Here is a 72,089-nt window from a genome sequence, read left to right as displayed (position 1 = left end):
TTCGCTACAATAAGGCCTTCACTAAAAGAAGTAAACAATGGGTGATCAAACCAGTGTTTGAGGATATGCAATATGAGTTTATTGAGAGACTTATTGTTGACGTCCTAGATAGGCACATAAATGGAGTTGTGAACGAACCTGTGCAGGGGACAACTGCATTGCCACCCAACATTGCCTCTGTTCCATGTCCACCTAAAGAAGAGCTCATTGAGAAATACACATCACGGTTTAAATGATTGTAATTTGATTGTCTGTTCTCTCGAGTCTCCTCATGTCGCAGGCCCATTGAATATGTGTATCTATGTAATGTGTAAATAAAAGTGATTGCTCAGTTTACATGCAATGTGTCTATCCAACCAAACAGTAATATAAATCATTTTTCAAAAAATATAGAATGTCTCCGTATTTATGGTTCTCTGGGGCTGCAAAGCACGCAGACAAAATGCAAAGATGGAGTGTAAATTTCAAGTCCTGTGAGATGGCCTTACACTGAATGTAGCTAACTAGGAATGTGTGCTCGTTCAAAGTGAAGGTCAGCTGCTTTGATTTTTTGCTCGGGTGCCGGAATGGCCCACAACTCAGTATAAGGTTCTATTGTTATTTGACCTTGACAGGCCGGGACCATCCCGAAAGACTTCTTTTTGGGGGTGTGGGGCAATAACGTAAGAAACGATAATGAATATAATTTCAGAAACGAAAGCCATTTCATGTTCGTTCATTAGAAGAAATAACTTCGGCATAGAAGGAGTGGTATTTCGGGGCTGCCCTACGCACAGACACAATGGAAAATGCAAATATAATGTAAGTAACTCTTTAGATGAGTTTATACCGCAATTTAATTACTATACAGTAGCTTTAAAGACGGGTTAAGTTGTACTTGTTCGTTCTATGTGGCATATTGTTTTGTACCGCGCACTATCTTGAGGAGAACCATCTCCTTTCACGGAAGCACCTCAAAACCTTCCTCTTTGCTTCTGCTTTCTCTCTCCCTCTCCCCTGCTACAACTGGTCCACTGTCTGCGACCTCTGTCCTGGGCCCTTCCACTCTCCACCTGCACTGCCTCCCTGTCAACCCCTGCACTGGGGGACTGTCTCAGTATCCTACAGCCCCCCCTTGACGTATAATACCCAGTTGCACTGTCCTAGCTATGAAATAATTTCCCGACCTAATATATAAAATGAATAATTTTAATAAAGATCTGATGGTGAGACTAATTTCATTTTTTTTTTTGTCAAACAGGTACATCATCCATTATTGTCTGTGTCACGAGTACCAGACACCGGCGGATGGGTTTTTCAACCGCCAGTTGCTTCTCCGCGTGAACAACGTTACCACCCTGACCATTTTATGGGACGATCGCCAAGTACAAGTATGCACTTACGCGGTACTAACGGCTAGATGCAACATACAGACCGTTGTGGTGCCCTAGTGCCTCGTTGTTGGAACAGCCATGCGATTATCAGTGCGACCGAAGAGCTTATTTTATCGTAAACCAACACCCTGTGTACTGCACACGAACATCGCTTGCCTCAAGACGAACTATTTTGGATCGAGAGCAAAGAAAAATGCAAATCGCTGAATATTCTCAAAACATTTGATGTCAAATAAATGTACTTTGCCAAATGTACAATCTTGACGTTTGCTTTTAAACCACAGTTTCATATTCCGAATTGTGGCGCTGTATTGTGAGATGATCTAAGACCCTGTGTACAGCAAAGGAACATCGTGTGCCTCAAAAACGAACTTTTTGGAACGTGAGCAAATAAAAATGCAAATCGCTGAATATTCTCAAAACATTTGATGTCAAATAAATGTACTTTACCAAATTTACAATCTTGCGGTTTAATTTAAAAATACAGTTTCATATTCCCAATTGTGGCGCGCTGTGTTGTGTGAGCTGATCTGTGTTGGTTTCCGGGTTCTGTGTGGAGTCGCGTAGAAGACGCCTGGGCGCGTTTGCCTATGCAGCACAGTCACGTCACGGATAGAGGCGGGGAATATGAATGTTTTGATAAAGTCTGTTTCAGGGGCGGGGGATTTGATTTAGTGCCGCAAAAGCAGGTGAGCCAGGGCGATGGGGGGAAATGATAGGATTATCAGAAAATGGCGGCTGATTTCGAGTGCGTTAATGGACGAAAAGTCGGGTAAGGTCCATAGGAAAGTTTTCTACGAACTACCGAGTTATGCTTAAAAACACATGGCCGAACCGTAGGGACAATAAAAAAAAAGTCCCGGAACTCTCCTTTAATGGCCAGCCATTTAGTGGAGCGTCTGGCATTGGAAATACGCTGCATTCTCAGGAAGCTTAGTGCGGTTCTAAGGGGATTATTTTGTTACGTTTGCAGCTTGTTGATGTTCTGTTTGCTCGACCCTAGGTACAGGGCATTACAATAGTCTAGTTTAGGCAGGATAAGAGCTCTGGCTAATGTAATGCAGCTGTCAGTGGAAAGAAATGGTTTGCATGTGTTGATCAGTTTGCATGTATAACTGGTAGCTGAGGCCGGAGCGTTCACTTGGCTTTTCATGTTTAGTGCCGAGTCTAGGTAAAAGCCTCGAGTTTTTACCTCTTTGGATACATTAATGTTTAATCCATCGATGTTGAATGTCGTGAATAGGTTGCTAAGTTTGCTAAGTTTGGTTGGTGAGCCAATGAGCAGAAGCTGTCTTTTCGTCATTGAGGCAGAGCTCATGGGTAGCCATCCAGGCCTGTATGACGAGGTAGATTTTATTAATCCTAGCTACGTCTGTCTTGTAGTCCCCGGTGATTGGAATGAGAATCTGGGTGTCGTCTGCATAATTAGTGTAGGAGACACCCAGATTGTCAAGATCGTCAAGAAGAGCAGAAGATGACAGGTGATTGCATAGGACCTGGTGGTCCACCAAGTCAAAAGCGGCAGACAGGTCTAAAAGAAGGAGGACGGCTAGTTCCCCCTTGTCCTTCAGCAAATCCATTTGGCTTTTTATGTCAATGAGTGCCGTTTCCGTTCCATGTCTTGGTTTAAATCCTGATAGTCGGAGTCCTAACAAGTTGTTACGTTCCAGATAGGAATGGATCTGGAGGTAGGCTGCCTTATCTAAGATCTTTTGCAAAAAAGGGACAATTGTGATTGGCCTATAGTTTGTGGGGATGGTAGGGACTTTTTAAGAGGGGACATACCCACGCCTCTTTTAAGTTAGTGGGGACTGTACTTGTAGTTCGAATGATGCTTTAATGAACGTAGTGATAAATGGAGCTAGTTCCCTAGCTGCCTCTTTGATTGTGGTCGCGGGGCACGAGTCCCCTAGGCATCTGGATGGTCTAAGTGACGAAATAATCTTTGCTATGTCGGTTATAGTGACAGGGGAAAAGTGGAATTTATCAACTTGCTATTGATGAAAGTATGATGACTCTTGCCTCTTCGAGCCATTAGGGTGAAGAGTGGCGTTTTTAGTTGCGATTCTATCGTTACAGGTGTCTCTTTTTGTTTAGTAGATTTCGAGTTTGTATCTCTCAGAGATACTAGTCAATGTCTCCTTGTTCTGGGTAGTGGGATTGTTTTTCCAGAGTGTTTCCGCCTACCTTTTTTCATTGCAAGTGGCTTTGAGGCTAGGGGTAAACCAGGAGTTAAGGTGAGCTTGAGGTTTCTCTTTGTGTAGTTTAAGGGGAGCAATTGTATCAATGGCTTGGTTGAGAGTGGAGTTGTATAGCTCAACTAGAGCTGCTGGGTCTGAGCTTAGGTTAGTTATGTCGGTGATAGGATGGATGAGCAGGAGTAGGCTGTTAAACGTTATGTTATGTTTATTTCGAGTTAAGGCGGGGGAATTGAGATTTAGGAATAGCTGTAAGATGGTCTTGAATGGTGAAGGTTATAAGGTGATGATCTGTCCAGGCATGTGGCACAACAGAGGTTGTGGCAGTTGTGCAATTAAGATCAGCCAGCCAGTCTAATGTGCGACCTTTGGTATGGGTAGGTATGTTGATGCTGAGGGCTAGTCCTGCCTCGTTGATGGAGTTAGCCACTGAAGTGGCTCTTGCATCATTAGGGTCATAGAGACCCAGGTTGAAGTCTCCAAGTAGAATGATTTGCGAGCCTGGTTTTGTATCAGTAGATACTAAGGCAGTGATGTCTTAATTGAATGAGGCGATGGGGCCAGGTGGTCTGTATACTAGGTGCGTAGTAATGGTACGAGATGCAGTTAGTGGGAGTTTTACTATAACACTACAAGACAGCAGAAATCCAAAACTTCAATATGTGAACCAAGTAGAGCTCAGAAGATATGTAGTTAAGTGCCTACATTGCAGAATGGGTTAAAATCCTGGGTTCAATACTTAACCAAAGTTTTTGATCATGGGCAAATGATTTCATTTCATTGGGACTAAACTGCAAAAAGTGGAGGCCCTAGAAGTATTTAAGATCACACTATTCAAAAACACACTCCCTTAAAATGGGTCAGATTGAATGATTTTAGGGGCAACATTGTTTCACCTCATGCCCCTCTATTAGTGGCCCCGGAGGCTGTTCGCTACGATTATACTATTGTCGGAGTGACCCCCCCTTAGTTCCCATATCGCTTAGTTTGAAAGGCAAATATATAGTCTGAACAGCCAATCACTGCACCAGAAATGATAGCATGGCTGGCGGGCATTAATGTCTTCCCTGTTGCTGCCAGTCACTGCACCAGAAATGATAGCATGGCTGGCGGGCATTAATGTCTTCCCTGTTGCTGCCAGTCACTGCACCAGAAATTATAGCATGGCTGACGGGCATTAATGTCTTCCCTGTTGCTGCCAGTCACTGCACCAGAAATGATAGCATGGCTGGCGGGCATTAATGTCTTCCCTGTTGCTGCCAGTCACTGCACCAGAAATGATAGCATGGCTGACGGGCATTAATGTCTTCCCTGTTGCTGCCAGTCACTGCACCAGAAATTATAGCATGGCTGGCGGGCATTAATGTCTTCCCTGTTGCTGCCAGTCACTGCACCAGAAATGATAGCATGGCTGACGGGCATTAATGTCTTCCCTGTTGCTGCCAGTCACTGCACCAGAAATTATAGCATGGCTGACGGGCATTAATGTCTTCCCTGTTGCTGCCAGTCACTGCACCAGAAATGATAGCATGGCTGGCGGGCATTAATGTCTTCCCTGTTGCTGCCAGTCACTGCACCAGAAATGATAGCATGGCTGACGGGCATTAATGTCTTCCCTGTTGCTGCCAGTCACTGCACCAGAAATGATAGCATGGCTGGCGGGCATTAATGTCTTCCCTGTTGCTGCCAGTCACTGCACCAGAAATTATAGCATGGCTGACGGGCATTAATGTCTTCCCTGTTGCTGCCAGTCACTGCACCAGAAATGATAGCATGGCTGGCGGGCATTAATGTCTTCCCTGTTGCTGCCAGTCACTGCACCAGAAATGATAGCATGGCTGACGGGCATTAATGTCTTCCCTGTTGCTGCCAGTCACTGCACCAGAAATGATAGCATGGCTGGCGGGCATTAATGTCTTCCCTGTTGCGCCAGTCACTGAAATTGCCTGTACTACCCCAAATGAGAATGTGTGTAGCTGTTCGCAATCCGGTTATGCTATGGTATTGAGACTTGCACAGCACAGTTTCTTCCTTTTCCATAGTTTCCTCTATCCTCCCCAAAAATAAAAATAAAATGTTTTCAATTCATTTTTTTGGGAGAAAAAAATCAGCAAATATCCATCGAAAAAAAAAACACTGTCGATGAATGAACATAGAACCGCAGCAGCCAAAACCAACTCAAAAAGCCAATCGCAACCTGCATCACAAACAACCACGCCATTAGCATACTGGCAGGTACCACTGAAAATGTGCATTTTGCATGTAAAAGCTATCATGTTTTTGGCAAATTGAACAGCTGGCTGCTAATGTTACACTCGTTCTCACAAACATTCCTATGGGGTACTTGTAAGTTAAGGGAGGTACAGCGAAAACAGCCGCAGTGATCCTGTAGCATGAGGTCATCCCCATGAGAAAGAAATGCAAAACAGCAGTCGGCCTGTTACTGAAACCCTGCACCCCAAACCAAAGGAGGCCTGCGTGTCTGACATGCATGCCGCCTCCCAGGGTCTGCGGTATTCATCACGTTGCTTCATGCTTGCGATTTATTGTCTGGCGATGTTTTTTGGCAGTGCTGTGCAATGTCTGTTTGTTTTCAACATAACTCACTCGCTTCAACTCCAGAACGGTTCCCACAGCCGGGCGCTTCCGCTTACGGAACTACTTTGTCACCTACTTCAATGCACCGCCGCAGTCAGACCCTTGACTAATGATGGCGGCTGGTGAATTTTTAAACTGGTGGGGCATAAATACTGTCGGAATTGAACGAGCATAAGAATCTGAAACCACACATGCAGCATTGGTGACCCCCACCTGAGAATTGTATTATGTTTAAAAATGGTCCCATAAAGTGCATTTTAAGTCCCCATTTTTTAACAGAAACTGGTTAAAAAGACATAGGAATTTTCTTGGGTGAAGACACATAAATATTGTGCTACTTAAGATGCCAGGTCACAAGGAGTACACAAGACCATGAGGTCACTACGAAACATGTCTATGCCATCAGAAAATTACCCATGAAGTAACACTCAATGCACAGTAGGAAAATATCGATATGTGCCAAAGCACAGAAACAGTGCCCGATACACTGTGCCACTAATCAGGGGAGGACGTGCAACTTTTGGCCTGCGGGGCAAGTATACTTTTCTGGCCCTCCGTGCAGTGCCTTAAGCCCACAATGCAATGGCCTCAACTTCCAGAACAAGTATACATAGTACCAACATCTGCCCGCACACATTCTCAAATATAAATATATATATAGTAGACATTATTGGCATTACTTTCCTTTTCTGCAACATATCTTCCAGTTATGTTTGTGGTTTGTAGAGATTAGGGCCCAATGAAACTCTCCCACATACAAAAATAGTAAAAAATTATTTCACCAAGATAATATAATTGGTGAAAGGGAGAAACTGGGATTTGAGCCTGGGTTTCCTCGTGCACCAGTTTGCAATGTCACAGTAGACTACATCGCTTCCCATCCCATCTTTAATTTTAGAGCAATGTAAAGAGGTGGTCAAACTAGAGAATTCATTGGTAGAGCCAGATCATGATGAACCAGGGGTTCTGACTTCGCTTTCACTGCCAACCATGACCCACACGGAAAAAGATCCATGCCTGGGTTCCTGCCTCCCCATCCCACAACCCATACGTGACATCCTGTCTTCCTACACCATCCCCCCACAACATGAAACTCTCACTTCGAATCCATCCTCCCCACTGGTACACATTATATGAATGGTTAACATCATAATTATTTACACTCCAGATTATTAACCCATATAAGTGAGATATTCCCTACAGATAGTTAGGGAAAATAAGGCAAATTGATGAAAAGTGATTTGCTCAGGACCACACAATCTATGAAGTGTGGAAGAGGATGATTGGAGCCCTCTGTTCCTGGTTCCGCAGTTTCCAATTTATAGAGCAAGGGAGGCGTAATCCTCTGCCATTCCATTTTTGTTATTCAAAGTGTAAACTAGTACACTATTAAAATAATCTGGCTTTCAAAGCACCAATTTATATGTATCCTGATGGTAAAAACATCTGAGAGTACACACAATTGTACAGACTAAGGGCCTGATTCATGAAATGTTCTGCACAGTAAATAAGGACATTGCGCGCCAAACCGCATGCAAAGACCCTATTGTTGATTAATGGAATCGACTGGGTGGGACTTTTTTGTACTGTGCAGGGACTTGACGCAGGCTCGGCACGTCTCTGCGTGCAGTCAATCGCCCTGCGCGAGACACCACGCAGAGCATGGGCGTGCCCCGTGCAGAGGCCAGAGCAGGGGGCGGAACACGCAAAATTGTGTTATTTTGAGGGACGGGCGGCAGATAGTTCAACGCACGCCCACAAATGCACGGAATGAAGCATATTCATGGATCTGACCGCACAAGCTCTTGTCGGGGGAAAGGCCCACGCAAAGCCCTCATTCTATCCACCAACCAAAGGCAGGCCTACAGACACTTGCGCATAGGAATCACCTCTGTGCAATGAGAACGAATGTTGGATTTAGGGGTGCGTGCACGGTTTACACATATGCAGTGTAGCAGTGTGCGTGAACGGTTTATGGGGGTTCGCAAGCAGATTTTCCAGTGTTTCACCTGAGTTACGGAAATTTGGACACATGTTGTCAGGGTGCCGGTAATAGTTATTGGGGACTGGGCGTAGTGTCCCTGAGGTGCAGACCTGGATGCGTGGGAACCACGCACTGTTTCAAGGGTGTATGTGTTTGAGCCCGAGGAGCACGCAAAGCTAGCTGTATCTGGCTTGTTTTGCTTTGCGTGGGGCAGTGTCGGGACATTCGGCCACAACCTTCATATACGGTCACTTTGCATGAAACAAGTCCATGAATACAAGGAGCGTGCAGAAAAACCTCTACGTGCAGGCTCGCGCATAGACGTTCTTGATGCAGCCTTTGCGAGATCTCTGCACACTTTTCCATGAACCGGGCCCTAAGATTAGAATCATAATAATCTTAGTAGGTACAATTTTAAGTACTTTCAAAGCACATAGTCACATGATAAAGCAACCTTAAAAAATATCAAATACATCTTAATTGAAACATATGTTCTTAACACAAGTATGCATCACTTCATCAGAGAAAAGAAAGAGGTGGAGCCAGTCTCTCAATTGGGTGCAGTGGCATGCATGTCAGGCATACATCACAGCGAAAGCCAATTAACTAACTGACGTGACCTACCTTTCCAGATGTGTACTGCTGTATCATTTCCACTGCTTTCCTTACCCATCATCTTAAGGTGTCCTTCCCTTGCATCACATTCTTGATTCCCCTTCAAGTCCTGTTCCTTAGAGGTAACTTTCAGACCTCTGTTCCCCTTTTGCTCCATCAGTTAACACTTAACTCAATTTCCTCCCTTTACCTTGCATGCACCCACTGTCCTTAATCACATGGCTCGGTCTCCAATCCCTTGCCACTAACCCCATTCAATTGCCCATCGCACCAAGCCCATTCCTTGCCCCTCCCCACCTTCCGTTGCTATGGTTCACATGGAGAAAAGACACCACCTTGATTTGCCAGTCAGCTTCTGCCAAACATAGCAAGAAGCTGTTGTCAGCGTCTTGCTGTTAATTATGGCAATTGGACCCTGCACTTGGACAACGCAGAGTGAAAGACACCGCAGGGACTTGGCTTTTATTGTGCTCCCAAGTTGTTCCTTCTTGGAATGTTGGCTGAATATTTCAATTCATGGAAGGAGATGGAACAGTAAAGGGAATAAACCTGGGATCGGGATCTGGTGATGGCCAGGGTGCAAGAATGACCTATTATATCTATTTGTGCTTTCAAGGAAGGTGGCATGTGTGTCTGAGTGTGGGTTTGTGTTTGTTGTGGTTTCGTTGGTGTGACTATGTTGATGTGTTTGAGCATATTTGTGACTGATCTCTGTTCATGTGACTATGTATTTATATATACAACTATGTTGTTAATTTGTATTTCTGTCTTTTGCTGGTCACATAAGAGTGTTCTTGTCAGGAAAATGGAAAATAACACTGATTCCACCGTCCAACCAATTAAGGGTTTGATCACTGGCGTAATGGGCGCTCCCGCAGCTCCCATGGTGGGGGGGCCTGCCATCACATGTCCTGGGAGGGGTCCCCACATAGAGAAAAAAAATACCGACATTTTATTTCTCACAAAATAAAAATAATTAAAAAAAATCTTTTTGAATTCACTCTGCCTTCATAATTTCTTTATGAAGGCAGAGAGACTACAAAAAGAAACATTCTTTTTGAAGTCCGAGGGCTCCTGCGACCCCATGACATGAAGACCCTAGGCTGGAGGCCTCCATGTCATTGGGTGCGGGGAGCACTATAACTTCAAAAATAAATAGTTTGTTTTTAAAGTCACTCTGCCTTCATAAAGAAATAATTTCCGTTATGGTTTAGTCCTTAACGAAAATAATTTCTTAATGAAGTCCGGGTGATTTCAAAAAGAAACAATTGATTTTTGAAGTAATAGGGCTCCCCTCAACCCCATGAGGTGTGTGTGTATGAGTGTATGGTGAAAGGGTGCACACTTGAATGTATAGGTGGCTGCCTGTGTGAGTGTATGGAGAAAGGGTGCACACAAATATATGGGTGGCTGCCTGGGTGTGTGTGTACGGTGGAAGTGTGCACACTTAAATGTACGGGTGGCTGCCTGGGTGTGCCTGTATGGTGAAAGAGTGCACACTTGAATGTATGGATGGCTGGGTGAATGGTGTGTGTGCTTGTGTTCAGGGGCTCAACAAAACCTACATTTTGGGGGGGCTAACGCTTCAAATGTTGGGAGAGGCGCTAACTTCACGGGCGGTGGGGGAGGAGAAAACTTATTTGTGTGGGGGCATCTAACTTCTTTACGCATTTCAACGAGAATATTCTAGTGCAGCTTCAATGTTACAAGCAGTTAACTCTCTCCTTTAAGTCTAAAAGCACCCACTTATGGACTGCTGTGAGAATGAGTGTTCTCCTGTTCCCTCTCTACCCTTCCAATCACTCTCCTGGCATGCAAGTACTAAACCCACATCACAATTTCAATTGCCTAAAAAATGTGGCATTTGAATGCAGGTACTAACAGTGTTTTATGTTATGCTTTATGTTAGTAATTACTGGGCCCTTGTTAACAGCGAAACCCAGGTGCCGTTTAACATCGGTGTCCTGTTCTGTCCGGCAACTGCTCTGTAGGTCAGCCAGGTCGAGTCAACATAGCCCAAAATATCCAGGGGGGGAGTGCTTAATCCCAGTAAGATCAATGGTGTTACACTACTACTTGTGTTTAATGCCTTGATTAGTTATTGGTAATCTTCATTACTCCTAGCCGTATTCTTCCTCGTCCCAGTACTTGTGTATGAGGCACTACTTGTGTATGAGGCAACCTGCCTCATACACAAGTACTTGGATGAGGTAGGGGTACGTGGAGGTAATGCCTGATTAAGCTGCCTGTAATCTTCATTACTCCTAGTCTCACTCTTCCTCATCCCAGTACTTACCTATGAGGCAAGGAGCCTCATACGTAAACATTGGGACAAGGAAGAGGGACGTGGAGGTCATTCTGGGCCAAGGAGCTGATTTTGGAGGTTGGTGTAGGGGGTGGGAGATAGAGGTGGATGTGTTGAGGGGAATTTTTTGTGCGATAAATCATAATGGTCGCCCATGTCCAAGATATGTGGTATTAGTGTCTAGAGAGGCATTTTGGTGCAGCCTGTTTAGCCGTTTCTTACTGTGGCATTGTATATTTTTCTGTGCATCTGTGATAAAATGATGTCATATGATAAGTCCTTTATAACGCGCCTGTACACAAGGGTTTCTAGGCGTGACAGCACAAGGGAGAGAAGACAGAGGGAGGACAAGACAAACGATCTTACTAGGCCTTGTGTCATTCAGATTGTGCAAGTGCGAGAACGAGAAGTGCAAGGGGAAAGGGAGGGGGGAAGTACAAGGGAGAGGGGAGGGGAAAACAGGGCACCAATGCTCTGAGTAAGTGCAGCCAGGGCAGCGCAGCTCTGGGTAGTGCAAGGAGAACAATTGACTGTAGACTTACAGTTAAAGCCCCTAAGTGCGTGGTAGGCCCGGAGGCAGTGCAAGGGTGACTGATCAAGAAAGAGCCTGGACTCTGTGAGACTCTGAGGGTAGCTAAGCATCCCGTCGGTACAGCAGACAGGCATGTCAGGTAGGTCAGCAGGGGAGGGAGAGAGAGAAAGCAGAGGAGAAGAAGAAGGTTTTTAGCTGCTTCCGGAACATCAGGTGGTCCGGCTCAAGTTTGAGAGGGGCAGGGATGCCATTCCAGAGGGAGGCAACTGTAGAGGGGAGGGATCTACCCCCCCTGGAGAAACGTCTAACCCTTAGAGAGTTGGAGGTAGCTGAGCGAAGGGCTCGAGAAGGAAGGTATTTTGGAAGAGAGCGTTAGATGCAGTGCGGGCCCTGGCCCCAGAAAGCCTTGTGGACAATGCAAAGAGTCTTGAAATTGATCCTTGCAGCCACCGGTAGACAGTGGAGAGATTTCAGGGCTGGAGAGACATAGTCCCTGGGCTTGAGGCCAGGGATAAGTCTTGCCGTCCTGTTCTGGATTTGTTGCAGAGGGCGGAGAGTAGAGGAAGGCAGATTGAGAAAGTGGCTGTTGCAGTAGTCCAGTATAGAGGGAACCAGGACTCTGGAGACTGTGAGCTTCTGTGGGAAAGTGAGAAAGGGAAGAGTTCCTTTGAGGAGGTGCAGCTGGTAGTGGGACTTCTTGGCGACATCCAAGATGTGAGTAGAGAAAGAGAGATTGGAGTTGAAGATGACACAAAGGTTTTCTGTCTCACAGGAACCCGAACTAAGAGGGCCCAAGGTGGGCGGCCAGAGAGGAAAAGCAGGGGCAGGGGTCCCAATGAGAAGGATCTCCGTCTTACTGGCATTGAGGCAGAGATCTTTGGAGGCGCACCAATCCTGCATCGCAGATAGACAGTCAGGAATGAGCAAGGGAGTAGAGGAGGCTGAGGGGAGTCTGAAGGAAAGCTGAGTGTCATCCGCATAACACTGAAACTTAGAGGAGAAGACAGAGATGAGGTGGGCCGAAGGGGTCAGGGTCAAGTAGAGGTTGAAAAACCAGGGTGAGAGGATAGAGCCCTGGGGAACACCACAGGTAGAGAGAGAGGTGGCGGAGAGAAAGGGACCAAGTTGGACATGGGAGGGGCAGTCCAAGAGGAAGGAGATCAGCCACTCCTGGGCCTGATCCGTGATGCCGAGGTTCTCACAGAGCCGATTGATCAGGATGGGTGGTTGACCGTGTTGAAAGCAAAGGAAAGATCAAGGAGGATGAGGACAGGAGAATGCTGGAATGAAGGTTAGACAGCAGATCTTCATGGGTGTTCAGGAGAGCAGTTTCCATGCCTATGGCTGCTCTAAAGCCAGACTGATGGTCATAGAGACAACCAACAGATTCAGTGTGGAGAGTAAGCTAGGAGATGCCCAGCTTTTCCAAGGGTTTGCCCAGGAAATGGGTTATGGAGATTGGGCGATAGTTTGCCGGGCAGGTAGCATCGGCAGACAGCTTTTAGAGGACCATAAAGTGGGTGCACAAGGGAGTGATTAAGGGGAAAGGGGACATTTCCAGTGGTGAAAGAGTGATTTCAGAAATTGGCCAAGGCTGCAGCGAGGGTGTCAATATGGTCCTTGATGGTTCTGGAGGAGCAGGGGGGCATCTGTTTGGATGCCACTTTCATAGATCGGACTTGCCTTGGAACCTCGTCAGGTATTGTCAGAGAGAAAGAGGAGAATGGGTGAGGAGAGGAGGAGATGGCCAAAGCTGGGCAGAGATAGGAAGAGGGAGAGGAAGAGGAGATAGAGGACAGGAAGTACTGAATTTTAGCAGAGAAGTGAGAGGTAAGAGCCGTACAGAGGGCTTGGGAGCGAACAGGAGTGGTAGAGACTGCAACAGAATTGGCCAGTTACTTGCAGATTTTAAAGAGTTTGGCCGTGTTGTTAGAGGCCGCAGTGACACAGGCTTGAATGTGTGCTCTCTTCTTGATGAGTGTTATTGCTTTGACTGGCATTTTGGTGCAACCAGTCTAGGTATGTGTAAATTTGGCATGGCATGCTTTACTGTAATGTTGTTACGCGTCTGCACTGGTCTATATTGTGCAGCCAGTTGGACATGTTTTCATTGTGGCATGGCATTTTTAAAGCACAGCATTAATGTTTCTGTGCACTTTTGGTGACTTACATGTATTGGATTGGTGTTACCCTGCAAAACAATTGCAAACACTCTGGCTTCTTAGCCAATTCTTCTCAGAAAGTGTGCTGTATATTGCATTAAAACACATATTTATATCTTTCTCCTAGTGCAGTGTGCGGTATACCCCTTCAACAGCACGTTGGTGCGTATTGTGCAAGCGTGGTAATGTAGGCCAGCCCAGAGTGTTGCGCGACCTCTGATTTGTTGCCAAGTTTGGGGGGATGCCCTCTGCATTGCCCGCATGGGGGCCCCCATATTTTGTGTAACGCCTCTGGGTTTGATCAAATGCCACTAGCGGTATTCTATGGGAATATAGGCAGTGTTATTTTAGGCTGACTTCCTGCAGAAAAGTGGTGGAGGTAAAAAATACAAAGTGGATCCAATTTTGAAAAACATTTTTTACTGTACTGAAGGAAAGTGCAGCCGCTTCCCTTCAATAAAAGGAAAACGTGTTTACAAACGGCCAATGTAAGAGGGTGATTGGTTTGTCTTTATGTTTCAGTTTTTGTGACTGCAGTGAGGTGTTTGAGTGTATGTGTGACGGTATAAAGTACAAGTGAGAGCATGCATCTGTGACTTTGTATCTATAGATATGAATCTGTTATTGGGCCTCATTACAACCCAGGCGTTAAGGGTTTAACGGCGCAGTCGGCTCCGTTAACCCTTAACGCCTGATTACCATTTTAACGCCTGCTATTAGCAGGCGTTAAAATGCAAGGCGCTAACCCGCCTTGGTGCTAATTACGGCACCGTAATTTACAGTGCCGTAATTAGCGCCTTCCCCACTCCCATTATGCCCTATGGGGCAAAAATGGGAATGGGGAAGGGTAAATGGGGAATGGGGATTTACCGCCTCACTCACCTTGGAATGGGGCGGTAAATCCGCCATCCACCATGGTGTAAACAGAGTTTACACCATGGTGGTAAAGTAGGGAACTTACCGCCTGGGTTGTAATGAGGCCCATTGAGTTGCATCTGTGTCTTTTGTTTGTCTCATGAGTTAATAGTTTTCTGGACAATGAATGAAAAACAATCACAGACTTAGGTGGTCATTCAGAAATGGGTGGTAACAGTACGATTTTACCATCCATTCTTTTTAGGGCTTGATCAAATATCATTAGCGGTATTCAAAGGGTATGCCGTCAGCGGTATTATAGGTGGGCTTTTGGCAGAAAATCCACTTTCTTTGTACCTCCATCTAGGGCACAGGTCTTCAAACTGTGGGGCGTGCCCCCACAGGGGGGCTGAGCTTCATCCCAGGGGAGGCGCGTGAGCCCAGCATGAAATGTAAAAACAAAATCAATTTTTTGTTATTTTTACATTTCTTTTTAGATTGGAGGATATGAGTAGGGGCGGCTCACATGGTCAGTCTGGACCATAAAACTGTCTCAGGCACCAATGAAAAAGTGGCCCGCTGTTGGAAATGGATATTCATTCCTTAAGGCACAGACTGTTTGAATAGTACCCAAGGGTGGTGTCTTTTGTTAAAATGTAAGCAAATTGTGATATTTAAAGAATATTTATTTAACATCAATGGTCAAAACTACTAGCTGCCTACACTAGCATTTTGAGTTTTGGTACGGGCATTGCCCTATTACCCTATAGGCCAATCCGAGCCTGGTGGCTCATCCATAATCGGTGAGAGGGCGTCCACCCTTGTGGCACCCTCACCCATTATGGAGGAACCAAGGATCCAGCCCACTGAAACACTGAGCACTCCCTCAGCTCCTTTTTCCAGCTGCTGGAGTGCTCCTGGGCTGGTTGAACTATGAAAGGGAAACACTGTTTTCATTTGACAGTTCAGTTCCCCAGCTGCACATGCTCACTGAGCCATGCAAGGCTGGGGGTGTTTTGCTTTGCCAACCTTGCATAGATCATTGGAAATGCGAGGCTGGGGCACGGCATGCTTGTATGTGCGAGGGAGAGCTCCTGCGCCTCCACGCACATGCGGACAGAGCAAACTGGTGTGGGGCATTTCAGCAACCACGCACAGGTCCCTGCAGATAGTCACTTTATGTTCATTTATTTTGTATTGAAATATGTGTATGGATGCGTGTATGCTTGTGTTATGAGTGAGTGTATGGTGATGGGTGCTCTTATGAGTGATAGAGTGATTGCCGTGTGAAGGTGTGTGTGTGTGTGTTTGTTTTGGTCTGTTGAGCTGATTTAGGCGAGTGAGGGTTGGGGGGGAGGGTTGTACAACAAAGGCATTTTAAAAATGCCTTTGTTACACAATCCTCCTACCCACCTGCCAAAATCAGCTCTCCTTCTGAGGCGCTGTGGAGCCCAGGGGACAGGGATGGTATCTCTTTTTATCTATCATAGATGTCCAGTCAAAAATACCATGCTTTTCCCCATGTCCCTCCCAGTGCCAATTGCAAACTGTTTGGCTTTTTACCCATTTCCTTTTAAGTAAGCTCTAAAATGCAACATTTGAACCCATTATTTTGAAAAAATCCAAGAGGGGAAACCCCCGAACTTTCCATGATTGGTCCGGGCACCCTCGCTGCACGCGGTCGCTATGGCATTTTTGTGGGAAATATTTATGCCCTCCCCTTAAAAAATTCACCAGCTCCCATTGGCCCTCGGACTGTGTTAGCAAAGGGATGGGGGAACCCAGGAACTGTATTGGGAGTAGGATGGGCGGGAGCACTGGGATAGTGATGGGAGCAGGGTGGGGAGAGCCCAGGGTCTGTGATGGTGTGGCGAGAGCCCAGGGACTGGGTAGGAGTGGGATGAGGGAGCCCAGCGACTGTGATGGGAGCAGTTGGGGGATCCCAGGGACTATACTGGGAGTAGGGTGCGGTGATGGCGCACAATAGTTCACAGCCATTTGTACATACTGTCCATTTGCCATTTTTGGGGGGGGCAGCCTGGTCAAAGTTTGCTCAGAGGGGGCCCAGGTCCAAAACATTTTGAAGACCACTGATCTAGGGTGTGGAGGTAAAAAATCCAGGTTGGCCCCACATGTAAAAAAAATGTTTTACTGCACAGAAGGCAATCACAGGTGGTTGTTTCTATGTCACAATCCTGCCAATTGAATGCCGCACAAAAAATACCTCTTTTTTAGGCTGATTTAATGCGGCCTTCAATGGCTGGAAGATTTAGGGGGAGTTTTATCCAGAAACGGCTTGGTAGCCTCTCACCCACCCGACATCAACTCTCACCTTCTCCTGCTGATCCATTAGGGGCTTCCCCCAAACCGCTCTTAACTCCTCCCTTACTCACAACAAACATTGCACTTAACCCCCGCCCCTCAACAGACACGGACACACACACTGAAACCCACGTGTATACACTTTTTTACTCTCCGCACCCAGGACTTTCCTCTTCCGGGCTGTGCCTGTCAGCCCCTCTGCTCACTCATATGCGGCATAGGGCCGGGCTATACTGGCTTCGCTATTCAGTCTTTTTTGCCTTCAATAGAGTGAACAAAGTTTTTACCAAGGGCCATGTTAAGGGTGTGAAAAGGTGGGCATATCTGATGGGCCCACTCTCACAGCCTTACCCATGCAAGGAATAAAAGGGTCCGAATTTACCCTTGTGTGCCCACAAATGTACAGTAGTGGTATTAAAAAAAATGCATTCGATGCACTTTTTTCGATGGATTGGTCTGTCGATGCTATGGATGTCGATGGAATGACTAGGAACCTTCAGGAATACCACCAGCAAAGGTGGTAACTTTCTCCAGCAGTAATTAATTACAAAAAAGTCCCTTCTAACTCTGAATTACCCCTTAATTTGTAGTATGCTAATAATCAATAGCTGAATGCATCTTTCTGTGTTTGTTTCTCAACTGTGCCCATGATTGAGTACTAGAAACAGTCCTGCACCTATTTCTATACCCACCATATAGTAAAATCAGTGGGTGCTATTCAGGGAACTTTTAAACCCCCTTTTAATGAGCTCGCTAGTGATAAAAAAAAATCGCCAGAACATAGGGTAAGCATTCTTAAAGAATGAAACGGACGAGAAACTCTAATTAGATATGCACCCTTAATTCCTTTGCCAGTAGGATTCATGATAAACTGCTGAGGATTGTAACAGACGAATGGTAAATGGGGGACATTGGTGCCAACATTACCATCCAGGGACCCAGAACCTGCCCTGCAGCTTAGACTCTTCACCTTCTAACTGACTCACTGTGGCGGCATATGCGTGGCGGCCACGCAAGCACATCCACAAGATTGCTGAAATCAAGGCGAGTGCCTTGCCCCATCTGTACAGAGGTCTCGCTGGCCTTGCAGCACTCGGGTTCTTTGAGGCAGGTTGGATTCAGGGACATCATTTGAGGGTCATTGGGTCGCAGCCGTGACCCCTGTGGTCTCCTTTGCTGCCCCTGTGGTCTCTCTTGCTACCCCTGCATTTTTTAGAAAAAAGAAAAAAAGATTTTTTGTTCTTTTTTTTAAAAAACAGAAGCTCCTGGGCAATCGAGTATTGGGGGCCGCCGCAACCACTGCGGAACAGGGGGCCCCACCACACTAGGTCTAGGGGGTCTAAGTCCAGTCCTCACCTATCAGGGTGAAGGTTTGGCTGGGGCTTGAAGCGCGAGAAGGAGGCGCTTAGTAGGGCTTGTGGCATGTGACACGTGTCACATGCCAGGTTCAGCTCAAACCTATTCTCCTCCGGCTTCCTCACGGCTCATATACAGGAACCAAGAAGATCTCCCAGCTTTCTGGTTCTTGTTTGTGAGCAGCACAAAGCAGCCGAGGGTGGTCTGGAGTGACAGAACAGGTAAGAAGGCTTTTCCTTTTTTTTATGTGATGTGTATTTTGCATGTGTTAAGTGCGTTTTATATGTATGTATATGCTATGGGTCAGTGAATGGTGGGTGAATGAGAAGAAATGTGATAGTTTGTGTTTACATTTTCTGGGTGGGTGGGTGTTTGTGTGGAGAATGCAGTGAGAGTGGATGAAAGAGAAGGTGTAGAAGCGAGTGACTGGTGGGTGAATGTGTAGGAATGTGATATGTGTTTTTTAAAGTTCTGGATGGGTGGGTGCCTGCGTATATAATGCAGTGAGAGTGGATGAAAGAGAAGGTGTACGAGTGAGTGACTGGTGGGTGAATGTGTAGGAATGTGATAGTGTTTTTTAAAGTTCTGGATGGGTGGGTGTTTGTGTGGAGAATGCATTGTGAGTGGACGTGAGAGAAGGTGTATGAGTCAGTGAGTGGTGGCTGAATCAGTAGGAATGTGATAGTGTGTGTTCCTGTGTGGGAAATGCAGTGCAAGTGGAAGTGAGAGTTTATGGGTGAGTGAGTAGGTGTGTGTGTGTGTGTGTGTGTGTGTGTGTCTGTGTGTGTGTACGCCCCAGGCTAGAGGATGATGCGCAAGGAGGAGGTACACATGGGGTCCTCAGACCACCCTCCCTGGGTCTGCGCTAAGGTAGGGGGCAGTCACACGAATGCTCAACCCCCTACTATCCATGTGCAAGCCCACTAAGGAGGTAGTCACAGATGCGCTCACACTCTCACCGCTCCTAGTGTCACAGTGAGCGCTACAAGGTAAGAGAGATAGCCATGACCCTCAGGGAGAGTCCTTCCCACGAGCTAAAAACACTCAGTGAGCCCTTCAAGCTCCCTAGCCAGATCCAAACATCTAGCAAAGGAAAGAAAGCTGCTCCCTTTAACAGATCAACGTTGCCACATTTGAAAGTACCAGATGACAAGGAAATACATGACTTTCTTTGGCGTTTCGCATTATGACTCCCGTGCATGTAGCCCGCAGAAGCCCAGCTGTTACAGCATCACGTTCAAAAGAAGAGAAACAGATTGGCGCAGAATGAGCAAGAAACAAACATCATCATTCTCCCGCGTAGAGAGGGTTACATCCCCAAGATGATTCCCGTGCTTGTCAAGAGCGTTTCCAACACCAGGAACTGATGACAGGACTGCCAGGCCTTTGTGGTATCCAAGATGGTGTCAGGTCTTCCTGTAACCTCAGGCTTGCATCCTCTCAAGTCACATGACCATGTACCCGTGGCCCAATCACTGAACAATACAGCCCTCTGTACAAAGGCGTTCCATTGAGCACCGACCCAGGCGAGGGGAGACCTTGCTGTATAAGACAGCTAGTTCAGTAAGGCGGGATAGGGAGTTGGAGTTGGAGGAAGTAGTTTGGTCTAGTGTAGTGAGAAAGAAGAGTACTGAGAGAAGAGCAGGAGGAGCGAGCTGGAGGTTGGAGGATGAATCTGAAAGAGGCTGCCACAAGAAAGAGGCATTGTCAGAAGGAGGAAAGTCGTTGGGAAGAGGAGGAGGTGGATCCTCTAAGTAAGTGAATTGGGAGGAGGAGAAAGTTACTATCAGTAGGAGAGAAGTTATCGGGCACTGGAGGAGGTGGACCCCCAGAAGAAATTGTGGGGAAGCTGGAGGAGAGATACTATTAGGGGACAAACCACCTAGGATGGGACAGGAGGTCGGATCCCTTAACATTGGTGGGAGAGAGGAAAGTGCGAGAGTGGGAGATAACACTACTATGCCTTAGGAGGAGAAAAGAAGGAGAGAGAGAGAGAGCGAGAGAGAGAGAGAGAGAGACCTGGGGAAGTGCCATTAGCCAATCAGGTGGTTGGAACACAATCTCCACCCGCTGTTCCGCCCTCCCGAGACCCTTCCCTGGGTGCTAGCATTTTATTTTTTAATATGGGGCGGCAACAAGCAGCCACCCTCCAAAACAATCCTTACCCCTTCCTCAGCCTCTCCCTCAGTACTTACCTGCCGGACCGGAGCTTTGTGCTCTGGTGCCAGGACTCCTACCGTCTTCCAGCCACCATAGACATGGAAAAGGAACGCAGTCACTTTCCCCTGTGGCGGCGGCCATCATTCTTTCATTTTATTTTCTCTGAAGATTGCCGTCACTTGCGCAGCCAATTTCTGGAGAAATAAAAGAAACCATTCATTCCCCGGCTAAACCTCAGGGTGCGAATGGCTTTCACCATTTTCAGACGTGGTCGCCCAGCGTACAGCACATCAGTTCCCAACCCAAGAGCCTGGGAGGGAGTCACTCCTAGAAAGACTCACCTCGTGCCTTGGCTGTGGAGCAGCCTGGAAAGGGCCCCCATGGTCCTCAAGTGAAGAGCGTTGGGGAACCCTGGAAAACCCCAATCCAAAAACAAAGATCACGGTTATCAATCAGACTTGCGGGAAATGTTATACTTTTTTAAAAATACTTTCTTAATGTTTTATCAGACAAACATTGCTTATCGTTTCTTTACTATTGTGGTCATCACAACAAACCCTCTTCTGTGACCGAAAACTACTTCTGATTCAGCCTCTTTGTGCCTCACACCCAGCTACCCTGTCACAGCGTGTTGTGCTAACTTGTATTGCAAGTGCTTTTATGATCTATGATGGAAAAACACATTCACAGTGTTGTGGTCTCTATTTCACGTACATACATTGTTATTACATAAATGAAAATATGTGTGTGGTATTTTATTAATGAAATCCGCATATATTTCCAATCTTTTTACCAGGATTGTACTTCCTACCGATGACGCATAGTGAAAGCATAGAACCTCTAAATGAATGATCAAGGAATGGCAGAAAAAGGCTTCTTTCAAGTGTTTGCGTGAACTCTTGCACTCAGACGTTTTGGAATCAGTTATACACATACCATCATAACGAACAGACTTACTTTTGTGCGTGAAAAGTGTCTAATAGCCAGTGCTTTAAGTGGGATACTAAACGGAGGGGGGGTCTCTCGTTTAGGGGGCGTGGCCTAAGTACGTGTGTACTTAGCCCAGGCCCCTAATGAGAGCCCCCACAAGCCTACGAGGGGGGGGCTGGTGTAAGCAGGGGAGCTGGGGCGCACTGCCATTATTACCTTTGGTGCCTCCAGCCCACCAAAGGTGTGACACCAGTGTGCCCCAGCTCTCAGATGCAGCAGGCAGCCCTTTCATGCAAGGAGCCGTGTGATTAGAAACCACGGGCTCCTTGAGTGAATGGTCCCTGATGACTCTTTACTCAGAAACAGGAGGAGGGCTGGAGGGCCCAGGTCACCTATTCTTTCTGAGTAAAGACAGGGTTCTCGGGCTTTCATGCCGCCTGATGACTCTTTGCTCGGAATCAATAGGAGAGCCGGGCCCAATTCTGGCTCTGACACGTCCATCAGCGGACTGGGCTTTACCAGAGCCCCCTGCAGCTATCACCAGGAGAGAGCACAATATGATTATCTGGTTAGTAACACCTGCAACTCCTTGGAACTCTTGAACACACCTCACAGCTCTCACGCATCCACAACATGACTTAACGGAACACCAGCACAAAAATAGTAATAGCGTCCAAGAAAGGTGCTAGTATGTGTGTGTGCGTAATGTCCATTAAAGGTTGTGAGAGAACGGCCGTGTGCCTGCTAGCCACCCATGTCTAATTGACATGTGTATGGGTGGAGAGAGGTACACTAGGGGAAAACGCTGGAGGGTGTGTGTGTTAGAATAGTCAGGTATATAGCTACGGTTCTGATATTTTGTCGTGAAAGGTAGCTACATTCGTATGGCAGAAGTGTTGTGCATAGTGGCATTTGTGTTGTGTGTGAAAGCAGATGCCTGCAGGAGTGTGGCCGCGCCTTTGGCTAATTCTAAAAGTGCGAGTGCGAGAGGAAAAATACATTGGTTATAGTTAAATGAAAGCCTGGAATTGGTACATTCGGGAAAATACTAAGACATCTGGGCTGATAAATTATGGTGGATAAATTCTGCCTGGTTCCCTCTATGTTAATGTTAATGTTAAAGGACATTTGTACCACACACTATCACCACTGGAGTGGTCCCCTGGCGCTCTGGCGGCTCTGAAAGAGGGAGGGAGGATGAGTTAGTGGGAGGAAGCTGGAAAAGTGCAAGAGAGCAGTGATGTGCTGTTGGCGGCCTCAGCTCGGTGGGTCCGTTGGCTCACTGTGAGTGTTCAATTATTCAGAGAATAGTGATTTGAATACTCGCTTCTACAGTGCTTAGTAGCAAGAAAAGCCCTGATATGAAGCGCCACACTAAAACCTGGTTATATTACATGCTTTGCATATGAGAATTTCCTTTGCAGATGGGACCATGGTCCAAAGCAGGGGACCTCATAGCCACAGCAGCAGCATTGCTTATGCCTGCATCAGAACTTGCATGGGCAAAAGCTGCTGATCTTTTAAGCAATGGCTGTGAGAGAGGAGGTTGGTGATAAGCCGCCATCTTGGAAGAGGAGAAAGAAAAGAACTTCTATTAGGATCAGGTTTCTCATTGTACTGCGTGTGGGCGTGGCACTGGAGCCCCTCCCTGCGCAAGAAGAACCAACCCCTTGTCCAGGTGGAAATAAAACGCATATTTTTGGTAAGAAACCGTTACCTGCCCAAAGTACAACTGTGTCTGTGAGAAACTAAAGGTGCAGCTCCTTTTACACTAATACAATTAGCCCCCCTAAAGTCCTCAGGAAGGGGATTAGTCTCGGAGACAGCAGGCCTAATTCTAAGTCTGGTGGTCCGGTAATTAATTTGCCGGTACCCTCACTCTTTTCGGACCGCCAGACTTCCAGAATGTCTGAAGGGGCCGGATCACCCGGCAGGTGTGACCTGGTGGTAGGACTGGCCCCTGCAGGCATGTTTCTCACGGAAGCACCGGCACCGTTAGCAAAAGTGCTGGTGCTTCCGTATCCCCATTCCCGTGGAGTCTTATGGGACGCCACGGGAATGGGGACGTACAGTTTACACCGCCTGACATCCCGGGCTGTTGCGACTTGTAATGTCCCGGTGGCACCGGGATATCAGGCGGCGGAAATGGTATTACGAGGTCAGCGGCAACCTCCGGTAGCACCAGTGGGTTACCGCTGACCTCGTAATGAGGCCAATGTTTTATAAAGTGGCTGTGAAATGCTGGATTCAGCCAAAGGCTCAAATGGCAGTCCCTGGAATGCCTTTTACATTACTAGTAGGCCCCAGGAGGCAAGCACATTTCTTTAAATTATGTTATGGTTCTAAATGTGGCTGAAAGTGACATCTACTTTTTATGAGCAGTATTGGCACTCATTTTTATTTGCATCACTAAAGGGAATAAATCTGGTCAGGGAAGTCAGTTTGGGGAGCCAGAGGGAGTCCTGGCTCAATGTCAATATTTGGACACTACCAAGGTTGGGCCCCGGCTGGCCCTGGGCCACTTAAAGGTGCCACTTAAAACCCTGGATAAAGAACAGAACTACAATATTAATGAAAACCTATTTGTTTGACCTCTGCTTTAGTTCAAGGCACTAAATAAAAGAATATTTTGGAAGTAATGTTGTGATTCTTATTTCCCAATGCGAGTGCCAGAATCAATTAGGTTCATTGAAGGATTCAATTACAGGTAAGCCTGACACATTGAAAGAAAACACCCTTTTAACATTTTTAGAAGCCAACAACGGCAGCAAAATCCTCCATAAAGTGGCAGAACGTGAAGCTTCAAAAGTGTGCACTGCCCATATCTGCATTGGCACACTTTCCTGCCTGCAAATGGCAATCTCCTTTTTCCGGAGCATGGCCGTGGAGATGGAACAGCAAAAAAGTTGATTGACTCAGTCTCATTTTGACCAATAGAGTGCACTGGCAGGTGTGAGTCAGCTCCTTTACAAAGGCCCCAAACTAAGGCCCCTGTCTGAGCCTGTTAAGGCCCTGGAAGGGCTCTCGCCCCGCCACAACATCCCTCACTGCCTTCTTCTCTCACCATTATCAAACTGTTTGCCAGATTGCAGCCAGCTATTCCACAGACATGTGGCTCACCTGGAGCTTTTTCTCCTTGAGTACCCGTGAGTCATGCTCTGACTACCTGATTCCTATCTACATACTCACAAATGTTGAATTTAGCTAAGCCTTAATTCTATCCCACATCACCTCATCTTTCTTCTTTACTGCATAGGTGTGTTTTGTCCAACTCTACACCCCCATTCTTGCATTGCATTTGTGTGCCTTTAGGAATTTCGAATCTAGGTCTGTTTCTATCCAACTCTACACTCCCATTGTTGCATTGCATTTGTGTGCCTTTTGAAATTTAGAATTTAGGTCTGTTTATGCCCAACTCTACACCCCAATTTTTGCATTGCATTTGTGTGCCTTTTGAAATTTCGAATCTAGGTGTGTTTTTCCAACTCTACACCCTACTTTGTACTCAAGTGTTTCTTTTTAAAAAAAATGTTATTATGTTGGTTGATCAAGATAAATCTTGACCTTTCAACAATCATATATGAATCAACATCTTTATAAAAAACAGAAACAAGTATAAAACACATCTTATTGATACACATATTATAAGATAAAAAGATGAAAAAAACAATTTTCAGATAAAAACACATTCAGCTAGACTTAAAATTACATGAACTATTGTCCATCTTGTGACGAAATAAAACAATAAAATCAAACATTAATATGTTCAATCATTGATCAATTCATGATAAATGTTCCTCTGCCTTTAAATCTATTTTGGTTAAAAAATTGGTCACGGCATACCTTACAGATTTTCTGTTCGTGTGAAATAACAAGGTCCACAATTTCTCGCCAGTCATAATTACATAATCTTTGAGACAACTCTTAAAATAGATACATCTGTGTGATATTAACAACGGACATTCTGTAAGTAGATGTCTCAATGTTTCAACATTCCCATGGCAGAATCTACAGTTCGAGGTTTCTTTTGACAGTAATTTCCTTTTATACAAAATTTCGAGTGTGGGCCACATATTTCATCTAAAATGCAGGAAATCATCACAATGATGCGGAGAAGGTGATCTAACTAAGTAATCTGCAACGTTATTATATTTATTTAGAGCAAAGGGCTCTTGTTTAAATTTTGAATATTGCATACATTTAAGTCTTGTTTGTATCCAGTCCAACTCCCAAATTTTACATTTCGCCTTGTCTGAATTTTCTCGTAGCAATGTCTCAGAAACATCTGCATCATCCATGATCTGCTGTGCCTTAGTGCGCCACAATTTTGGAAATAGATCCAGTGAGGTTATCAAATAATTAGACATTATTTTTAGTATCCCATTCTCTATCTGACCCATGAAACATTTGGGGTATAATGAGCACACTTTCCATTTACACACCACATACAATTAAATTAGACCTAATTCATGCCTAACAATAGGCACTGGTTCAGACATTGGTAGGTTCAATATGTGCATCCAGTAATTACCTTATATTCTTGTCCAATATATATAATTTTTCAAGTTTTTTGTATCCATACCATACATAATCACAGGTGTTCGTTTCTGTTTATAATAATGTACTAAAGGCATTATTGAAAATTTGCAAAATATGGCCTTGATAATTCGAGCTTGTGACAATGTTGTTTGCTGTTTTCTTTTTTTTATTTGATGTTCAAAAGGAGCATCCCCTGGCATATTACCAACACATATGCCGAGATACTTATAAGAGTTAACTGTTTGCAAATTTGCTTTTTGAACCCTCCACACATGATGGGGTACTCTCTGTTTACAATTTCCAAATTGTATGACTTGTGCCTTCCATATGTTAATCAGGATACCATTTTTTTACCATCTTCTTGTGCATAACGGTCAAGTGCGCTTAACATGGTTCTTAGTCCATTTGGTGTTTTAGACAATAATACCATGTCATCAGCATATAATAACCATTTTATCTCTGATTCATTCAATCCCGGCGAGTCTGTAATAAAAATGTTTAAGCTGGGCTGAACTCTACACCCTACATTGTACTACATTGTACTCAAGTGTCTCTACTGCACCTGTTTGCTCTCTCTCGTCTACTAGGTCACCTGGTGAGTATGTGCCTGTGCCGTGCAGCCTTTATTCCATCCTCCATCCTATCTCTCCGTCACCCCTATGGCATTCACCATCGACCCTATCTATTTTAACTGCTATACTATCACCTATCCCCTTGGACGTCTGGAAGAAAAAAGTTTAAACAAGATTTCCAGACCACTAACCCTGGTCTACCCATCGCTGACACCTACAACAGTGCAACTTCCAGACAGATTGTCACTGACATCCTCTTTTTTGTCCCCTCTCCAGATCTCTGGACTCCTCATCTTATCTCTACTCTCTCACCTTTCTTATCCTCACCCATTAATGGTGGCATTAGATGAGAAGTACTCTTGGCGGGCTGCTCATCATCCAGATGTATCACTAATGTCTATCGAAATGGCACTATTATGGCTCAGGGTCCTCAACTCAACCTCCTCCTCTTTGACTGGCGCCTGCCATCTCTAATCAACTTCCTCCCTGTGCCTGTTACTCATTCTTCCTCTCCCTCAGTCCTTCCTCCTCCTCCTCCTCATCGGACAGATGTACCACGCCCCTGTACCCCTCATCGGAAAAGCTTTATTGGCAGACACCTGCTTCCTCTTGCCACACTTAATGCTCGTACTGCCATCAAACACTCTGCTGACATCATCCTCCTCCTCAAAGACCTTGACCTCGATATCCTTGCTCATGCTGAGACGTGATTCAAGGCCAGCTCAGTCACTGCTTTTGACTCCCTTCTCCCGGATAGCTACAAGATCATCTCTAAGCCTCGCCCTAACCGTGATGGCGGTGGTGTTGCCTTGATTTTCCATGAGTGGGTCCCTTCTTCCCTCATACCCACCGAGCCTTACACCTCCTTTGAGAGCCTGGTCTGCAAGCTGGTCATCTCTCCTACTTCTTCCCTGACCATTGCCACTATCCATTGACCACCTGACTCTACCACCCTGTTCCTCTACGAATAGACTGATTTCTCCACCATTCTTCTGACATCTACCTCTAAACTCCTCCTAGGTGACTTCAACATCCACCTTGACTCCGCAATCACAGCAACCACTCTCTTCCATGATCTGTGCACCTCGCTCCCCCTCTCCATTCTCCCCTCTGGTCCCACTCACTCAGCAGGACACACTCTTGATGTCTTTATCCACACTGATCTTTGGCTCCCCCCCCACTCGCTACCCTGCTCTCCTGTTCAGACCATTCCCTCCTCTCTTCATACCTGGGTCCTCTCGGCCCTCTGACCTCACCTCCCCCTGCTCTGCCAACCGCATTCATGGACATCTGCTCGATGAAACGAGAGGTCAGTTGCTGCCTTTGCATCTACCTTCATCACCCCTCCTCCCACTGTAGGCTCTGCTCTCAACAACCCTGCCATTACTAACACTCTCGACATCCTTGCCCCAGTCATGAGGATCTGCCTGAAACATGACACAAAGCATAACACTTGGTGCAATTCTGATCCAAAAGCCCTGAAGTGCAAGTGCAGAGCTGCGGAACAGAAGTGGCAGACCTCAAGCTCATCCTCTGACAAACTGGCCTGTCTCCTACTCCAAAGGCTTTACTGTCTTTACATTCGCTCCAAGAAGAGGGCTCGCATCCAGACTCGTGTCTCTGGAGCATCCAACAACATGGCTGAACTCTTTAAAATCTGCAAGGAACCGACCAATCCTTCTGCAGTCTCCACCTCGCCTCTTCCCTCTCAGGCCAGCTGCACTGAATTGTCATTCCACTTCACTGCAAAAACTTAGGACATCTTGAGTACTCTCTCTTCTCCCCTCCCCCTCCTTCCCTCCCATCCCCCTGCCGCCCCAGGCCGCTCTTCCTCCCTCAACCTCTTTCTCCTCATTCTCTCATATCACATCGGATGAGGTCACCAGGGTCGTTCTCTCTATGAATGTCTCCTCCAAACAGGTACCCCCTGTTCTTCCAGAACTATTAAGGACAATATTGACACATTTTCCCCTGCACTTGCTGATTTTGGCATTCACTCTCTTGCTACTTGGCTTGCTACTGTGTCTTTCGCCTATTCCCTAAAGCACTCTCTTGTGGGCTCACTCCTAAAACAGCCCTCTGCCGACCGTTCATGTCAGGCTAACTACTGCCCCATCTCTATCACTCCCTTCCTTGGGCAACTCCAGGAGACACTGGTCCTCCCACAAACAACCCAGCATACTGAGCTGGTTGGTTGCCTACACAACCATCAATCTGGATTCTGAGCACCCAGAGGCACGATACCTGCTCTCCTGAACACCCATGAAGAACTGCTTGTATCTCTTGATTCTAACTTCCCTGCTGTTCTCATTCTTCTTGATATCTCCTCTGCATTTGATACGGTCGACCACTCCATCCTCATAAAATGGCTCCATGATACCCATGGGATCTCGGAGCAAGCACTGGACTGGCTGATCTCCTTCCTCACCGACCACCCTCTCAGGTTATCTTGGACTCTTTTGCCTCTTCCACCTCTGTGTCCAACTGTGATGTCCCCCAGGGCTCAAACCTCTCACCCTGGCACTTTAATGTCTACCTCGCTCCCCTTGCTCACCTTATTTCCACTTTCTCCCCCCACTTCCAGTGCTAAACAGATGACACCCAACTCTTCTTCAAACATCCTGCTGATCCTCTCGCTACTTCCTCTATCATTCCTGACTGCCTAACTGCTATCCAGTCCTAGTGTGCCTCTAACGAACTCTGCCTCAATGCCAGCAAGACTGAGATCCTTCCTATCAGGATTCCTGCTCCCGCTTTCCCTCCTTCACTCTGGCCACCCGGCATGGGGTCTCCACCCTCTCCTTCATCTGAAGCTAGAAACCTTGGAGTGATGTTCGACTCCTCTCTCTCTTTCCTCCCTCATATCTTGGACCTTGCCAAGAAGGCCCATTTTCAACTCCACATCCTCAGAGGCATCTTTCCTTTCCTCACAATCTCTTGAGGGCTCTGGTACTCTCCAGGCTGTACTACTGCAACAGCCTCTTCCTTAACATACCGCTTCCTCTATTTGCCCCCTCCAGCTTGTCCAGAAGAGGGCTGCCAGACTTATTCTTGACCTCGAGCCCATGGACCATATCTCACCTGCCCTAAAATCCCACTGGCTCCCAGTTGCTGCAAGGACCAAATTAAAATCCCTCTGCATTATCCATAGGGCTGTCTGGTGCCGGGGACCACAATATCTACAACTTACTCTCACCAAATACTCTTCCACCAAATCTCTACACTCCACTGGCTCCAACTCTCCGAGTGTCAAGCGTTTCTCTAAGCACGAGCTGGTGGCCGATCTTTGTCCTCGGCTGGCTCCTTCCTCTGGAACAGCCTCCCCTTCTCTCTCCATCTTGAGCCAGATCTTCTCAAATTCTGAAAGTTCCTCATGACTTTCCTCTTCACCTCCTCCCTCCCCCTCTCTCTTCCATGCTAAACCCCACAGTCGCTGAGATTGGTGGCCTTTACCATAATGTGTCCTCCTGGGCCTTGGCCTTCCGCTCAATTGCCATCAGCCTCCTCCCGCTCCCAGCACTTGCCCTTGGGCACCCACTGGCATGTGTTGCCTCGCAGAAGTGCACTTACTTTACTGTCAGGTGACAACTCGTTACCTAGTGATCTCTGCCAGGCACTTACCGGTTGCCGGCAACTATATCATGGCACTTCCCCCTCCCTGGAACTGCCAGCACTTACCCCCTTCGCTTGTCCGTTCTCTCTCTCTGCACTTGCCTGTTCCGAATGCTCACAAGGCCTAGTAGGAAAACCTCTATTCTGTTCATCATTGTTATTCTTTTTGCCTTTTGGTCCCATGTTCCCTCCCCTTGCCCTGTGGGTGCTTTGAAACAATTGCTTGATGTATAAGTGCCTTACAAATGCACAATAAAATAAAATAAACAAAAATCCATGCGATGACCTTCATCTTTACTGTAACACTTGGGTTCTGTATAGTCCCACATGGTGGTGGAAAAATGAATTTGAATGAGTTTTCTTTAGTATGCAGGATCCCATAACCTTCCAAATAAGACAGAGGCGCGTGCTGTTTTTCTTTTTCAGGTTTCATCTCCTGCCCATAGGCACTCTGCACCTGCCATGTTGAAGAAGAATGCACACATCTCAGCAGCAAGCTGGCAAGCTCCGGGCCCTGCAAGTTGATGACTAGTGACAAGCTTTCGGTTCGCACATTCCTTGGCGCCTGTGTGAGGAATGAACGTGTCCCCGGCACTCTACTGATGCTAAAAGCTCTTGATGGGGAATGGAGGGGTTGTGATCACTTGGAGCCAGGCAGTGTTAACTAGGCCACCAGCTCTGGAGGCTTTGATGCAATATCATGCAATACTGTCTGACAGACATGACTAAAAGCACAAGTATTGCCAAAGCTAGGCCTTACCTGTTTTACACATTTCTTAGCATATACATGTAGGTCCAAACCTGTTGGCTGTACAGTCCTGTATGCTGCCTTACAGTCATCTCCCAACAATATTTGCATCTTTCATTCCCTTTCTAAAAATGGTAACTATCAGATTTATTTTTTAAGGGTCTCCAAAGGAACAACTTCTGATGCCTTTGTATTTGGTGCAATGAATGAGGAAGTGAAGTTCATCTTTGTTACAGACAATGGGCCTCATTACGAGGTTGGAGGTAGCCATGCCGTTTATACTGGTATGGCTACCCCAAACTCGCGTCCAGCTCCGGGTCCTGCGAAAGGGGAATTAACGGACCATTCCGACCATGGAGGGCCCGGTAATTCCCCTTTAGCGGGACCCAGAGCCAGTATGTCCCCATTCTCATTTAAGCCCCCATAGGACTCAATGGGAATGGGGGGGGATGGTAGCAGCGGTACCGTTCATAACGGTCCCGTTGCTACCATCCAGTTCGCTTCGCGGGTGCCGCTCTGCACGCCTGGTCTCACCAGGCGTGCAGAGCGGCACCCGCAAGCAAAATTCGGCATGCGGCGGTAAGGCAACAACGTTGCCGGTAGCCCTACTGGTGCCGTTGTTGCCTTACCGCCACTATTGAAATGAGGCCCAAAGGTTCTCACGTTGGTTTTCCATCATGATTTTTTTCGAAGTAACTTTTGCAGACAAAATTACTACAAAAAAACCTCATCTAAATATATAGCGGTGGTGAGTAAGGAGTTAAAAGGGTGGGGTGGGGATTCGGGGTAGAGGGTAATAGCATAGGGAAAGGGCAGGTCTGGTGGGGGAGGAACCCCCCAAAATAAAAAAAATAAAAATGCATTCGTTTTTTCATAGTCATTTTGTCAATAAAAATTACTTTGAAAAAAATCATGTCGGTAAAGAAACAGAACCACAGTCCATATCACATTTTTGAAATATCCTCTGACTTTTGATTTTGAAGTCTGTGTCTGACCGTTTCAGTCTCCTGGCCATAGTCGTTCATTTAGTCTCTGGAGGATATTTAAGGGGCAACGCGCTCGGCTTGGAAGCAAGATGATGCAGAGCAACACAGGTTCGATCCCTGGGTCTGCGCTTAGAAATCTTTGGGTATTAAGCACGTTATAAATAACCAATTACAATCTTGTATTTGATGTCTATGTTTACAATGTGTAACTGTCAGTGCATTGTTTGCCAGGTCATATGCTCATTTTAGTAGTTTGCAGCATGTGATCTTGCTCTGTTTTTCTGTTTGGGATTCCCAGTGCATAGAGTTTTGTTCTTCCGCTTCGAGGTGTAGAGTTTCATTTCCAGTATTTTAGTCCGGTTTGGTTTGGTCTATGGTTGTTTCATGGCTTGCCATAACATTATATGTCCTAGCACCACTTTTCGTGCAGGGTTTCAAGATTTCTGTGGATCTTCTTTGTATTTCCAGTAGTAGTGAGTGTCTTCCTAGTTCTGCTCTAAAACCATTCCCGTGTGCGTTTCTGTGGACGAGTACCTGTTTAAAGGCAAGTAACTATTTGCTGTCAATGGGTAAATTGGCCATATGGCGGGGTCTTGATTCTGAGTTGATCTCGCTACTCCAATTCAATATCTACTGATTGCTTTAACTTCAGAAGTGAATAGCCCTAGCCAGTCTGTTACAGATAGGTTTGTGGGGGCCAGATTGATTTTAAAGCATAGCGTGCCCCGATTCCTTTTTCTATGAGCTTTTAATGGCCAGTGTAAATCTTTCTGATGCACTGAACATTATTCCTAAGTAGGTGTTGAGTTGGGCTCTGTTCTTGCGTTTCGATTTTAGGATAATAGGTTTATTACTTACTGCTGTTTCTGGCTCTCCTTTGGCGTGTCATCATTAGTTTGTCTTGTTTTGTTTATCCTTAAGTACCATTCCAATAGAATGTCCAGGCTATTTTGTAAGCCCTCTTGTAGTGGTGATAGTGAGACTAGAGTGTCAGCTAGAGTAGGCAGTTTATCTTTGTTTACACCGCATCAGGCCAGTGTCTGATGCTTTTGCCAGGGTTATAGACAAGCCATGTATGTATAAACTGAATAGGGTCGTGATCGGCCACATCCCTATTTCACAGACTTTTCCCGTGTAAATGTGTCTGTTTTCATCCCTTTCACTTTGGTGCTGCATTTACAAGATGCTCCTCTGCGAACACTCACCAGGAAGAAATCACCTCATCCCAACAAAACCAAGGACAATATCAGAGAGACCAACCTCCAATGGACTAGGCGATCAGGTGACGAGATTTTGGGGCATCCAGCCAGGGGCGGCCCAGATAACCGTGGAACTGTGAAGGGTGAAAACCAGTTGTTGACCAGCCTCTTTGCCTATGAACCTCTGCTTTGCCCTGTCCTGCGACCTGTCTGTAAATACCCATTATTGCTTATCCTCAGCTTCAACCTCGCCATGCACTTCTCACGCTATCTCTCCCTTTTCCTGCCTACTCCTCTCTTCACTTCAGAACCATCTGAACTCTTTTCCCATCACTATCATCTCTTCTCACTCCACTACCTTCTGTATTCCCAAAACGTACCCCAACCCTAACTTCCATTACACTTCCCCTTCTCGCATCTACCCCAAATGCCTCTCTGTTTCTCAGACTCCACGTCACTATGCTTCTACTTCGCACTCTCTTTCTATTGCTTTTTGGAATGTGCAGTCTGTCTGCAACAAAACCTCCTTTACCTCTGACTTCTTCCTTCCCCATTCTCCTTCTCTTTACCTCATTACCCTAAGTGAAACCTGGATCTCTCCCTATGATTGTGCAACCATTGTAGCCTTTTATGACCCTGCCTACACCTTCACTCACTCTCCCAGTTTCACTGGTAGGGGTGGTGGTGTAGGACTGTTTTCAGCCTCCAAACTTCCTATCTCTCCTACTCCCCTATTGCTTTCTGATTCTCCCTCATTCGAAAACACTATCTCCACAATCACTGCCCCCTATGGCATAAATATTCTCTCTCTATACCAGCCACCTGGTCCGGTAGGTCAATTCGTCGACCACATCTCCCAAATAATTGACTCTCTCCCTCCCAATCACCACCTCATTGTCATTGGTGTCTATAACCTCACCTCTCTCTCAGCTGCTGTATCGAATGACTTTAACTTTCTTCTACTTTACTACTCACTTTCATTTGTCCAGTCTCTGCCCACCCATTCAAATGGAAACTCCCTTGACCTTATTCTCATCTCTCCACCTTTAATGTCTCACCACGCCTTCTCCATATGATCACTCTATCGTCTTTGCCTCAATCTCCACTCCTGCTTCTTCCTCACTCTCTCCATCTACTACAACTATTACTAAGGGTATGTTTCCTTCCTCTAAACTCCCTGACTACCTCTTTGACCTACACTATTCTCCCTCCTCCTACGCTGAACTCACCTTTTCATCCACTGAAGAAGCCTTCACTAACTTTAACACTGTTCTTTATGCTCCCTTCTTGTCAGGATCCGCGTTGCCCACGTAGTGTAGTTGTAGTGGACGAGTTCTTCCACCTGATGCACGCCTCTGGTCCTGTAATCAGACAACCAGAGCAGCAAATCAGGGGAAAGAAAGCATACCAGATGAGACAGAGATGTTGCACTAGGAGACTACTGCCACAGGATCGAGGCCGTAGAAGCAGGTGTCAAGAAGGCAGGCGGGATGCATAGGGCAGGACACACAGTGAACCTACAAACAAAATGCTAGGTTAATCACAACGTGTATATGCAGGGCAACCACTCTTTCTCTAGAAAACGAAGTATACCAAGTGCATACAGTTTTGGACTGGGCATGTGAAACGTAGTGCTATGCTGACCTTAATCAATCTATCTTAGCCCCCTCCCCTTAATTAGATGCACCACAACAAGAAACCCCTTGCGGGCTTACAATAACCATGGATTTAGGGTCTTAGGAAGTTCCAAGCAGCAAGGCAAGATGAGGCAGGTCCGGATTCCGAGGGAGAAAGAAAGGCACACCCTTACCCGACGGCACGAGGATGCCTAAGTACAGTGCGGTAGTCTCTAGTCCGTGTACAGAACGTAAAAATCACAGTTCCCAAAGAATCCTACTATCCAAGATAACTCAAGAGTTTTTGGTTTTCCATATCCACAGCAGTAACTGTTCAGGAACGGTCAGGTTCAAGAAGCGGGGCACAGCAATTGAGGCAGAGACAAGGCAGTCCTTTTAGCGGTCCAAGGTCTTCAACATTAATCCGGCAGAAACGTAACAGAAGGGCAATCCAAAACACAGAATTCAATACTCGGTCCGGCCCGAGGCACAAGGCAGTTCCAAAGACATGGAGGGGGGCCAAGGAGGAGGAGAACAGGTACGGAGGGTCCAGGGACAAGGAAAAAGCAAGGGCAAGGAAACAAGAGAGAACAAGAACAAGCAAGCAGTTCTCCGTAGCGCCACTCATTTCAAAATCAGAAGCTCCGGACAACAAGTGGGAGGTGCTTAAGTATGAGTCACGTGACGACGTTACGCGCTAATCGACGTTGACGGTACCAGGAAGAGGGAAGGACGGGACGCCAGCGTTGACATGCCAACTTCCAGGCACCTGGCTGCAGCGTTTTTAAAGGGCTATACGAGTACGTTCGGGAACGATCGTACGCGTAGACATGACAGTTTCCTCCCTCAAAAGAACCTTCACCCGGCGGGTGGACCAGAAATGTGACAGAAGAGCAGGGGCATGGATGTTTCCTGCAGGTTCCAAGGTACGATCCTCCGGCCCATAACCTTTCCAATCGAACAAATAGAGGCATCTGCCCCGTCGAACCTTGGTGTCTAAGATCCCGGCCACCTCGTATTCGTTGGACCCCTGCACCCTGAGAGGCGGAGGGTGCAAAGACAGTCTGGCCGCTGGGTGACATGGTTTTACCAAAAACACATAAAACACCGGGTGTATCTTCCATTTAGAAGGAAGGTCCATGCGGATAGCGGCTGGATTGATGACTTGTAATACCCTATAGGGGCCCACAAACCGAGGCAACAGGGTTTTTCGTCCTGGAATGCGCAGGTTTTTAGCAGATAACCACACCTTCATGCCCGGGTGATATTCAGGGGCCGGGGTGCGACGTGCATCGGCATACATCTTGGTTCGACTCTGGGCCTGCAGTAGCTGTTTTTTAACAAATGTCTGCTTGTCTGCAGGATTGTGTGGTAGCACATCAGTGATACTAGGCAAGGAGCGAGGATGTTGTCCGTATAGAGCAAAGAACGGTGACAAGCGAGTCGTGGCATGTAAGGAATTGTTATAGGCGAATTCTGCCATGGAGAGGACAGAAACCCACGTATTCTGACGTTGGAAGGTAAGACAACGTAGATACTGTTCCATGGTGGCGTTTAACCCCTCGGTTTGACCATCAGTTTGGGGATGGTAAGCGCTGGAATATCTACCATCTATGCCTAAGGTCGTGGTCAATGCTTTACAGAAGCGGGAGGTGAATTGGGATCAACGGTCCATGATTATTATGGAAGGTAGACCAAATAACCTAAACACATTCTTCAAGAACAGTTTGGCCAGTGTTGGAGCGGTGGGTACACCACGACAAGGTACGAAGAGTGCCATTTTAGAGAAATAGTCAATAATGACCCAGATGGTGTCGTACCCCTCGACCAACGGAAGTTCCACAACAAAATCCATGGATATCATCTGCCAAGGAGAGTTGGGTAAAGGCATGGGTTGCAACAAACCTATGGGTTTGCTGCACACACAGCACAGGTGGCTACGTAATCCTTAGTATCACAAGCCTTAGAGGGCAACCAGAACCATCTTCTCACAAGGTCTAAGGTTTTTTGCATACCCGGATGTGCAGCTACAGAAGAGTCATGGCACCATTGCAAGGCTTTACGCCATGTGTCTGAGTCCGGTAGATAGATCTTTCCCTGTTTGTAAGGCAAAGAACGGATGATCTCCAATCCGTGGGTAGACACTTCTGGAGGATTGGTAGAGACCCATTTCTGGATCAAAACCTTTAGAGAGGGACGTAACGTACACCCACAGACTACTTGATTAGGTAACAGCAGCGCACCCTGCAGATTGGAAGGTTCAGGAACTCCATGGAGATGAGAGAGGGCATCGGCCTTGGAATTCAAAGATCCAGGACGGTAGGTGATGGTAAAGTTAAACATGGCAAAGAACTCATGCCATCTGGCATGGCGTGCCGTGGTACATTTCACTGATTGAAGGGCTAAGAGGTTCCTATGATCCGTGAACACTTGGACAGGTTCAGGGGAGTCTAGGAGATGGTGTCTCCATACCATAAAGGCATCCCTAATGGCCAAAAGTTCCCTTTCTGTGATAGTGTAGTTTCTCTCATAAGGTGTGAGTTTTCTGGAATGATAGGCAACTGGGTGCAAACCAGCGGTCTCGGGGCAATGCTGTGACAAGATTGCTCCCAGTGCGATGTCAGAGGCATCAGCTTCCACAATGAACGGCAAGGATGGATTTGGATGCTGGAGCACTGGTGCCGAGGTGAAAGCGGATTTCAAGGTCTCAAAGGCCTGTTGTGCCTCCTGATTCCACTTAAACTTACGCTTGACGCTGGTCAGTTCGGTAAGCGGGGATACAATAGCAGAGAAACCATGGACAAAACGCTGGTAAAAATTGGCAAAGCCTAGAAAAGATTGCAGGGCTTTTCGTGTCTTAGGGCAGGGCCAATCCAATATGGCAGCTACTTTGGACGGCCTCATCTGTATCCCTTGGCTAGTGATATTATAGCCCAGGAATTCCACTTCGGATACATGGAACATACATTTGTCCAGCTTGGCGTACAGGTTGTTTTTTCTTAATCTTTGGAGAACACTAGAAACATGAATGACATGAGCAGAGGTGGATGGCCAGTAGATTAATATGTCGTCCAAATAAACGACTAGATACTGGTCCAACATGTCATGAAAAACCTCATTGATAAAGTATTGGAAGGTCGCCGGAGTGTTACATAGGCCAAAAGGCATGACGCAGTACTCAAAAAGACCATACTTGGTTTTAAAGGCAGTCTTCCACTCGTCACCCTGACGTATATGCACCAAGTTTATGCTCCCCTCAAATCCAGTTTTGTAAAGACTTTTGCTGAACCCAATTGGTCTAAAAGGACCGAAATCAAGGGAATGGGGTATTGATTCCGGATAGTGACTGCGTTTAAGTCCCGGTAGTCAATGCATGGGCGAAGATCCCCTTCTCTTTTGGGGACGAAGAACATGGGGGAGGCAGCAGGTGAACATGAGGGACGTATGAAGCCAGACTTCAAGTACTTCTCAATGTACTCCTTCAAGATCAAATCCTCCTTTGGGGTCAAGGAATATATACGCCCAGATGGAATTTTGGCTCCTAGGACAAGCTCAATTGGGCAGTCATAAGGCCTGTGCGGTGGAAGCACGTCCGCCCCGCGGGCGTCAAAGACGTCCTGATATTCCTTATACATAGGAGGAAGCACAGTGTTGGTAACCGCCCCGACGGTAGGAGAACCCTCCAAGAGTGCCTGACTCTGACTGACAGTCTTCAAGAGGGTTGTTAAACAATTATTCTCGCAATAGTCAGAGAAGAAACTAATCTCTCCAGAATGCCAATCAACAGTCGGATTGTGCAATCTCAACCAAGGTAAACCAAGAATGACCTTGAACTGTGGTGCAGCTATCAGGTTGAACGATATGCTCTCTTGATGGCCACACTCCGTCATCATGACCAAGCCAGTCGTACGTTCTGTTACTAGGCCAGAGATTAGTGAAGAACCGTCGACAGCATTCACCACTTCAGGACATGATTTTGGAACCACTGGTAACCCCAGTTCCCGGGCATAAGAAGCGTCCACATAGTTTCCCGTAGCTCCTGAATCCAAAACCACCACCAGATCAAGTTTCTCTAGTTCAACAGCCACGAGAGAAACAGACAAACAGTAAGGGCTATAAATCGTGGGATCAACAGAAGAAACACCCGGCGTCTGGATCCCTTCAGTCACCAGGCTTTGGCGTTTCCCTGTTTCTTGGTGGGTTTTTTAGGACACTCTCGGAGCAGAAGGTCGGATGATCCGCAATAGTAACATAAACCATTCTTTCTCCGATGTTCCCTGACTTCGGCGGATAAAGGGGCCCTAACAGCCCCTATCTGCATTGGTTCTGTGGATCCAGGAGCAGGTACAGGGTTTGCAAGGGCAAGCGGAGGCGTCACTCTCTTTTCTCCTTTCCTGGCTGCCTGCCGGGAGTCGATCTGGAGAACCAGATCCAGTAGTTAATTGAAAGCCCTGGGTATTACGGGTACTGTAGCCAAAGTATCCTTCAGGGAGTCCGACAAGCCTTTATAAAACAAAGAGGCCTTCTTCTCTTGAGGCCACCCTGTTTCCGCCAAAAGCTGATTGAACTTGGTCAAATAGGATAAGAGGGATGTGTTTCCCTGCTGAAGACCAAGTAGTTCTAGGTCAGTAGCTTGTGTAGTGTAACGTGTGTCAAATACTCGACTCATAGCGTCGATTAATGCATCGCAGTTATAGAGAAGATGACTCCCTTCCTCCAGTAAAGGGTTAGCCCAGGCAGCTGCCGTTCCTCCCAAGTGAGACAACAGAAATGCTGCCTTAGTAGTGGTATCCGGAAAGGAGGCAGGGCGGCATAGGAAATGGAGCCTACACTGATTCAAAAAGGTTTGGAAAGCCTTGGGGTCGCCATTAAAGCGCTCCGGTGGTGCTAGGGGAAACTGGGCAGTCATGTAGACAGGTCCAGTACCTTGTTGGGGAGGCACTGTACCCGAGCCAGAAGTGATAGCCGGAGTGGGAGCTTCGGCCCCAAGGGGTTGAAACCCTGCTTGCAACCCGTCTATGCGACGTTGCGTAGCTGTATGAGCCGCAGTCATGTCATTACACAGATCTGCCACTAATTACATGATAGTGGCCAATGTCTCATTAGTATCCATTGTATGGCTTCTGATTATGTCAGGATCCGAGTTGCCCACGTAGTGTAGTGGACAAGTTCTTCCACCTGATGTACCCCTCTGGTCCTGTAATCAGACAACCGGAGCAGCAAATCAGGGGAAAGAAAGGATACCAGATGAGACAGAGATGTCGCACTAGGAGACCGCTGCCACAGGATCGAGGCCGTAGAAGCAGGTGTCAAGAAGGCAGGACGAGATGCGTAGGGCAGGACACACAGTGAACCTACAAACGAAATACGAGGTTAATCACAACATGTATATGCAGGGCAACCACTCTTTCTCTAGAAAACAAAGTATACCCAGTGCATACAGTTTTGGACTGGGCGTGTGAAACGTAGTGCTATGCTGACCTTAATCAATCTATCTTAGCCCCCTCCCCTTAATTAGATGCACCACAACAAGAAACCCCTTGCGGGCTTACCATAACCATGGATTTAGGGTTTTAGGAAGTTCCAAGCAGCAAGGCAAGATGAGGAAGGTCCGGATTCCAAGGGAGAAAGAAAGGCACACCCTAACCCGACGGCACAAGGATGCCTAAGTACACTGCGGCAGTCTCTAGTCCGTGTACAGAACGTAAAAATCACAGTTCCCAAAGAATCCTACGATCCAAGATAACCCAAGAGATTTTGGTTTTCCATATCCACAGCAGTAACCGTTCAGGAACGGTCAGATTCAAGAAGCGGGGCACAGCAATCGAGGTGGAGACAAGGCAGTCCTTTTAGCGGTCCAAGGTCTTCAACATTCATCCGACAGAAACGTAACAAAAGGGCAATCCAAAACACAGAATCCAATACTCAGTCCGGGTCGAGGCACAAGGTAGTTCCAAAGACAAGGAGAGGGGCCAAGGAGGAGGGGAAGAGGTACGGAGGGTCCAGGGACAAGGAAAAAGCAAGGGCAAGGAAACAAGAGAGAACAAGAACAAACAAGCAGTTCTCCGTAACGCCACTAATTTCAAAATCAGAAGCACCGGACAACAAGTGGGAGGTGCTTAAGTACGAGTCATGTGATGACGTTACGTGCTACTCGACGTTGACGGTACCAGGAAGAGGGAAGGAAGGGACGCCAGCGTTGCCATGCCAACTTCCAGGCACCTGGCTACAGCATTTTTAAAGGGCTATACGTGTACGATCGGGGAACGATCGTATGCGTAGACATGACACTTCTCCTCACACTGCCCTCTCACTGCCCTCTTACTACACTCACTCTTAAATACTCTCCTCCACAGCCCTGTATTACACCCCTCATACGCACCCTGAAAACAAATCGAAACAAGCTTCAAAGGTCAAGACACTCCTTTGATCTCCAACTCTATCTCACTGCTCTTCAAAAATATTCCTCTACACTTGACTCTGCCAAATGTGAACTTCGCACCTCCAAACATCTCTCAACTCAATTCTCTGACCTCCTAAACCCACCTCCATCTTCTCTATTTTTTCTGCAAATGATTGTGCTCTCTATTTTGCTTCTAACATTTCCACCATTCACAATACCCTTGCTAATTACCTTCTATCCCCTTCTTCTGCTCACCTTTCTCCACCTTTCTCCCAAACGTCTCTCCCGCTGCTATGTCTTCCTTTGCCCCCAACAAACCTGATGAGATTCTTGCCCTACTCCTCATGCACTCTGGCTTCCAACCTCTACATTTTACTGAGACAGCTCTCCTCCATGTCAGCAACTTCATCTCTTGCGCTCGGCATTCAAACCTTTCATCTATTCTTATATTTCTTAAACGCTCTGCTGCCTTTGATACTGTCAACGAATCTGACCTTCTCCCCACATTATCTCTCCTTGGCATCAGAGATAAGGCCTTCCCTTGGTTTGCTTCATACCTTGACCCAGGTGCTTCCATGTGTCCAGGAACATCCTCACATTCCCACTTACCCCCTCAAAAAGAAAAGGTAACATTAATATTATCACATGTGAAAAACAAAAAAAATGTGCACAATAATCCATTAACTCAATTTATATCCAAATTAATAACAATTTCATTCAACATTTCCAATTTTTTCCCATCTTCCATAACTAAAAAATAAGAGCCTTTATACTACATTTGATCAGTTAACAAACCTCCATCGTCTACTCACTCTTTCTTAATAATAGTATTAACCTTCATCAATACTTCCCTTCATATGTCAAAAGCTGCTGCATTGACAACTACTGATGTTGCACCATATAAATTGGACGAAAATTGATCTCCTGAGCAATCTTTTCAATTTGTAATGAAATTTGCATATCCACATGTATTGATAAGCTCCAAAGACTTGCAACTTGTGAGAACATGGCGGCAGGTGTCTATCTACGTTTGACATAAGCGACAGAGTATTTCCGTGCATGGGATTTTAGACCAAGAGCCAATAAACTCCATGGTGGCCGACACATTCATACGCATACCCAGAACAAAGCGTTTGGGGGTTGATATTACTGAATTTAGTTAGGTAAGTGGCAGGTAGATGGCTACTAAAGCCCTATCGAGACAGGTGATAGTAACGAGATTTAATGTGGAGTTCATCCACATTATTTGTTATATCCCAATCTCTTGCTTTCTTTTTTAGTTTAACCTCATAATTAGGGTCTTGTTCTAAAATATCCATCGCTAAATTTAGCTGTTCCATAAATATTTCTGCAGACCTTTTGAGTTCGGCCATACAGCTGTTTTTATACCGATTACCTATACTTTTTCCCATTAACTGGATCCAGTGGTTAAACCTATGGTTACTACTAATGAACTTTACGTATAGTAATGTTCTTTGGACATACCACAGTGTTATTATTGATGTGACTACGTACTCCAAACGCAGTTCCGCTATTGGCATTGTTTTGGGTACGTTTATAGCCGATCTTAATATTTTGCCTTCAAGTTGCTCTAATTATGTGATTTGTTCATATTTTAATGCCGCCATCCCGTAGAGAGTTGTGGGTAATGTGCTCACTGTATATATCTTGAAAAAACCTTCAATGTTGTAATCCCCACGATATATGATATAATGTTTTATGGCCAACCACTTTCTCCAAACTTTATCCACAACCTTTTCTTGTTAACATTTCTCATTAGGATTTGCTGTAATAGGGAAACCCAAATGATTATATTCTGTTACACTAACAAATGGCGTTTCCTTCATGCACCATACACAATTCTTTCCACCAATATATTTTTTACTCGAACGCAAGGTTTTTGTTTTGGCTATGTTAATGACCATTGCGTTTGCCGTTGCATATTTCACCAAAGAATGTAATGATCATTGCAAGCCAATTTGTGTGCAATCAAAGATTATAATGTCATCGGCATACGATAACCGCGGTATCTGTATGCCGTTAATCCTAGGTGGGAAATGTTCTGTTTGTTGAAACATTACTCTCATGTCTGCTATGAACAGGTTGTACAAAATTGGCCCTAACACACATCCTTGGTTTAGGCCACTGTTAGTGTCTTGGAATTGTGTACAATATCCTGCAAGGTTCAATTAGATGGCAATAGATGTGTTGTTGTAACATAACTGTATATAATATAGCAAGTTCTTTTCTATGCCCCATTCTATGAGTTTTTCCCAAAGAAGTGTATGGGGAATGAGGTCAAAAGCCTTTGAAAAATCCACACAACAACTATAAAGATACGGTCTGTTTGTGTTCTCTGTCTCCGCTGTCAAATATTGTACCTCACATATATTAGTCATGGTGTTATATTTTTTTTCTAAACCCTGTCTGATGAGGACTAATAATTTCCTTTTCTTCTGCCCATTTAGTGAGTTTCCGAAATAATATGCTAGTGAAAATCTTTTGGCTCATATCCATCAAAGATATCAATCTATGGGCCTCATTCCGAGATTGGAGGTAGTCATGGTGCTATTTGCGCCATGACTGCCTCCAATAACGGGTCCGAGTCCGGTGTTGTTCAATGGGGACTTACCGGTGTAGTCCGACCCTGGCGGGACCGGTAAGTCCCCATTGAGCAAACCATTCCCCATTCCCATTTGAGCCCCCATAGGGCTCAATGGGAATGGGGAAGGCGCTATTTACGGGCCTGCTAATGGCAGGCCCGTAATTAGCTGCTTGGTCCCCTAACGGGACCCGTAAGGGAAGTGTGGTCCGGTGCCCGGTATCCCCTACCGCCCGATTCGTAACGACCCCCTATAATTTGGTGCATCTTTTCTGTTCTCTTTTTTAAAAATAGGGATCAAGATGGCTTTACTCCAGCTATGTGGTATGGTCCCTGTTTTTTCTATATTTTTATAGAGCAATACCAGTATCTGGGCCCATAGTTGTGGTATTAGGTATTCCATCTCTTTATCATATTGCACACCAGTTCCTCATTTATATCAAAATTGGTCATACTAACATTTGTGTCATCTTTCTTTAGTTGATTTTGCCTAGCCTCAGGGTCATAATATATCTCAGTAGTATGTTGCATCCATTTTAATTCTGGAACAGGATTCAATTCGATCAGTAATGTATCCTTCTTATAATTGTTAAACTTTAACCAAAAAGCTTTACTATCATGATCCCACAACCGCCCAAATAAAAGTAACCAATTCGAATTATTAGAACCAAGTTCATGCTGTTTGTGCCAACTTTTGTATCTTGTGGCTAAATTCCGTAATTGTAACTGATCGTTCTCAGTACTAATTTCTGTGTTCTTTTTAACTTGGTTTGTATCTATTCGGCATGCCTTCTCCTTATCTACAATCTTGGCATCATATGGTTGCCTAACTTTATTTTTGCGCTTGCTATCGTAGGCCATTTCACCACTGGCCATTTTACCAAGGGACTTAGAATAAATATGTATCAATTGAGAAAGATCCCATTCTACTCTAGCCAAGTCTTGACACTTATCATCTTTATCCTGCCATATGACCTTGTTGATAATCTTGATTTTTCCAACAGACCAGTTTATACGCAAGTCCTTGATCTCACCTCAACCATTTGTTGACTGTTTGTATTTGGTGTCATAATTTGCATTTTCCAATTCAATGTGGCATGGTCACTCACGTTATTAACAATGATCACTATGTCTTCACACTTGGTCTTTGTAGCAGAGTCAGTAATAATAAAGTCTATATGCGACCGTACCCTACCAGTTGACCAAGTGTAAGTATCCTTAAACCGATTCATGGTTTTGCACTGCAAAAATTCCAACTCATGACGTATCAAAAATCTTACCCAATCATCTGCAAGATTTTGAGGATGGTACCTAAGGCAATGTAAGCCTCTAGCATTCAAATATCCCGCTATAATAATAGTACATGACTTATACAAAACAAATCACTGTAGTATTATTTCTTTAATTCCCTCGATAATACGCTTTGTTTGATGACCACCAGGAGGATCGTATATGTTGATAACCAAAATAGGTCTAGACTGATCCCCTACTAATTTGAGAATGGCCAGCAATACATATGGAAGTGGAGTAACAACTGTAAGGGTTTTCGAGAGTGCTCCCGTCTCATGCCAATAGCAAGTCCTCCACTGGGTCGGCCATGCATGGACTGTTTTGCAAAATTGCACACTATCTGAAAACCATCTAAGTAAAAAGGCGCTATACACCAGGTTTCTTGTAACAAAAAACATTGCTTGATCTAACAATATCGAGACCTTCAGGATGCGAAAGAAAGGATCTGTAACCTCGAGTATTCCATGATACCCATGATAGTGTGTCAACCGTAGGTGAGTGTCAATTTGTACCATTACTTATGCGTGTAGGTAGCCAACATTCTTCTTCACAAGTGTTTATTGTGGCTATGTCTTTGTATATCTGCAAAGCATGCAAGGATCCTCTCTCCTTATATATTTCAGAATTGAATTGAACCATCTTTTTCCTTTTACGACAGAGAATCAATGACAGTCCCAAAGGCATGAGGAGTTGTGCATCTGTCATACGTAAAGCAGTAATAACTACTGTGGAAAACTCCACCAGTGCCCAATTTGTAGGGCTACCCACTGTTGGTAGTTCAATACATTTAATATCCAAGGAACCGATCAAACTCAATTCGGGAACTTCTTGAAAGATTGCCAGCATTTGTGATCGATTTATAAAAGGGCTATCTGCAGCTGGATTTATTTCTCAAACGATGCCCAGGTGTCCAAGTCCTTACATGGTTTAATCATGGTATTTATCTGTACACATTTCTCTGTTTCCACTTTATTATTCTTAAGATTCAGCAGAGGTGTTTCATCTATAATAGGTATTGACATGAGACCAGAATTTTGTTTACCACTTTTGTTCTCCAAAGTATGAGTTGTAGTGGCTGTCCTTAGGGCAGTCTGGCTCTTGTTGGGCTCTGTGTACGAGTGAATCTCGTGCTGGGTTGCTCCCTGCGGCTTCAGTAACTACAAACACAACAAGGACCCCACTTGGGGATCGCAGCATTGCTTACATGCCTTGAGAAAGACCCTCTGGGTCGAAACACGTTTCGGCTGACCGAGCTAGTGCACAAATGCCAGAACAGTGTTCTAGACACTCACCATTGTATTGAGAAGAACCGCTCCAAATACCATTAATAAAAGCGAACCTGTATCGCACTAACTACCGTGGTAGAAGGATTATTTAGCCCCAAATTTGAAGCAAGATAACCAGGAGCAAACCCACTTCTCCTACGCACCAAATTGGGGTCCAGGCTAAACCCCAAACCACTCCTGTGATCTTGCGACACCAGAACAGTCCTCCAACCCAAAATAGAAGTGGCGCTCAGCACGGGCAGGTTCCAATTCTAGAGCCAACCCAGACCCTATATATATAAAAGTTTTAAAAAATGTGTAGGTTCGCGGCTTGGCGAAGCATTGGCGTATGGGAGGCAAAGTCGTATGAGAGGCATAAGGCGAAGGCGTTTGGAAGGTGAAGGCATGGCGTTTGGGAGGCGATTGGACCGGAGATGCGAAGGTGAAGGCAGGTAGCATTCCAGAAGTTTCCAAATTGTTGCTATATAAAGGGGTGTGACAGGCATTTCTGTCACTCTTTTACGGATAGTGCTAAAGTGTAATTTCACGGGTGGCTGTGTGAACGAGCCATCCTTGCTGCTAAGGATTATTCTGTCAATGAAATTAATAATCAGATTCAGGATATGCTTCTGGGCACAGTTACTAAATACAACTCAATCAATACAGTGGTGGATCCCGATGCAGCCGTAAACTATCCAACAGAATTTCTCAGCTCATTTGACCCCCTGGGAATGCCACCATATCACCTTTGACTGAAAGTTGGGTCACCCACCATGCTACATCGCAACCTCAACCCACCTAGGTTGTGTAATGGCACAAGGCAGTGCGTCAAAGAACTGCTGCCCAAAGTAATTGAAGCGACAGTGTTGACAAGGAAGGGACAGGCAGAAGATGTATTCATCCCCCGAATTCCACTCATTCTGACAGACATGCCGTTCAGTTTCAAGCGCTTACAGTTCCTGGTAAGGCTGGCATTCGGTATCTTGATCAACAAGGCATAGGGCCTGTCAATCGAGTGCAGCGGTACCACCTTGGAATCTCCAAGTTTCTTCCAAAGGCATTTATATGTTGCATGTTCTAGAGTGGGTTCCCTGAATCAGTTGTATATCTTTGCTCAAACTGGCAAAACAACATTTTTTCTTTATAAACACACCTTACAATGAAACTTTACTTTGGTCATATTAAACTTTAGGTCCATAATTGTTGGCACCGTTGGCATCATGTCACTCATCATGCTGTTCAGGAACTTCCATGTTGTTCTCACGTACAGTTATAAATATCAGAATCAGTTTTTAAGAAGAATATAATATTGTGTTGTGTAGTCTTCAAACGAAAATACATTTAAAAAATATCATATAATCCAAAAATTTAGTGAATTTTTCTTTTCATCTTTTTTACGGAGTCTTTCTGAAAAGCGTAAAGCTACCTTAAGGGATTTCTAACAAATAGTACCTATGAGGAAATGCTGGGTGTATCTGCTAGTCACCTCTAGATGTAAGTGCTGTTGGCAGATATATATTTCAGCAAAATAATCTATCTTGAATACATTACAAGATTCTTGAATATCTAAGTTGGTTGTTAATTCTGAATAATGAGGTCCCCTGAATTCTATGTTTGTTGTACGCGTTGTTTACTAGTTTATGCGCACCTAAAGTACTATTATGTACCTGTTGATATCTTGGTTCCGGGATAACTTCTCACACCACGCGACGCCCAACAAGAAACTAAACCAATTACACACAAATCAGCCCATACACAATCATGCCCCAAACACCACATGCCGTCTACCACCTAAAAACAAACCAGCACAAGGTGACCGGTTTTTACAAACTGAAGCTACCAGCAGCACATCAGAGCTCTCTTGCGCCTTTTCCTCTCAATCCCATAAACAATGCCCTCCCAGCCCTCCTTCCTATTCAGATCTGCCAGAGTGCCTGGACACATGAAAATGGCAGCGATGGGTTTTTGATGATTATTTTCTGAAAAAAAACATCAAAAACCTTTTTTATTTTTGGGGGTTTACCCTGAACTCCCTCCCCTATTAATTTTACACTATTCCCGCCCCGCCCCACTCACACCCCTTATATAACCTTACTCACAGCCCCCTATATTTTTCGCTGAGTTTTTTGAAAAAACACTGTTGATGAACGAACATCGCACCAACATAACATAGGAGCCAGTTTGGATTTCCAAACATCAAAGGAGTAAGCTTCCTAAGTTATGTGTCTCAGAAAACAGGTATTTCCACCATCAGTATATTGAGTCTAGACAAGAAAAGACATTCAATTAAAATATGTTTGTCACATGTAATCTATATTTGTTGGTATTTATGGGTTTGTGTACTTATCAAGACAATTTATGTATGATGTCAAAAATCTTATTTGAATATTCACCATATGCTATTTCCTTGATGCATTTATATATTAACTGGAAAATAAAGTATAAAGAAAAGGGCCTACCAATTGTTATTTCTTGGTGCGCTTGGGTCTTGTTGGTCTTCACGACTCTTTTTGGGGTCAGGAGATTTTCTATAGTTACTGGTTGCTCTGTGTTTAGTCATCCTGTTGTATCCCTCACTAAAGAAGCCCAGAGCATGTTTTTCTCCACCGGTTTTGCCAATGTTAGGTTAAATTTGATGTTTGTTTCATTCTTTCTACTAAGATTATTCCCTTTCCCGAGAATGCATTTGTATTCGTTTTTGGTGCCTCTTCTATTTCTGGGTACTGTTTCTCTTCATCTCTTGATTTACTTCTATTTGTGAGTGCTTTGAAGAAGTGTGCTCTGATATTCTTCCCTTAGGGTTTTGTACTCACGCAGTGTGCTCTGATATTCTTCCCTTAGGGTTTTGTACTCACGCAGTGTGCTCTGACATTCTTCCCTTATGGCCGTAGTCTTCAAACTCTTTTGGCCCGAGCCCCCTCTCAGCACCCGTCATCATACACTCACTCATAACACAGGTATACACGCATCCATACAGGTATATAAATGTACCTTCTGCACCGGTCCTGAGGTTTGCTCCCAGCGCTCCAGCTCCTACATCATGTACAGGAATCGTGAAGCAAGAGATTCCTGCACATGCATGCAGGGACTTGAGTGTGGGTCCTGAAATGCCCTGCTCCAGCTTGATCTTTCTGTACATGTGAGGAGGCGCAGGAGCACCCCCTCGCACATACAGACATGCAGTTCCCCAGCCAGCATTTCCAATTAGCTATGGAAGGCTGGCGAAGCAAAACTTCCTGAGCCTTGCATGGCTCATTGAGCATGTGCGGCTGGGGTGTACTATCAAAGGGAAACAGTGTTTCCCTTTGACAGTTCAGCCAACCCAAGGGTGCCCCTCAGCTGAAAAAAGCAACGGGGCCTGAGTGTGGGTGCTGAAATACCCTGCTCCAGCTGGCTTTGTCTATATGTGTGAGGAGGCGCAGGAGCATCTTTCGCACATGCAGAAATGCAGTTCCCCAGCCAGCATTTCCAATTATCTATGCAAGGCTGGCGAAGCAAAACAGCCCCAGCCTTGCAGGGCTCATTGAGCATGTGCGGCTGGGGAACTAAACTGTCAAAGGGAAACAGCGTTTCCCTTTGACAGTTCAGCCAGCCCAAGAGCATTCCCTCAGCTGGAAAAAGCAAATGAGGGAGCGCTCAGTGTTTCATTGGGCTGGCTCCTCCATAATGGGTGAGGGGGCCACTGTCCAGAACTCCCCCCTGCCTTGCTTTTTCATTCCTGCCTTTTTTTATGAAGAAAAAAAAGAACTCTTTGTTTTTTTTTTGTTTTTTTACCATGTTTTTATTGATTTTCATAGAGTACAACCGTTGTACTCTTTGTTTTTTTAATTTCAGTATGTGGTCCCGCCCCACACCCCTTTATTCCCCCATCAGTTTGAATACCTCTGCCTTAGAGCTTTGTACTTGCGCAGTGTGTGTAATATTTTCTGCTTAGGAGTTTTTCTGTGGTAGTCTTCTTTTAGGGTTTTGTACTCATGCAGTGTGCTCAGATATTCTTTCTTTTTGAAGGCTTTGATGTCGCCAGTGGTGGGCCAGCCGGAGAATGCCCACCCACATTAATCCCTGTATGTGAAATCAGCAAACATCTTTACCTGACTACTGGAATTACTGGCATGTAACTGCAAATCAGCTTAACTTGTATGAATTGGGAATGGAGAACATGCACAGTCTCTGGGCCTCAGCACGAGTTGGCCGGTATCCCGGCTGTAATATCGCCCAACTGTAATTGTGTTCGCGCCAACAGGTCTGGCGCTATTAGCGCTGAATCATAGGTTAAACGTTAGCGGTAAAACCCATTCCTGGGGCATTTTCGACACAAATATCACGCGCTAATACAGTCGCCGGTAATTGCGTCGAAAACACAGCGTTAAATGGGATTTTTACCTAAAGAAAGAAAATGGAGGTAAAACAGCCATTTAGCGCCCAACTTGTGATAGGGCCAACCCTTGATGAGACCCTGCCTGGAGATAATAATACACGTCATGCTGCAGCTCAGAAAGTGGCCTTTCGCTCCGACTAGCACGAGCCTCTCTCTCACGGACAGCTGCGACCTCCCTCAGCCACGGCTCCTCTGGGACGCTGTCACTCAGCGGCCAGCGATGAAAGGCCGATGCGAGCCTGGCGGGGCTCCAGGCTCAACACCAGCAGCTGATGAGCGCCCGCAGAATAATATTATCTTTGGACGCAGGGCTGGAAGGAACCAGAGGAGGTCGGCACAGAGCAGTGGCAGCAGCCGGGAAGTGACACCAGCGGAGAAATGGCACCACGCCCTGCTGAAAGGGTAGCTTTCCAGCAGGGGGTGCAAGCCCCCTTCCCACCCTGGGTGTGTGGAATGAGCTCCGTCCAGTTGATACGGACAGTTACATGCTTACTCAGTTGGCTTTAAAACCTTAAACTAGAGAATAAATAAATATATAAAATACAATTTAGTACAACATCTGGTCAAACGCATCCAAAGATTTAAAGTGCGGCGTCCCTAGCGCTTTGGTATTTAAAAGTAGATAGTAGTTTTCAACAGATTATTGGTTTCCATAAATCTACAGCAACACATATCCCAAGAGATTTCCCCTCGAGGCACTGCAAGCTTTCTCCAGGAGTGACTCGTCCATTACATTGTTCGTTTTGGATATTACACGGCGCTTTAGAGGCGCCTCTGAAAGGAAAATAGTGCCTTCGAGTACAGACAGGAAGGAGATATGATGTGAGGAGGCACACATTGGGGCAGTTGTTTGCTTTTTTCCAGAATGTATGCTTATTATTTTTTTCTTTCACTTCACAAGACAAAACCCAATTACTGTTGAACAAAATAAATGTTATCTCGCACCCTGCTATCCAACCCACTTACCACTCAGGGCCATGGTAATCATAATGGTTATACCCAATCACTGCCTTCTCCTCCCCACCCAAAGCACGCCCTCCTGGGATTGCTTTGATCTAGCTTTGTCACGCAGTAACACAGAGCTGTGTGCCATGTAGGGCCTGGCAGTGTTAGTTCTGAGCAGTCTTCTGAGAGTTAATGGCTTAATTACAGCTGTAAATGAGCTCCTGATGTGGTGAAAATATCTTGGCCAAGAGTGTCTTCAGCCACTTGATTTATAAGCAATATGTCTGTCCTTGCATCTGTTCCTTACACTGAAGTTCTGTTAAAAACAAACATTGGCAAAGCCAACAATTTTGTCTTGTGTATAGGATTTAGATGGGCATCTGTCATGGGACTCTTAACATTTTCGATCTCTTGCCATTTTATTAACATTATTGCGGTGCTTTGCAAATGCCTAACCCAGACCCATACAACAGCCAAAACCGATTGCTTAGAGCCTATTTGGACATGATAGTCTATGGGTGTCACAGGTCCTTATTCTGATCCGGAAGGAGAATCCCCTGGGCGTAGTTTGACAAAGAGCGCATTCGCCAGTCTGTTTTTTTCTGGGGGATTTTCATCGGAATACCCTGCCTGCAGATTCGTAAAGAGGCTTCACGGCACCTATGCCATGCATCTTCAGATAAGAGCGCAAGGAGGCGCTTTCCCGAGAGTCACCACATGTGTACATTGATCCCTCATCATTTCCTCCCTTCCGATTGCACTGCCTGGAGCCACGGTGTTGCTAGGTCTGGAAAAGATCTGGCGCTATGCTAATTTTGGGACTGTCGGGACTGGGGGCTAGTAATAGCCTTTTTGGTTGTAACCCCTGAGCTTCTATCCGGGGCTACAACCAAAAGACCCAGGGCTATAGCCCCATTAGCCCACCCACTGGCAACACCTCTACCTCTACTTGGAGGATTTGCCTCTGCCTGACAGAGATGCGCTGGGGGGGTTACGGGGGGCATGGTATGATGTGTCATTTATAATGCGCCTGTACACAATTTAATTACATTTTTGTTATAAGGTGTCTATACCATACTTGAGTTTGGTTTCTAAGCACAGATCCAGGATTCAAACCTCTGTTGCCCTGCATGGTCTTGCTACCAAGACCAGCACGTTGCCCCTGTGCTATCCTCCATTCACAAGTGTTTCTAGGCGTGACAAGACAAGGAGGGGGAAACAGGAGGACACAAATACAATCTTACTAGGCCGTGTGACATTCAGATCGCACAAATGCAGGGAAGGGGGAGGGGAGAAGTGCCGGGCCGGTAGGTGTTAAGGGAGAAGTGCAGGTAAGTCAATGCCAGAGTGCTTCACAAGGGCGCCCCCCACAGTGCAGCAAATAAAGGGCGCCTTGCCTCTAGTTTACATGACACTGTGCTGGAGGCTCCAGCTCAGTCTCATATAAACGTACGTGTTGGTCTGGCCCAGCGCCTATTCAAGAATAAGGCCGCAGCAGGGGGCTCAGTTCTGTTGCTCGGCTGATACTGTCAACAACAAGTATCAGTTGAACAACAAGCACCGAGGCCACAGCTGCTTCATATCTGACGGTGGTGGGAGGGGCTGTGGGGCCGGCACTGCAAAGGTGAATGCGCTTGTGTCTCTGCGTCAACGACCCATGCAAACGTCGAAAGCATCACACACTCCCTTCCCCCCAGACAGTGGAGTAACATTGCTGAAAATGTTGGGGGGGGGCATGTCATAAAAATGCCCCATTCAAATGAATGGGGACAAAATCATATGCCATGAAAGTTGGGGGGGACAAACACCCCTGTCCCCCATAAAATTACGCCCAGGCCCCCAGAACAACCCTTTGCGGGGCTCACAAATGTTAAAATTGCAGGACTGATCCAAGTATTGGGGGGCGAAACCAATCGGCAGTTACCAGCGGTAGATCATGTGTGCCACTACACATCTGACGCAGTACATAATGGCCGCACAAAGGTTAATTCTGAAGGACTGCACTAAGTAAGGAAAGGTGCAGATAATGCCCTCAGTAAACAACCGGTGACTTACTCAGCTCACAGCTGTATCGCCCTGCATCTGTGATCCCGATGCAGTGCTCTGTTGTCTCTGTCTTGCTGTGAGAACAGTGACTGCAGACACCGCCACCCCAGAGGGATGTGTTTTCTCGCTTCTTCCTCGTCCGCCATCGAGAGAGGAAGCTACGTTTAGAGCAGGAGTCCTCAACCCGCAGCTCTCCAGATGTCTTTGAAGGATGGCTCACATGATCCCTCACAATTGACTATTTTGACTAGAGCTGATGGGAGCTGAAGTCCAAAACAGCTGGAAACACATCATTCAGAGTGACACTGCCACCAGTAAGGATATTCTGTGTGCCAAGCTTTAACTGGGAATCATTGAAATTAAAAAGCAGAACGCCTTGTTGGCAGCTGATGGTCTGGACACCCACAATGTGTTACTGTCCTTTAGTTCTGGGGTGAAATCTCTATGGGTGTGTCCAGGGATTCTATGCAGTGTGCAGGTCAACATGGAGCATCTGTAGCTTGTATGGCACATGGCTGCAGCTGTTGTTCACATAGTTTTACTCTGCATATGGACAGGGCTGTTTGCTAACTTTAAATCTATGAACCAGCTTTCACTTTGGCAAACAGTTTTCAGGCTGTCTCACAGCAGAGATGCCGCCATGACAACAGAAAAGTATTAGAAGTGGCCACTCCTAGCAGCCACGTTCTATGATAGCGCTATGCAACCTGTGGCTCTCCAGGTGGGTTGTACTACAATTCCCATGATCCCTAACCATTGACCATGATGGCTAGGAGCCCATGGGAGTTGACGTCCAATTGACATCCGGGCGATACAAAGGTTGGAGGGCCCGGCTCTAGGACCTCAACATGAGTATAAAACCAACATGAATGTGTTTGTTGCTTTCGTTCCTGGAAGGATTACTTACCCGCAATGTTCTACTTTCAAGTTCAAGCACTGTCACTCCTCAGGCCTAACGCAGCCACATCCGATCTGGATTAATCCTGCCAGAACGAACACATACTCCTGACCTCTCAACCACCACACCTACCGCTAGAAAGCAGCTATTACACTGATACTGCACGAGCTGTACACATACCTGGTGCTCACACGCACCTTTTTGACTCTCTCTTCTCTCTCTCTACTGATATGAACTTCGGTTCCCAAGGGCGTTCAACCTACCAGCGCCTTCAGACCATACCAATGGTATATAAGGCGCTATATAAATGCAAAATAACAATAACAATAACAATAACAACAATAACACTGTTAAAACTATTTCATGTATACACGTTTCTTATAAAATATAAAAGACCTTATAAGAAACAGTTTTGAAAATGTCATCATACATATTCATAAGGTGCGATATGGGTATCGATTCTTCTCCTCACATCCCGATCTGAAAAATCACGAGGCATTAAAAATGGCAGCTAAACATTTCCTACATCAAATAAGCACATGAAAAAAAAGTGTCTGCGTATCCATCTTTGTGAGAACATGTACAGCCTAGGATGGGTGAGTGACATAATTCAATATGTGTACATCTTTATACTGCACGATATGCTGCAACATCTATACCATACATTGAGAGGTTTCATTATTTACTGAACTGCACACTATCCGTATTCTCAGCTACATACGTGGTATACTGAGATGCACAGACTGTACATTGAGAGCCATACATTATATATTGAAATAGAAACCAATCATCTAAACATCTGCTAATTGAATGCTGTCAGATTGTCAAGCAACGTTCACTACATCTCGGAAAATGTGCCCCTATAGACGAAGACATGGAGGGCTGCTGGGCTAAAATCATCCGGAAATAACATAAAACTTGTATGTGCTACCACGAATTACCTTGATATGATCTTTGAAAGCAGATGTTTAATTCCTTGGAGTAGCTGCGCAGGTCCCTTTCCTTTTCCTTGTCCTAGAAACAAAAGTTTGAAATTTTATGTTCAAACTGTAGCTTTTCTATAAAATAAAAAAATAAAAAAATAGAAACACTGCACGCGCAGATACATGTGTTGCATAGTGATATGCATATACAGCATTTTTTTAGATGCATGCATCAGATATTGGAACAAATACTCATATAGACTGTACCCTGGCATCCGTACACTTTATACTGAGATGCATTTACTGTATATTGAGGGGTACACATTATATTTTGAAACAATGAAAGCAAAACAAAAAGGAGTTAAGATTATTGCTAGCAAAAAGATAAAGTCTACACATGTTGGAAATGCCAGCATTATGATACAAACTCCCAGTGTAAATTATTCTCACAATCAGTCCTGCAGGTAAAGGATGTATCAGCCACCTTTACTTCCTAAATATAAGTATACTCCCAAAAAAGAAAACTAAGGAATACATATTCTCTCAACAGACACATATGAGCAAGTCGCCCAGCTTTTACCCACACATGGTTATGTCAAGTAGTAGACATAGAGTCATAGGACGAATTATTACCACCTGATCTGAAGAGCTAAACATGTATGTTCTCCGGTGCATGAATAACTAGGTGCAAAGAAGTATTTATCATACAAACATTTCTGTTTTACTGCTTGACTCCCTCATAAAATGCTCTCATTGGGAATGGCACTTAGGGGGTAATTCATGGAAATCGGCGCACAAGTGGCACACGCGGCTGGCGCACGGAGTGCGCGTGCAGCAGTCTGCGTCAGCCGCGTGCGCCAAAACCCATTTCGCCACACAGCATATTCATGGATTTATACATCCATAAGCAGCCGTGGCGCAGAGAGGCGCAGCGACCATGCAGCAGCGCCAGTTATGCCCCCAACCCCACCCCGTGCGCCAAAAACATCGCACAAATCCAGTAAATGGCACAAAGGCCAGTGGACCAGCATACAGCCCCCCAACCATGAAAACGCGTGTAAAACTCCCTGCGCACCACTCGGAATACATGTACCCCGCTCGCGCCAGGCCAAACGCGTGTAAAACTCCCCGCGCACCCCTCGGAATACACGTAGCGTGCTCGCGCCAAACCAATCGCGTGTAAAACTCCCCACGCACCCCTCGGAATACACGTAGCCCGCGAGCGCCAGGCCAATCGCATGTAAAACTCCCTGCGCATCCCTCAGAATACACGTACCCCGTTCGCACCAGGACAATCGCGTGTAAAACTCCCCACGTACCCCTCAGAATACACCTAGCCCACTCGCGCGAGGCCAATCGCGTGTAAAATTCCCTGCGCACCCTTTGGAATACATGTACCCCGCTCACGCCAGGCCAATCGCGTGTAAAACTCTGCGCGCACCCCTCGGAATACACGTACCCCACTCGCGCCAGGCCAATCGCGTGTAAAACTCCCCGCGCACCCCTCGGAATACACGTACCCCGACCGCGCCAGCCAAAATGCCCCCAACTCCGCCCCGTGCGCCAAAAACATTGCACAAATCCAGTACATGTAGCAAAGGCCAGTGGACCAGCATACAGCCCCCCAGCCATGAAAACGCATGTATAAATCCCCGCGGACCCTCGGAATACATGTACCCCGTTCGCGCCAGGCCAATCGCGTGTAAAACTCCCCATGCACCCCTTGGAATACACGTACCCCGCTCGCGCCAGGCCAATCACGTGTAAAACTCCCCGCGCACCCCTTGGAATACACATACCCCACTCGCGCCAGGCCAATCGCGTGTAAAACTCCCCGCGCACCCCTTGGAATACATGTACGCCGCTCACGCCAGGCCAATTGCGTGTAAAACTCCCCGCGCACTCCTCGGAATACACGTACCCCGCTCGCGCCAGGCCAATCGCATGTAAAACTCCCTGCGCACTCCTTGGAATACACGCACACTGCCCGCGCCAGCCAAAACGCCCCCAACTACGCCCCGTGCGCCAAAAACATCGCACAAATCCCGTACATGGCGCAAAGGCCAGTGGACCAGGATACAGCCTCCCAACCATGAAAACGCATGTACAACTCTCCGAGCACCCCTCGGAATACATGTACCATGCTCGCGCCAGGCCAATCGCGTGTAAAACTCCCCATGCACCCCTTGGAATACACGTACCCCGCTCGTGCCAGGCCAATCGCATGTAAAACTCCCTGTGGACCCCTCAGAATACACGTACCCCGCTCGCGCCAGGCCAATCGCGTGTAAATCTCCCCACGCACCCCTCGGAATACACGTACCCCGCTCGTGCCAGGCCAATTGCATGTAAAACTCCCAGCGCACCGTTCGGAATACACGAAGCCCGCTCGCGTCAGGCCAATCGTGTGTAAAACTCCCCGCGCACCCGTCGGAATACATGTACCCCGCTCGCGTCAGGCCAATCGCGTGTAAAACTCCCCACGCCCCCCTCGGAATACACGTACCCTGCTCGCGCCAGGCCAATTGCGTGTAAAACTCCCCGCGCACCCCTCGGAATAAACGTAGCCCGCTCGCGCCAGCCAAAACCCACCAACCCCGCCCCGTGCGCCAAAAACATCGCACAAATCCAGTACATGGCGCAAAGGCCAGTGGACCAGCATACAGCCCCCCAACCATGAAAACGTGTGTAAAACTCCCTGCACACCCCTCAGAATATATGTACCCCGCTCGTGCCAGGCCAATCGTGTGTAACACTCCCCGCGCACCCCTCGGAATACACATACCCCACGTGCGCCAGGCCAATCGCGTGTAAAACTCCCCGCGTACACCTCTGAATACACGTACCCCACTCGTGCCAGGCCAATCACATGTAAAACACCCCGCGCACCCCTCGGAATAACGTAGCCCACTCGCGCCAGGCCAATCGCATGTAAAACTCCCCGCGCACCCCTCGAAATACATGTACCCCGCTACGCCAGGCCAATCGCATGTAAAACTCCCCACGCACCCCTCGGAATACACGTACCTCGCTCGCACCAGGCCAGTCGCCTGTAAAACTCCCCACGCACCCCTCGAAACACACGTACCCCGCTCGCGCCAGGCCATTCGAGTGTAAAACTCCCTGCGCACCCCTCGGAACACACGTAGCCCGCTCGCGCCAGGCCAATCGCGTGTAAAACTCCACGCGCACCCTTCGATATACATGTACCCCGCTCGCACCAGGCCAATCGTGTGTAAAACTCCCCACGCACCCCTCAGAATACACGTACCCTGCTCGCGCCAGGCCATTCGAGTGTAAAACTCCCTGCGCACCCCTCGGAATACACGTAGCCCGCTTGCGCCAGGCCAATCACGTGTCAAACTCCCCACGCACCCCTCGGAATACATGTACCCCGCTCGCGTCAGGCCAATCGCGTGTAAAACTCCCCACGCACCCCTCGGAATACACGAACCCCGCTCGCGCAAGGCCAATCGCGTGTAAAACTCCCCGCGCACCCCTCAGAATACACGTACCCCGCTCGCGCCAGCCAAAACCCACGAAACCCACCCTGTGCGCCAAAAACATCGCACAAATCCAGTACATGGCGCAAAGGCCAGTGCACCAGCATACAGCCCCCCAACCATGAAAATGTGTGTAAAACTCCCTGCACCCCCCTCAGAATACATGTACCCCGTGCGCGCCAGGCCAATCGTGTGTAAAACTCCCCGCGCACCCCTCGGAATACACATACCCCACTCGTGCCAGGCCAATCACGTGTAAAACTCCCCGCGCACCCTTCGGAATAACGTAGCCCACTCGCGCCAGGCCAATCGCGTGTAAAACTCCCCGCGCACCCCTCGGAATACATGTACCCCGCTACGCACCAGACCAATCGCATGTAAAACTCCCCAAGCACCCCTCGGAATACACGTACCCCGCTCGCGCCAGGCCATTCGAGTGTAAAACTCCCTGTGCACCCCTCGGAATACACGTAGCCCGCTCGCGCCAGGCCAATCGCGTGTAAAACTCCCCGCGCACCCTTCGATATACATGTACCCCGCTCGCGCCAGGCCAATCGCGTGTAAAATTCCCCACGCACCCCTCGGAATACACGTACCCCTCTCGCGCCAGGCCATTCGAGTGTAAAACTCCCTGCGCACCCCTCGGAATACACGTAGCCCGCTTGCGCCAGGCCAATCACGTGTAAAACTCCCCGCGCACCCCTTGGAATACACGTACCCCGCTCGCGCCAGGCCAACCGTGTGTAAAACTCCCAGCGCACCCCTCGGAATACACGTAGCCCACTCGCGCTAGTCCAATCGCGTGTAAAACTCCCCGCGCACCCCTCGGAACACATGTACCCCGCTCGCGCCAGGCCAATCGCGTGTAAAACATCCCGCGCAACCCTCAGAATACACGTACCCCGCTCGCGCCAGGCCAATCGCGTGTAAAACTCCCCGTGCACCCCTCGGAATACACGTACCCCACTCACGCCAGCCAAAACCCCCCAACCCTGCCCGTTGCACCAAAAACATTGCACAAATCCAGTACATGGCGCAAAGGTCAGTGGACCAGCAAACAGTCTCCAACCATGAAAACGCGTGTAAAACTCCCCGCACACCCCTTGGAATACATGTACCCCGCTCGCGACAGGCCAATCGTGTGTAAAACTCCCCGCGCACCCCTCGGAATACACATACCCCACGCGCGCCAGGCCAATCGCGTGTAAAACTCCCCGCGCACACCTCTGAATACACGTACCCCGCTCGCGCCACGCCAATCGCATGTAAAACTCCCCTCGCACCCCTCGGAATACACGTACCTCGCTCGTGCCAGGCCAATCGCATGTAAAACTCCCAGCGCACCCCTCGGAATACACGTAGCCCACTCACGCCAGGCCAATCGTGTGTAAAACTCCCCGCGCACCCCTCGGAACACATGTACCCCGCTCGCGCCAGGCCAATCGCATGTAAAACTTCCCGCGCAACCCTCAGAATACACGTACCCCGCTCGCGCCAGGCCAATCACGTGTATAACTCCCCGCGCACCCCTCGGAATACACCTACCCCACTTGCACCAGCCAAAACCCCCCAACCCTGCCCCTTGCGCCAAAAACATTGCACAAATCCAGTACATGGCGCAAAGGCCAGTGGACCAGCATACAGTCTCCAACCATGAAAACCTGTGTAAAACTCCCCGCACACCCCTCGGAATACATGTACCCCGCTCGCGCCAGGCCAATCGTGTGTAAAACTCCCCGCGCACCCCTCGGAATACACATACCCTACGCGCGCCAGGCCAATCGCGTGTAAAACTCCCCGCGCACACCTCTGAATACACGTACCCCGCTCGTGCAAGGCCAATCGTGTGTAAAACTCCCCGCGCACCCCTCGGAATACATGTACCCCGCTCACGCCAGGCCAATCGCATGTAAAACTCCCTGGGCACCCCTCGGAATACACATACCCCGCTCGCACCAGGACAATCGCGTGTAAAACTCCCCACGCACCCGTCGGAATACACGTACCCCCCTCGCGCCAGGCCAATCGCGTGTAAAACTCCCTGTGCACCCCTCGGAACACATGTACCCCGCTCACGCCAGGCCAATCGCGTGTAAAATTGCCTGCGCACCCTTCGGAATACACGTACCCTGCTCGCGCCTGTCCAGTCGCGTGTAAAACTCCCTTCGCACCCCTCGGAATACACGTACCCCACTCGCACCAGGCAGAACGAATGAAAAAGTCCACTCGCACCCTCGTAATACACGTACCGCATCCCACAAAGAGCACGAGAGCAGAGCAATGGAAACCCACGTGGGACCTTCAACCCATGGTGCGGGAAATTGCCATGCGTGTTACGTCACAGACACGCTTATGCGCTAAGGGCCTTTCCTCGAATTACACGCTGACGTGCTGTTTTTTCACTTGCCAAATCACTCCGTATCAAGCTGGCCACGCGACAACACACGGAAGACCACGCTCCTGCTTAGAAGGCCAAATTACTGCCCCGAGCAGCCTCCCATGAGCCATCTTCTGCTGCCTGCCTGCCTGCTGCCACTGTCCCCTGCCATTTTGTGCCTGCAGTGGTCCAGTTGCAGTGACTACCCCTGCTGGAACAGAAGACTCTCGACTGAAGTACCATCACTACACAGCCCAGCCCCTGGACCCAGTTGCCCATCCATACCTGCCTCGGGGGTTGCCATGTCTGACATAACATCTTCCGGCACCAGTGGCAACCCCCATTCAGAGAGGCAGAGGAAGTTGGTATCCTGGTGGAGCAAGTTCTGGGGCATTAAAATGCCCTCTTCCCACCATCACAAGCCGACAAGGAACGACGGAAGAGGATCTGGAAGCACATAGTGGGTGCCATCAACGCGGAGGAAGTGGTTGGTTCATGCCACTCCTGCGCCTGCAGACCAGAGCTGTGACACTACCCATCAGTTGTTGCATCTTCATTTTATATTGTGTACTGAAAATGCTACCCATCCTGTTGAACCATTGTTGAACTGTGCTACCTTGGTTATTCTATCATTCTGCTTGGACATGGGCTTGGACATTTTCTGCAACTTCAAGTCATCTACTGGAGACTCTTCCAGGGTTTTTTGGTGGCTACAGGCTTTTTCCCTGGTTTGGGGGTTTGGCTCCTTGGAGTTCTCTGCGATTTGGTATTTTTACCAGTCAAGGTGGCCTCTGAGGGGGCTGGACCCTATTTACACGCAAGGTGGAACATGGAGACCAAGGGGAAGGGGGATCCTGAAGCCAGGTAGACTAGAAGGAAGAAGGCTACAGACCCCAGACACAATTGTTTAGAAGGTCATGGTGATGTGTGAATGAGGGAGGGCCTTTTGTTGTTGGACAGTAAGCTGGGGCTACAGTGTTTGGACACTCTCTGACATTGTCATTGTGGGGTACTATGCACATGATGTTTTCTGCTGGTCAATGGCTGTTCCTGTGTTGTGTTTACTTTTCAGGTGTCAGGGGATTGTTGTGGTTTAACATGCTGGGGTGTACACATGGGCAATGTTAACATGTGATGTGTACAGGACACTGAGGGTCACTTGATTTCACATGCATATATTGAGTGCATGTCCCTACTGACACACACACTTACACAATGCTCCATCACACGTACAATCACCCTTCCATGCCCACACGTGCACACAGATTGCCTTCTCTGGCACGCTGTGTCCCTGCAGCACATGATCAATTACCATTTGGGGATCGTGTACATGCGTCAATAGGTTATTTTTGTTGCTTGTCCTTTTTATGTGATGCTCAAGGTGTATCCCCAACACAATGGCTGCTCACTGTGCTGTGTGCTGAGCAGTGTGTTGCAGGAGACACACACAGCACAAGGGTTAGGGATTAGCAGATTTGGCTTGGCCAATGTGCATGAGAACAGGCATTCAGCCTTTTGTTGATGCAACCACTGGTGGCAAGCATTTGTGTATGACATGGTATGTGTGGGAGGTTGTTGGCCAGTCATTTCATCTGATTCCATGTCAGGCGTGATTGTCTCGGGCCTCTTTCCATTTATCACATGTCACTTTGTATGTAATTGGACATGTGTTGGGCTTTTGCTGCTGCATGTAATGTCATGGTGTGGCAGACAAGGGTGATGTGGGTTGCGAGGATTTGGGTGACATACTAGTGATTGTCATGGCCTGTTTTGCAGGGGGTGGTGAGATACACACCTTGCATGTGTTCCTTTTGGTCACACAGGATTGGTTATGTTTGCGTAGCTAGGGATGCACACAATGAAGCATTTCCGTGGCAACATTCTCAAGGTGGTAAGGTTGTGACAGTTCACTGTCTCTTTGTCATCATCGATTGTCACCTGGTATGTGCCAGGCCTGTGTGCACTCCGCAGGGGTGGGAGTTTAGATGAAAAATGTGGCCACAAGCTGGGTCCGGGCTGCCTCGCCACATGCCCTTTCCCCTCCCAAGGGCAGCGCCTGTGCATGTGGTTGGGGATGTGGGGGCACCACCATGTCCACCGGTACGTCCCGCCGTGTTACAACATTGTGCAGGACACATGCTGCCACAATGATCCTGCACACTACTGGGGGTGCATATAGTAGCTGGCCGCCAGAGCGGTCAAGGGAGCGGAAGCATGACTTGAGCACTCCGAATGTGCACTCCACTATGCCCCTGGTTGCAATATGGGCAGCGTTGTATCTTACCTGTGGTGGCGTGGTGGGGTTCCGGATTGGCGTCATCATGTGGTTGCTCAGAGGGTAGGCACTGTCCCCTGGGGAGGTGATAATGGTTGTGATTAGTTGGGTTTGTGTATTTGTATGTGTGTGACATGCATGCATGTGCACAGGCATTTGGACTCACCTAGGAGCCATGTGTCGCCATGCTTCCCAGCTTCCAGGGCCCGGCTCAGGGTGGACATTCTGTATATGAAACTGTCATGGGTAGAGCCAGGGTAGTTTGCATAGACAGAGGTGATGATTCCCTTGGCATCGCATACAACCTGCACGTTGATGGAATGCCAGTGCTTGAGGTTTCGATAGATGTGCTCAGTGGCCCTAGGTGGACGTAGGGCCACATGGGTGCAATCTATGGCACTGAGCACTTTGGGGAAGTGTGCCACCCTGTAAAAGTCCTGGACCACGGCCTGCCTTTCTGCGGGTGTTCTGGGCAGGTATATGTGCCTGCGGACTGAGGGGCGCGCAGTTATGATTGCCAACACCTGGTGTAGGCAGCGCGACTGTGTGGCCTGTGAGACACCCCCGACTATGGCAGTTGTCCGCTGAAATGACCCAGTGGCCAAAAAATGCAGGACATTGAGCACCTCCTCCAAGGGGCTCAATGCTTGGGAGCACAGGGTGGGTGATGTAAGGTCATCTTCCCACTCCCTGACCAGATCTAGGATGATACGAGGTGGAAACCTATACCTGCCATAGACCTGGTCGTCAGGCATCCCAAAAAGGCTGATCCGGGGCAATAAAATGCGGGGCCTGGCTATTCTCCTCCTCCTGCGGTGTCCCACTATCAGTGCTGCGACAAATGGGGCATTCATCGTAGCTGTATATACTTGTTTGTTGTTTGCGCGCACTTTTATACTGTGCGTGGGGACGCTTCCACCTGCCTTCGTGTGGCGGACGTGTTGACGCCTGTGCGCGTGCGTCTTTTGCCGTGCGCGGGTTTCCCGTATTCGATTCCATGAATACGTGTTGTTCGCGTGCGTGTGGGCGTTGCGTGTATTTCCCTGCAGTACTTCCCCAGTTACGCCTTCTTTTTCACGCGTTGTTCCCCATTCGGTGTGTTCCTCCCCCTGTTCTGCCCCCTTTTTGGTGTGTGCGCTAACGTTGTGCGCTTTCGCTGTAAAATACTCCCACTTAAAAATCTAATCTGGAGCACTGCCCATAAAATCAACCAAGGCCATCAAATGACAAATTAAATCTTAACTCCTACTACACCACAAATTCACAACACTAGCATTAACTACAGCATGGTTGGTGGCTGCCTGATTTTTAAAACGAGTGCTGTGAACTAGCTTTGTGGGGTGAGTTACGGTTTAAGTTTTGATTGTAATGGACTTTGTTTGTATTAGGGAATCACTTAACTTGGATTGTACTTAATATTGGCGTACCCAATATTTTCCCTAAGGAAATGCTCCTCCAACTATTTATTCTTCTTTTGTTTTGGTGTGTACAAATGTGTGTTAGTATGTGGGTAGTTTCTGAAGTGTATGTGTTGCTCATTATGTGTTTGTTTATGTGTACGCACAGGGTTGTGAACATATTCATTTACATCTCATTTGTGCATATTCCCAGTGTACTGTCTGTACTTACATACATTCCAAGCATATTGCATGTGCATATTGTGAAATGGTTGTGTATGTTAATTCCAAGCATACTTTCTGTCCTTAATTACAGTCTGTGCATATTGTATATTCAAATTGTGTTTTCTTATATTTTGAGCATTTTCTATAGGTGTATATTAGGTTCTATGTTCTTAAATCGCCAGATTGTTTTTCATGGAGTTTTTGCCGAAAAGCTTCAGCCGAAAAAACTCATCAACATTTTCTAAATGATTTGGGGGGCTCCCCCCAAATCCACCTTTGCTATTGTCTAGTCCCTACTCCCTACTCCCCACACCTCCTATCCTCTACCGTTTTTATCCCCTTACCCCCCATATTTTTCTATGAGTTTTTCTGCCGAAAATGTTCAGCAAAACGTAAAAAAAGCCTGGCGATGTAACAATGTTGTACCGTATATTAGCACCCGGCGAGAGTCAAGCAGAATGCAACACGCATTCTGATTGGCTCTCGCCGGGTCCTTACCCGGCCGAGAATCCTTTGATTCTTGGCCGGGATTCCAGCCGCCTTGTCCTTGGCAGGGAGCGTGGCAGCCCCTCAGCCAATGAGGAGGCTCGAAGCGGGGCCATCCCCGCTCTGAGCCTGCCCAGGGATGAGAGGCTGCCTTTGTCCCCTACCGGGGACTCAGGTAAGCTTTTTTTTCCTCCCTTTCCCTCCCTCCTCACTGCCCTCCCCACCCCACTTACCTGCTTGCTCCTGCGTCCCCGGTGGGGGACGATAGCAGCCTCCAGCAATGTGGAGACTCGGAGCGGGGCCATCCCCGCTCCGCGCCTCCACACGACTGGAAGCTTCCATTTTTCTTTCTTCCCCTCCCTCCCAACCCCACTTACCTTCTGCTTCTTATTCTTTTTCGGGAGTGGACGGGCTGGGAATACTTGTGTTCCCAGCGCGTCTCCTCCCGATGGCCGCCATGGAAAGGGAAAACGCGAGGGTCAGATTGCTTAATTATTGTTGCTCTATCTCTCAATCTACCTTTCTATCTCTCAAGTTCTCTATCTGTTAATCTTTGTGTCTGCCCAAGCTTTTATTTATGTATTTATGTTTATCTGTCATCTGCCTGGCAGTCTGCAAGAGATGTGGTCTCTGGGGTCTGGTCTCTGGAGTCTGCTGTGGTGTGCTCTTTAGGTTCTGGTCCAGTTTGGTGTCTGGTCTTCTGGATATGGTCTGGTTTTTGGGGTGTCATCGGGTGAGGTTGCTGGGGTCTGATAGCTGGCATGGTCTCATATCTAGGGCCTGGTCTTGGGCCTTGTTTGATGTGTGGTTTGGCATGGTATCTGGAGTCTGAGATTTGGTGTCTGGTCTGGTGGATATTCTAGTCTGGTCTTTATGGGCAGGTCTTTGGAGACTAGACTTATCTCTGGGGTGTGGCCTGGTCTCTGGAGTCTGGTGTGGTCTGCTCTTTAGGTTCTGGCCCAGTTTGGTGTCTGGTCTTATGGATATGGTCTGGTCTTTGAGGTGTGGTCCAGCAAGGTCTCTGGGGTCTGATATCTGGCGTGGTCTCATATCTAGGGCCTGGTCCCTTGGCCCTTGTTTGATGTGTGGTTTGGCATGGTATCTGGAGTCTGAGATTTGGTGTCTGGTCTGATGGATATTCTAGTCTGGTCTTCGTGGGCTAGTCTTTTGAGACAAGTCTTATCTCTGGGGTGTGGCCTGGTCTCTGGAGCCCGGTGTGGTATGCTCTTTAGGTTCTGGTCCAGTTTGTTGTCTGATCTTCCCGATAAGGTCTGGTTTCTGGAGTGTGGTCCAGTGAGGTCTCTGGGGTCTGATATCTGATGTGGTCTCATATCTAGGCCCTGGTCCCTTGGGCCTTGTCTGATGTGTGGTTTGGCATAATAGCTGAAGTCTGGAGTTTGGTGTCTGGTCTGGTGGATGTTCAAGTCTTGTCTATATGGGCACATCTTTGGAGACTAGTCTGATCTCTGGGGTCTGGTCTCTGGAGTCTGGCTGCTGAGGTCTGGTTTCCGGGCCTGGACTGGCCTGTGTGGTCAATTCACCATAATTTTGTTGTTTCTGGAGTCTGGAGTTTGGTGTCTGGTCTGGTGGATGTTCTAGTCTGGGCTATGTGGGCTGGTCTTTGGAGACTAGTCTGATCTATGGGGTCTGGTCTCTGGAGTCTGGTGTGGTCTGCTCTTCAGGTACTGGTCTAGTTTGGTGTCTGGACCGCCGGGAGTGGTCTGATCTCTGGGGTCTGGTCTCTGGAGTCTGGCTGCTGAGGTATGGTTCCCGGGGGCTTTTCCCCATATTGCCTCTTTTCTCTCTATCTCCGCCTAAATAACCCTGACCCCTACACCCATCTACGGTTAGAGGGTTGTCGGGGGTTGTTGTCAATTCTCGCTTCTTTTTTCTGGACTAGTGTCTGTCCCCAAGAAACCCACTTGTGAACAATGCAAGTGGGCAGGGTTAACTAACCGCCATCTTTTATTTTGTGAAATAGTGATTGGCAGAAGTACAAAGGTTCACAGTCTGGAGTATCCTGTGGTTAAGGCCTTCATAAAAGTGCATTATTGTGTGTTTTGGAATACTGGATATGGAGATAATCCCGTTTGGTTAATAAGGACCCCTTTGTTCGGAGGATTAAATTAAAGGCAGCATTGAGAGGGACCCAATAGGGTGGCTCTATGCTTGCCACGGTGGCATTGCTTTGAAGCTTTTAATTGATGATGAAGTCTCTTTTTACTGGCAGCGACACTGCGGTCACGCTCCATTGGCTCTAGATGGCTTTGAACACTCTGAACCGGTTCTACTCTTTCCTACTCCCACAATCCCGGGCTCGCCACACCAACTGCCTTCTTTTGTGTTCTTGCTGCCTCAATATTGCAGCTCAGCAACTTCGAAGTGAAGACGCCTTTTCATTACCAAGCCTAATGGTTTGCTTTTCTTCTAACCTTTTAACGGTTGCAGAGAGAGCGCTTCAAAAAGGTTGTCAGCCCACTGAGCTAACTCCTCGATTCAGGGCCGGACAAAAACGTGTGCGGGCTGGTGGGGGCCCCGTTGAACATGATGTTTGGTGGGGGCCATTGAATTTCTGCGAAAAACAGTCAGAAACGCTGTGGGGGTGATTATATTATAATCAAGTCCTAAGAAGGTGGTTCACAGCTGCAGATTATAGTGGGAAAGGCAGCCAGCACGGCGCCAAGAATTCATGGAACGTTTAGCACTTAGTATTTTTGCGAAGCACAGTCACTTTGCACTGCAAAAGTACACTTTGCACCGCTCTATGAATGAAGCCTGAGTTAACGTGTTTGTTGGCAGTGCAAAGTCACTTTGCACCGCGCTAGACCTTCCATGCGATTAGGCCCTAAATGTCCAGCTGAAAAGATATTAATCGCTCTTTGACAGCAGGGTGCTAACTGACATGTGCAGGTGTTGGATCCAGGGGCTGAGGATGGACGCCTGCCCTTACCCAATAAAGAAAGACATGTCAGGCAGGGACTGGTGTCTGCGGGGGACTGCTGGGGTTTCCGACGCCCGTCCCCTTTATTCCGTCACGTCCCGCTATTGCACTGTGACGTGACAAGTACATAACATTCCTCTCCTTTTCACAAAACAAAATTAACATTCATAATCCTTGCCTTATGAATTATGTGATCAACTCTGAGTCCACATCAAAATACATTGTACTTCAGCTTACCTGGGGCCTTGGGGCCACCCTCAGGTCGTATCGGCCACGTAGCAGGAGTGGTCTGTGGCTGGGCTCCCCTCTGCTTCCCTGTCCTCGGGGTCGGGTTCATGCTCAGTCTCTTTCATTGTGCTTTGTCTCCCATTGTTTATCTCTTCATCCTCCTCATCCTGTCGCTGGTTCTGGCTTTCCCTCCACATGGTGTCTGGCACGCGTCTGAACCAGGACCCGTTCCTTGCAATAGTCGTGTGTCCTCGGCTGGCTACTACGAGTGTCTCCTTCCTCCGGGTCACCGTCCATGGGGTGGGGTCGTACTGGCTCGCTAGCTTCGACTTTGAGGCATTTTGCAGATCTAACACTTGATCTCCTACCTTGTGTCGAGCCTCTTTCGCCCGGCGTTTAGTGCTTATGTGCTCGTTCGCTGCCATTCTCCTGAAATGGGTTTACCGTCGGTTCAGGTGATTTGCCCATTTGCAGTTAGCCACTCGAGAGGGCAGGAGCCCTTCTCGCACCGAGAGGATCCAGGTTTGATGTCTCTCCCCCCCCTCATCGACCGCCTTACCTACAACACGGTCTGCAGGAGCAGCCGTGCACACATTTACAGCACTGCTGGGGCAGTAGCTGTGAAGCACTCCCTGTGCTCCATTAGGTGAGCCCCTCACCCACGAGTGCGCTGTGCATTCCTCCTTCAGGCACCCGAAGCCCATTGCCCATTGCCTGCACGCCGCCCAAAGAGCAAAGAGCCTCCCAAAATGGCCGCCGCTATTGATGTTTACTGCGTTGCCTAGCAACGCGATTCGTTTATTGCCAGGAAGCCCACTGGCAGGCGGAAGCCGGCCCAGTCGAGGAAAGCCCAGAGAATAAGGCCCCTTCCTGTTTGCCCCTATTCACCTTTGGAGTCGCTGGCTCAGTACTCTCTACTGCTGTTTGGTATGGACTCTAACCCACTGTGAGTAATGTATACTAGCTCGAGACTATGCCACTATGTTCATAGAAACCCCATTAGCGACTACTAAATGTCATCCTAAACTTCAATTGTAGTCTATGCACCATTGCCCGTTGCTTCCTGCACACGTATATGTTCTAATGCCATTGTTTACATGTGTTAACGACAATACTTCCTATTAAGACGTACTTTGATAGCTCTTAATACTGTTAATTCATATATTGAAGTTACCTAGCTCACAGATTTCTCATGCATTGTAGCTACCTATTTTATTCAAATGATTGTTCAGAGCATATATTTCCACACTGATATCGTTTAGGCGGTCAGCACCACACCTTATCGGAGCTACCTCTTCTCTTGCCCGCCACCTAGCACGCCATCCAACCAGCACACTATTATGTGGCCAGGACCCTACCACCCGATGAAAACGCTACTCCTTATATTCACATTTCTCGCCACAGCGCTACATGAAAGGCAAATTCTACCTTCTTGCCTATTCAACCTCAGGAATATGACTCCTATTTACACCAAACCCACACATACTTACTCCACTCACTAGACCTCGCATTCCCTCACCTATACACCTAACGGCAGCTCCAGACTCAGTAGACTTAGAATGCGCACGCTACCTATGATCCTCACCACCCACACTACATTAACTTCACAAAGAAACCTCAGACTAGGATCCCGTACAGCTATTAACTACAACATACCACATAGCAATCCACACACTCTCTTCCCGTGTACTAATACAACACCTACTCCTAAAGCACCTCCCAACTCTAAGCCTAAAATAACAATACAGCAACGCCCAAATAAAAAAAAACATGTAGCACCACTCCTCAAAAGTGCACTACTTAACATCCGCTCGCTAACACAGCCCATGCCCTTGAAATAAATGACTTTATCACTACTCATGACATAGACATACTAGCCATCACGGAGACTTGGCAACATGAGGCATCAGGCCCATCCATAATTTTTGCCGTTCCCGAAGGCTACTCTATCCTCAGGCAAGACAGATCCAATAAACCAGGAGGAGGGGTTGCCTTAATCTACAAAGAGATCTATCAACCTAGACTTACTCCCCATACATGTGAAGGGAATGCTGACATACTATCAGTCAAATGACCTCTCTCCCATAATAACACAATCAACATTCACGTTATCTATCAGCCCCCAGGACTCCCTGCCGATTTTCAAGGTCAAACCATTCTCCTGCTCAACTTAAAAAAAAACACCAAAACTATACTCCTAGGTGATCTCAATCTAGGTTATAATGACCCCAATGATAAAACAGCTATCTCATTCATGAAGGACCTTGCCAACTTAGACTTTGCACAAAAAATTATGTCTCCCACCCATTCCAAAGGCAGAAATTTGGACTGGCTGGTCGACCATAATTGCAACTCCACCATCACTTCCAACACCTTCCTCCCATGGACAGACCATAGCTGCATACAATTCACTATCCCCTCAACACCTACTACTAAAACCACTACACATAAACCTGCAACTTTAACAAGAAGCCCCAAAAAATTAACTGGAGACAATTTACAGCCCCTTCTTAACTTACCATGCCTTGCCCTCCATTTTCACAAGACCCAAATATCTTAGCAGATATTCTCAAGGTCACGCTCACCAACGCAATCAACGCTGCCATTTTTAATGCAAAATCAGATGCCTTCAACTGTCGAATATCATACGCAAAGTCTCATTCAAAAGAACTCTTTACCATCTTTAAAGAGCTCACAGTGCATCCCACCTCCACTGACAAGATCATCAAAGATGAAGCTTGGCGCAACAGTATCCAAGCCGCTATGCTCAAGAAAATAGACCTCCTAAAAAATAAAATCCTTGACCATTACAATACCCTACCTAAACTGAACCAGCCTACACAATCTCCACCATCCAGTAAATCCATGAACTTCCCCAAATTTGCCTTTAATGACGTCTCAGAACTAGAAGTCATAAACATTCTAAAACATCTGAAACCTTCAATTTGCAAAGACGATGCTTGCCCTCCTAAGTTAATCAAAGACTGCGCTGAACCACTTGCTCCACCTATTACTGCCTTCATTAATGCCTCCTTTGAGACATGCTCTGTCCCTGACAGCCTTAAAGAAGGGTGGGTTCGCCCCCTTCTAAAAAAAAACAACCCTAGACCCCATGTTGCCCAACAACTACAGACCCATAACAACAGTCCCTTTCCTTCTCAAAATACTAGACAAAGTGGCACACAGCCAAATCCAACTCTACTTGGAATCAAACTCCATCTTTGGCAACAGACAGTCAGGCTTCC

Source organism: Ambystoma mexicanum, chromosome 2p (genome assembly GCF_040938575.1).
Source record: "Ambystoma mexicanum isolate Mex_15411 chromosome 2p, UKY_AmexF1_1, whole genome shotgun sequence".
Lineage (NCBI taxonomy): Eukaryota > Metazoa > Chordata > Amphibia > Caudata > Ambystomatidae > Ambystoma > Ambystoma mexicanum.
The sequence above is the reverse complement of the archived record's forward strand: the minus strand, read 5'-3'. Positions refer to the sequence as shown.